The sequence below is a fragment of the Rhododendron vialii genome, chromosome 12a (genome assembly GCF_030253575.1).
Source record: "Rhododendron vialii isolate Sample 1 chromosome 12a, ASM3025357v1".
Classification (NCBI taxonomy): Eukaryota; Viridiplantae; Streptophyta; class Magnoliopsida; order Ericales; family Ericaceae; genus Rhododendron; species Rhododendron vialii.
This window is the reverse complement of record NC_080568.1, coordinates 32350284-32419023: the sequence shown is the minus strand read 5'-3', so window position 1 is coordinate 32419023 and position 68740 is coordinate 32350284. Positions and strand designations below refer to the sequence as shown.

Sequence of the window (68740 nt, the reverse complement as noted above, 5' to 3'; positions counted from 1 at the left end):
GTCTGTACGAGATGTTTGAGCAGCTTATGATATGATCGCAACCCTTCTTTCGGGAGCTGCGCTTATGAGAAGCTTCTGATCGCAAAAGCGATGAAGTTCAGCAATGAGTTCTATATCAGTTACAATGAGCTGCCCACAGCTCAAGATTCCATGGATTTTGAAGGTCTGTCATTTGCCAGAACAACCGTTCTCCAACTTCTCATGGGAGGAAATACGATACCAACTTCTCATGGGAGGAAATACGATACGAATGGTGATTACTTTAGGCATTTCCTTCCAATATCGGAAGCCGTATGTTGAAATGGTTCTCTCATTTCTATGAGCTTGGTGTATCGTTGCAATGATCTGTGGCTTACTGTGGTTGCCTAGATGATGCCAAAGGAGGAGTATATTTAGGTGCCATAGACAACTCCATCAAGCACCCAAACGTAATGCAAAGTGCATAATTGGAAAAACCCTATCCTCTACCATAGTTGTCATACCTGTTTCTCGAACTTGTATGATTGTTTTTGCAATGGTTGGTTACAGAGAGAACTCGTAAACTAGTTTATTTGATGAGCATTGATGGATTTAATAGTACGCAAAACTGTCCAGAATATATCACGAGCTATTCAGTTTCCTGTAACTGAGTTTAAGCTTGGGTTCTACAAAAAAAATTTCCGTCGAAGTGCCTCCCTAGTCATCGCACTTGTGCCTCAAAACTTAAATGATAAGAGTGTAATTACAATGGTTCGTTTTTGAAAAAAGTTAATCCACAATCCATGTGCCCATTTCTTGTGGAATTCTTATTTGTTTTTCTATTGTCATTGTCAAAGAAAGTCTACAATTTCTTTTTCTTTTTTCACATGCACTTCTTAGGCTCTGTCCCGCTATGTATTGTAAAAGAATAATCTGTTTCGTAAATCGAGAAATAAGTTTTTAAAAAATAAAAATCTTAAGGGTCGTTTGAATGCCGCCATGAGAAGGGGTATTAATTTCCCCTCTTCCTACGACCATGGGCCCATGGTTAATCCTTGGTTTGAAAACCCATTTTGCCGTGGGTATTAGTTTTTCCCTGGATTCTCTTGTATCCCTTAATAGCCCCGGCGGGGATTATTTATGGGGAGGTTTTGGGATGGTATTAAATAATACCCCTTCTCTCTTCCAATGCAACTACAAAACAAATCTTAGGCTGCTGATTTTGTCATTCTCTTTTTTGTTAATGTCATTCTCCTGCAAGTATTTTTTGGTGCAAAAATACACTAGCAGTAGAGTGGCGTTAATAAAAATGAGAGTGACAAAATTATTTCCCCAACCGTATCTTCTATCTTATCCATCATCTAAACCAAGTATTATTTAATTTCCATTCTCTAATACCTCATCCAACTAACTACTTTTTAATCCCCTTGTCACTTCAATTACATGATACCCCTACTATATTATCTCCTCTCATAACTAATATTCTCAATTCTTATCCTGCATCCGAACGGCCACTTAACATGAGCCTTATTTGTTTTTTTTTTCTTTTCCAATTTTCATTGTCAAAGCAAACAGTTCGCACATGACCAATTGTCGGGCTCAAGCGACGCACGCCGTAGCCACAAGCCACTGTTAGCCATCGTCCCTTTTCCCATTTTCCATTTTCCAATCGAAACGAAATTTTACAGAGAGAGAGAGAGAGAGAGAGAGAGATCTGAGATCGAACCAAAACCATGTGGAGAAGACTCTCAAAGCCGCTTCGAACCCTCACCACAACCAATCTCCACCGCTCCGCCGCCGCCGCCGCCGTCTCTCCTCCTCCTCCGCCGCCCCACCTCCCGATCTTCACCGCTGTATCTCGCCACTTCACTGCCGATTCCAGTAAATCTCACATATCTCTTCGCAAAACCTTGTTCATAGCCTTGTTTTTGCTGTTGGGTAATGGTAGTAATTTAGAGGTGTTTGAATATTCAACTGTTGGTTTCAGGTACTGCTGTTTCGAAGAAGAAAGTGGAAGATGTAATGCCGATTGCTACCGGACACGAGCGCGAGGAGCTCGAAGCTGAGCTCCTGGTGAGTTAAAATAATTGAGGTTTTATTGGAAATGCTGGATTTTGATACGTTACTTTTAGTAATTTTGCTCTAATGCTGGTGTTTATTGGTTTGATTGAAATAGGGACGGAAAATTCTAGATATCGACTATCCGGATGGTCCTTTCGGTACAAAGGTTAGTACATATTATGGTGTTAGAACATTTGTGAATGTTAAAAGTCCCACATCGAATAAATAGAAAAAGGGTAGGATCTTACAATTGGGTGGCTCGTGGATATAATGTATACTGCGTCCAAGTGATGTGGTGGACTCTCTGCCTTTACTCCCATACACATTGGTTCTTGAGCATGCAGTGGCGGGTCAATGCATGGCATAAACTTCCAACATATGGTTTTAGAGGATCTGATGTTATTGTTACTTGATTCGACGTTTATTGCTTCACTAATCAGGTCGATTTATCCACGTGATGAATTGAAGACTTGGATTCAAAAGACTGAGTAGGAAGTAAACTTGCGTTCGACATTTGTGCACATAACAAATGAAAGGGGCAGCTATGGTCTTATTTTATCTCAGTATAGGCAGTGTAGGCTTTTGATAGAGATGGAACTTCTATGGGACCTATGGAAGATTAGAAGTAAAGTGGCTACTTGGGTTCTTAAATTGATGCCTTAGTTTTAGATGTCAGTTTTTAGCTATAGAAAAATTGCAGTGTATTTTCCCTCTTCCTTGAGCATATGTATAATTCGATAAGTAATTAAATCCGTATCTATGTATCTATACAGACTATACTTTTTATCTCTGTATTCTGTATCATGGGTTGGAAGTTTTAAACTTCGAAACTTCTAGACGTTGTGCCTCCTGACGATTGATGGATTGAGATGGAAATAGGATTTGGTTATAATTGGTTCCTGTGATGATTATGGAAGCATGTTGTCATCCCTAAATGGTTTTGTAATTTTTTTTACCTGTAGGAAGCACCTGCAATCGTTAAGTCCTACTATGACAAAAGAATTGTTGGATGCCCTGGAGGTGAAGGGGGTAAGTCCCAATTATATTTCCTTCGAATTGAGTGATTTATTATGTCTTTGCATAATTGTGTCTCTCTGGAATTCATTAAACTAGCTTGTTCCTTACTGTATTGTCCACAAAATTTTAGCCTCTTGCTTATAGCTATGTAATATTACTTCTTCTTTTTTTGTTTGTTTACCCTTTTTTCAACAGAAGACGAGCATGATGTCGTTTGGTTCTGGCTAGAGAAAGGCAAGCAACATGAATGTCCAGTGTGCTTGCAGTACTTTGAGGTGAGTAAAGTCCTGAATGAATCAGTAGGTTTGTGGAAAGATGTAGCGTAGATGAAACTGAACATTTGGATAATAAGTTTTTCTCCAGGTTTTGAGATTTATCTTTGCGTTTGATTTTGCTACCTAAAAATCTGTATGTAAGCTATTTTTGGAAACATATTTGTGACTTATAACAAGTCTTTGATTGCTGGTCCAGAATTCCACTCAACCCTATAGTGGAACTGTTATGGCCTGGATAAGATTTAATGGGGGGTTAATAGTCTTGTTCCGTGAATGAACTTTTACCATCGAAATGGCAATTTTAGAGTTGACTAGGGTGTATGTTTCTTAACAATTAGCTCGAATTACTGTTTTTTCGGTACACTGCCTGAAAAAGTCCAAGTGGTGTAAGTGTTAGCACAATTATCTTAATATTTATCGTCTTTTTGCAGTTGGAAGTGGTTGGCCCAGGAGGACCTCCTGATGGACATGGTGATGATGAGCATCACTGATTTCTGGTTGCAATGTTTTTGCCAGAATAAAATCTGGTGAAACTTTGGGACTGTTCACTATATTGTGGTGCTCAGAATTCAAAGGACTGTTCACTATATTCTGGTGCTCAGAATTCAAAAGGGTTTGTACTCTTTTTTTCCTTTCGGCAAATCTTTGGTTCTCATGGTTGTTACCATGGCAAAGTTCGATATTTTTTCCCACAATTTTGGATGATAGATGTAAGCGTGTCATCAATTGGAATTTATTGATTCCATCAGTTCTCTTCAGCGCAACACTAATAATTGGTGCCTACTGTGACATTTCTCTTGTATAACGTGGCATTCTTCTGCAAATTAATTATTGACCGTCACCGACTCGCCATGGACCTAATTGCTGCGCTAGTAATTGTCAAACTTTACCACCTTTCTTATTCAATACTTTACTCGACGAGGATTGCTTCACACTTTCTTATATTTTAACTTCCTTATGGTGCACCATCTCTTCTGTGGTTGCTTTATCATGAGTGTGTGACCCTGCCTGTTAGAGCAATTTAGGGAACTTTTACTGGCCAATTCAAAGCGTGTGCTTGATTGTAATTTTGTGTTGTTTTTTAAGTATTCTGAAATGTGGGCTTGTGCAACTATTAACTGGATAGTACATTGTATTAAGCAATGCTGTAGTTGAGCATTTGAACCATGCGGTGGTAGTGGTTGTTTTGTGAGATTGTACTGGCTCCATTGTTGATGGAATTGTGAAAAAACTTGATGGGGGACTCTGTGTTACACGGTGAACTGTAGGCTATTTGGTTAGCTGGTCAAGTGTTTGTTTCTTTTGGGCTTTCCAATGCGGCGGTTCAATCAGACAACAAGCAAGCCATTCTCTTTAGCGTGTCTCTGAGCTAGTTCCTCCTTGGGAAGATATGGCCTTAATCTCAAATATCAGAACTTTTGTTAGGTATAGTGTGATGTCTCCCTTTTGGATTTGAAATCTCGGGCGATTGGGTCATTCCTTGTATAGCTACCCTAGTAGTTAAAAGGAGCTCACTCTCTTCTCGCTTTCAGATGTTTCTGTTTCTCTCTAGCCGGAATGGGAGGGGCTACAGTGCACCTGCCGCACTACACCGTGTAGTGCAGCCGATTCGGCTATCCATCTCGGCACGAACGGTTCGGATTTAATCCGAGCTCCTACAAATTCTAGCCGTCCATTGTTTGGATGAAAATCTGAGCCGTCCATTGCCGAGATGGACGGCCGGATTGGCCACACTCACTACACGTGTAGTGTGGGAGGTGCACTACAGCACCCCGGATCCCTCTGTAGCCCTGGTGGCCTTTATCCTTGGTGGGAGAAAAAAAAAACGGCATTTGCACTACACGGTGAAGGGCCATTTTGCGTATAGGATTACCGATTACTGGATTCTCTTGGTTTTCGGTCGCAAACTCGTTTCTTGAACTACTTCCTTGCGGTAGAGATACCTCTCTGGTTGTTGGCCTTGTTTGTCACTTTCTTTGGGACTGGACCAGTCCTACACACCGATCCTTGAACCTGGTTCTCTGGCAAGAATATTTTCAGATTTGGTCCTTGCTATCCATTTACAAAGCGAATCTTATCAGTATTGGTAATGACACAGTTTCATTCGGTCCTGCTCATATAATTAAGTTCAGGTAGGTAAACCTAAACGAACTACCGTTCATCTTTTGTCGCAGCTATTCTCTGCTCGCGTTTACTGTCAACTGGCCGAATGAGAGATTGTAGAGGCAGAATCACAAACCACCTTCTCAGCCTTTTGTGTCGGCGCGATATTCCTCTTCGAGATCTACTACTAATATTAATGATTTTATTGGAAGGTACTTTTACTGGCAGATCTAAGATTATGTTGAGGCCAACCGGTAGTTACTGGGGGTGAAGATGCTTTGCTAGTTGGGGTGGAAAAGGTAAAGCATAATTTGGTTCCTAAACCAGATTCATTTGATGCTCAGAACCGCTTTTACCATAAAGCTTGTTAAATAGTTTAACCATGCTCGCATTAAATGAAAATCGTTCACCAAGTGATTAATTGATTTGTGTTTATTATTAAATGAATGGCTCCGATCCAACGTGTCGGTCGGTTTTTTTTTTTTTATAGATAAATGTTTGGTAATCATGTTCATTTGTAGCCGATCACCATGAGTTTTGAATATAAATGATTTTCTCAACAAACTCTACAAAATGGACGATTTTAATAATAAAAATTAGTCCAGAATAATAAGGTTAAAAAAGGGTCAAGTTTTTCTCTAAAACTGGAGAGGAGGGGAGAGGATTGGGTTCCTATTTACTTTTTCTAATAAAGTAACGCGTAATTTTCTCTTCTCTGTCAATTTAAGATCTACGAGCATCTGCAGTGCAGTGGCATAACCAAAACCAAAAGAGGATTGGGTTCCTATTTACTTTTACTAGGAAAATTTCAAACAAAAATAAGAAATAGCCGAGTGGGTGGTGTGTGATATCATGATGAATCATCAGTGATGATATCTCGTTTTATTTAGGCTGCTAATTTTGTCACTTTCTTTTTTGTTAACGCTACTTCTCTGCAAATGTATTTTTGGTGTAAAAATACACTTACAGGGGAGTGACGTTAATAAAAAATGAAGTGACAAAATCATTTCCTCTTATTTATTCATTTTTTTTAGAAGTTTTTGGGTGCCAAACGGATACCACGTGGTGGTACCCATGGCGATCCGGACCATCTAAACGTGGTTTGGACGGCTCAAATTTATTCTCTTCCTTCACCCCACCACTCTCTTTCCTATTTTTCTCTCTCTAAAATTTAGACCGTTCAACATACATTTAGATGGTCCGGATCATCGACAAATACCACGTGTGTGGTACCCTATCGGCACCCAAAAAATTTCTCGATTTTCAGTTTCCTTTTCCTGCTGTGAAATGTTGCATTAGCGAGAGGCCGTCCTTTTTAGTTGAGGGAATCAAAAGAGAATTGATTCAGAAAACCCATCACTATCTCTTACCAATAATAATGACAATGGAACAAACGATCGATATACTCTATATGCTACTTTCTATTCCATTGGAATAATGGGGAGAGAGAGAAATTTCGACATATGGCTTCCACTATTCCGGATGCAAGGATCCTGTAGTGCACGAGTTTACTAAAGGAGCTAGTGTTTATAGGAGTGTAGTGCTCGGGGAATGCATTTATTTGATGGCTAACCAAAGTAGAGAAAAAAAGTTTTTTTTTTTTTTTTTTTGAAAATTGGGTAACAATTGCTGGAGATGCTGTTACGTATCCAAACGCAATGTATACTACAGGAGCTAGTGTTTATAGGAGTGTAGTGCTCGGGGAATGCATTTATTTGATGGCTAACCAAAGTAGAGAAAAAAGTTTTTTTTTTTTTTTGAAAATTGGGTAACAATTGCTGGAGATGCTCTTACGTATCCAAACGCAATACATTCAATGTTACTCGTAATTAAAATAACGAATGTAGTATTTCTTTTAATCCATATATACTGGAGTAAGTTTTTTACAGTTTTGTCTGCATGCACGGTGACTGGATGCTGCATTATGATGCCACTGATGGGTGGTGGCCCGATTTTGCACCGACGGGCACGCGGGGCCCACTTTGGGTCCCGCACAAATGATCCGAGTCGTTCGATAATTTTAAAAAACAAAACCGATTGGGCCTTCTAGAAATTAGCTTAATTCGATACGTATAAGTGCTCGATCTAATCTTCCCATTTTTATCGATTTTTAAGAAATGGGAAGATTGGATCGAGCACCAACGCATATCAGATTGAGCTGATTCCACACGGGTTCACTCGTTTTTTTTTATAATTACTAAACGACTTGGATCATCCGTGCAGGATCTAGAGTGGACCCCGAGTGCCCGTTGGTGCAAAATCGGACCACCACCCCTCGGTGGCCATAGGTTTGTCGGAAGTTTAATTTTCCCTTTATCAATCGTCTTATGAAAAGGAGAGTGATTTTGCCACTCCTATTTTTGCTAATGCCACTCTTCTTTGTGTCTTTATTAGATGATTTGTTTTGTGAGAGAAGAGAAGTGACATTAAAAAAAAGAGGGTGGCAAAATCAATTCCCAATGAAAATACTATTTCTTTTGTTTCTTTGTCCTCCCACGAGTGCAAATCCTAATTCTCCAACTAAGAATCCCTTTTCTTCCGAGTTTGAAGTGCAATCAACCAGATTTTGTTTTGCTTGCTTTTCACTGCAACGATTCTTGAAAGCTGTCAATGGAGTTTTATTCTTCTTACTAGTATGTGATAAGAACCTTCTTTCAAAGAAATTCCCTTACGATTCCATCACGTGGTTTTCCTCATGGAACTGGGGGTGCACGACAGGGATGTAGTGCGCGATCTGAATCTTCCGTCTTAATAATCCATGGTTAATAGTTCTCCTCTCTCTGGGTGTGTAAATATCGTGGTACAACTTACATTTTCGTGGGTGCTGCGGCTGATAGAATATGAAAGTGGCGCTAAGAGCCAAAATGGCATAAAGCCCGTTTTCAGTGCTCTTTAGAAGGGATGTCACCGCTCTACCTGTCCAAAACATGGACCGGAGAGAATTCGGATCCCATCTAAATCGAATAGGCGAAGAATGGTAGCTGGAAGGATGGATCGTTATTGGCTTTCCAGCTTTCCCCATTGGGTAGAAATGCCAGTTTACAGCATTTTTGGAAACTGTACCATGTCATAATTTGACATTTGGAAGGCTCAAAATGTTAGGAATATAATTTGTGGCCCGGCGATCAATCACATGATTATGTGTACAGATTTGGGTTCAATTGATCTCCTCCATACGGATTTTGCTTCGACTTTAGTTGGACCCCGTTAGTAAATGGTGAAATCGGTTATTAATCGAGGTGTCTGTAACCTAGAGTGGACATCTTGAGTTGTCAAGAAAAGTAATTATTGACAACGAAGCAAGAACAGAATTCCTGGAATTGCTTGTTATAGGCAAGAAGGGTTTAGTTTAGCTTCTATGGCAGTGAAATGTGGAATTCCTTCCTTTTCTTTCGAGAACAAGTACGAGGGTTTTTTTTTTCCCTTTGCACAGCGAATATATGACTCTCTGGGGAATTCTATGATATTAAAAGATGAATTAAAAATCATCTTAGGAAGCATTTCCTTTTTATAAAAAAAGGGTATATTTGGTCTGCCACCTTTGGAATGACATTTATAGAGGGAAGACTTCCATAGTTAGGCTATAAATCATACTATAAAACAAGAAAGTTATACCCACACTAGTATTAAGGCCCATTTCCACTAATTGTGAAGTTGTTCATACTGAACTAAAAGTTTTTGATAAAAGTTAAATTATTTTCACTAATCTAAAACATCCAACACAATTTCTACAACTTATAATTTAGAAGAAACAATTTGACGTTTATGGACTACAAGATATAGTCTATAACTTAACGTGTAGCAGAAACGCCCCCGAAGAATTCAGATAGTTCTTTGTCAAAATTTCCATCTTGGTTGACTTGTACCTATGTTTATGTGTTCAAACTTCAATTTAATTTACTTTAATCTCCATTAGCAAAAATAGTGCCAAACAGCATAATTTTGTTTTTCTTCCAGGAAATCACTAATACATGCATAAACCATTTTCCTAATTACCAATGGATTCTTCTTTTGTTGGGTGTGGGATAAAGAAGGAGTTGACAAACTAAAGGTTTCCCCCTTTATTAATTACTCTCCCCAAAAGGAGGGAAACCTAAAAAGATGATGTTTAGGAAGGTTGTTCGATGCCACTTGCAGCTATTTCACCCAATCATCATTTTGCATGAACAAATTTTGTTGGCGGGCTTAAGTCAAACCAATATGAGTGATAAAAATTCTTTCTGCTGCCGCTGCAGGTAGAAATCGTGGGTTTTTCATCACTAAATTCTTCCTGCGGTCGGTAGAAACCGTGGATTTTTCGTCATTGCCATTATGAGTTCCACTGTGTGTTTATTGTAGATAATAATCTTAAAACGATCATCTTGTTAGGCTCGCAAAGCAGTATATCCACGGGAATAATCAACTTGATCGGATTTCGATATGTATATCAAAATTGAATTTTGGTTTGATCAACACAAACGGTGCAGTGTATGCATATGGTAACGCAGCTTCGGGGGTTAGATTCGTGATCACAATGTTGTTTTTCTCCTTAGTTGGAAACTGCTCAGTTTTGGCTGCGGAATTATGGGGCCTGAGAGATGGCCTTAAGTTAGCAAAGGATCTCAACTATTCCAATATTGTTGTTAATATTGTTGTTTGTACTGATGCTATTGCAATAATCAATGTCATCCAGAACCAGAACCAATCAAGTGCCTCTGAGCAAATTGATATTTGATTTTGGTTTCTACACTTTAGGGTTTCAAGATGGCACAACTCAAACATGACTACCAGAAGGCCAATCGTTGTGCCGACGTATTAGCAAGGAATGCAATGACTCAAGAGTTGGGATTTATTATCTTTGATGTTGTTCGTCTTTGGTAGATTTTGTAGGGGTTAAGTACCCTAGACTTATTTTTAAATTGTAATCTATGCATCATCACTTAAACCCTCACAATCCAAGCACCACAAAATGCCGATTATTCCCATGTTCATCAGATTAATCAGTTCCTTAATGATGTTAGATTAGACAGCACCACTTCACTTTCACAATTAATGGGTATCCATCAATCATCAGAAATACTTATTCAAATGATTGAAAGAGGAGGGGGTATTTTTCCTTTTGCAAAATTGGGTTTTATTCTTCGTTGGTTTGAGCAAGAAGTCCCATTTTGTGGGCTTGCCTTTATTCAAGGTATAGATTCCCTCTATGTTGCAAATCTAGAGCCCTAAAAACTGTATGGCTGGGGCATGCATGAATGTGGTATGTGGTGTGGTTAATTTCTGCTTTGATTCGATCTCTTTGCGGCACCTACAAAGATAACTTGCTTTTGTCATTTTCTTTCTCTCTTTGCATGGATTCTCTCCTTTTAGTGAACAGGTAGCCCTGGTCAGAGCTCAATGCTCAATGAAAAAAATGAATTCATGTAGCCAACAATAATTGATTGGGACCGAAGGCTCGGTTTGGTAGATACTCTCCTTTTGGGTTTTCAGTGGGTTCTAGGCACATTGTGCAGCTGGTTTACACATACAAAATGCAGGATATTTGAGGTGATTTATTCCATTCTCAAGATAACCATTTGGGTATAAATAGAACCCATCATCTGGGTTTCTCTTCATTGCAGTTCCTCTTCTTATCCATTACAATAGGAGGTATAACTACTGCACAGCACAGGACAATGAATACTGGTTAGTTCCATGTAGTCCTAAAATTTTCTTCAATTCATCTTGGCTTTGACTGTTACTAGTTCTTTCCTGCGTTTTGCTATTTCCTTCAACTGTTCAAGTCGGTTTTCTTTGATAGAGAAGGTTGGTGTCTATTATTAACTTATAACAGTGTGCCCAGAATTTAACCAAATCAATGCAGGACCTAAGTTTTGTTACGTTATGTTCAAATGTTACGAATTTCTATAAGACTGTTGTGAATTCAAGGTGGATTCAACCCCTTGAATTCATTTTGAATCCGTAACACTTACATAAACACATAACAAAATGCTGGCCCGAAATTTAACCAAATCGATGTGGGGGTTAACCTTGTTATGAATTTGTGTGCACATGTTATTCAAGGTGGATTCCAAGGTTGTATAACCCAGTTAGCGGTGTATATTATAGCATTTGCCTTCTTTTATTCGTACTTCTTTTTTGAAGTAATGACTTTGTTGCTATGAATTATCAGGTGGTAGAACAACCAGGAGGACATGTGACTTTGGGAGGACTTATGTAGTTAAGCCAAAAGGGAGACACCAGGCTACAATAGTCTGGTTGCACGGCCTTGGGGACAACGGGTCAAGGTAGAATTATAACTTTTCCATGCGCGATATCTTTTTTAGTATCTTTGTTGCTTGTTTACTTGGTAGTTGGTACTTCTTTAAATCTTCCCTTATCCTTTGCTATTCGAAATGAAAGATTAGTTTACAAGTAGCAGAGATTCATGTTTAACAAACTCAACCTATCAATACCTTTATCTGGAATTTGAAATATGTCTCTTGTGTTTGGAACTATGGATTGTATGGATTGACGTCGTCGACATGGTGAGCCTGCGGCTTATTGTTTTTGTGAACTTACTCTTCATTTCTGACCAACTGCTACGACTGTTGGAGTTCTATTAGTTTCCCTTTAAACTAGGTAGGTGAGTTGTAATGAAAGGGTAAAGTTAACAAATGAAAGTGTGAGATGATTTCAAGGACTTAAATATCTTATCATATTCCTAAGTAGAATCTATTATCGCTTCTTTTAAATACTTTTTACTCTGAACACTCTCTCTTTTTGAGCTGTGATCCCATGATTGAGTTGATGTGGAAAAGCAGTGCACCTTAAAACTATGTAAAACTCTTGATTTACGTGCTTTCAATCTTGTCTCATTCACTTCCAGGCTCAATTTAGGAAACCTTGAATTGGTAAAGGAATTTATGCTTGATGCTTGACTGAGGCCCCCCAGTTCACTAACTCTGTTTTTTTATACCTATTGAGGAAGCAAGCTTGTACCTTTTTGCCTAGAATATTCAGACAGGTGGAAGTAATTAAGTAGATACATACGACCTTCCTAAATTCGTGTTTTATTATGTTCCACTATGTGGCATAATTAGCATATATTCCTGGTTCAAAGATTGGTTCAATTAGTGCAACTTTGTGTTTTTTCTTGACGATTCTTCACTTGGAATGCTGCTTTCGCTCAACTCTTGTGGTCCTGATAATATCTACACGAATGATCAAGTGTTTACCACAATAAAGTGTCCGTTTCGATTAGTGCAACTTTGCTTTTTTTCTTGACGATTCTTCAATTGGAAGGCAGCTTTAGCTTAACTATTGTGGTCCTGATAATATCTACACAAATAATAAAGTGTTTTGCATGATAAAGTGTCTATTTCTGTGCTATTGGACTTCATCTGCATTCAGTTACTCTTACGTTTTGTGAAATGATTACTTAATCATCAATCTACTTAACAATCATGTAATTCTATATAGAAAAGACATGGCTCCTCATTTTGTGCTGTGCTTTGTTGCAGCTGGGCCCAACTCTTGGAAGCACTTCCTCTCCCAAATGTGAGCATATGCATTCCTTGACATATTTTTGAACTTTATGCTATATGTATTCTAATATTTCTATTGTATAAAGCCTTAAACACATAAATGTACTTTTATGCTCTCATAGTTGGAAAGTGCCTCTTTTATCCTCTTGAATTTGGTTTTAAATGGTTGGCACTTATCATTTTGCTGCTGCTTGATGCAGATTAAATGGATATGCCCAACTGCTCCTACTCGTCCTGTCGCTCTACTGGGTGGATTCCCTTGTGCTGCATGTAAGATTAAAGCTTGATTTCTTTTGCTGCTGTGAGACTCAGAGATATATCTTGTAACACTTTGTGTGTGATATCAGGGTTCGACGTTGGAGAACTCTCGGAAGACAGTCCAGATGATTTTGAAGGTTTAGATGCTTCAGCAGCCCACATTGCAAACTTGTTGTCTGGAGAACCTGCTGATAGTAAGTTTCTCCCTTGTTACGATATAAATTGGTCGTTGCATAGTTGCCTTGTGTTCAGTTGTTCTTTTCTCTAGTTCAGTAAAAAGGTATCATTAACTGTTATGATGATTCCACTCTCATAGCGACTCAAAGGATAAATCTAGTACAATTTACATATACCTACACTTAATTTTTATCCTTACCCCATTACGTCCAACTTTCAGTGTTAAACATGAAAGTTTGCTGTTTTCCAAGTGTCCGAGTTACAGTTAGGATGTTTGATAAATATAGACTATCCTGTTTTGAGTTGATACTGTTTCGGCCATTCTATCTGGTTATTTTGATTACATTTACGTCATTGTCCACCAATTTCATCAACGTAATCATTTGCTTATTTACATTCAGTTAAACTGGGAGTTGGAGGCTTCAGTATGGGTGCTGCAACTGCCCTCTACTCCGCAACTTGTTTCGCCCAAGGAAGATTTACAAATGGCAACCCTTACCCTGTGAACTTAAGGGCTATTGTTGGTCTGAGCGGTTGGCTTCCTGGTTCAAGGTCTGATTTCAATAGCTTCCTTACCGTATCAAACCTTCTTGCCCCTCCAAATTAAAGGAAAAGGGCAAAATGACTTTCATCAGCCTCTCTACCTCAGAATAAGCTTTCCAAAACTATTGAGATGATTCTGATATACTATCCGATTTGACTGCAAAATGTTAGGGTGCTTCTATCCCCCCCAAAACTTCTGAGAATCCATCTCCATTATATAATATTTCGAGGCTTATCATTCAACGGCTAGTTTATGCAGGAGCTTGAGGAACAAGATAGAAGGATCACAAGAGGCTGCAAGGCGTGCTGCATCTTTGCCCATTTTGCTTTGTCATGGAAACAGTACGTATTTTACCCCCTAGGCGGTGACCTTTTTTCACCTATTTAAGAAAATGCTTTTCTCGTTAGGATCCCTTTTTATTCAAACATGGCTCCTTCTCATCATGCTTGTTTGATATTTTTTTTCGGGTAAGGTAACTTGTTTGATTCTTTGTTAATGTTACAGGTGATGATGTTGTTCCTTACAAATTTGGAGAGAAATCGACACAGTTCTTGGGCTCAGCTGGATTTCGATATGTTTCATTCAAAACCTATGATGGGTATTTTTCACTTTCTTTTTGTTATCAGAATTCAACCAACGTAGTTTCAGCAGGATCAAATATCAATTTACTGAAATCTTGATTTTGATTCGTAGGCTCGGTCATTACACAGTACCGAAAGAGATGGATGAAGTATGCAACTGGCTAAACGGGAGGCTTGGACTTGACGGGTTTCGATCATAAACGTGGAAAAGAAGATTTCCCTTTCTCGCAACAGCTACTGAAGGGTGAAGAACCGGCAAAGAAATAAAACGAAAGTTTAAAGCATACATAAACGTAACGATTGTGGGGGTGATAACACATTTCTAATCGCGGTTTTGTCTACCGGCCTGACATGCAATAAGACTAGGATATGTTCTTTCTGTATTTTGGCGAATGAAGGTATTTAGAGCAGAATTTTTCTGGTTGATATTCCACTATGTATGAGCGTTTTGTATTCGTTTTTTGAATAATCAATTGAGAGGGCTATGGCTTCTTGTATATCCACACCTCTCTCTCTCTCTCAATATTTTTTTTTTTATCAATATAATATATGCATTTCACAACCTACAGCAGGTGCAACATTCTTCAAACCTTCATATAGCCCTCCCGCCATTGTTAGGCCTCAGCAGAATCTATACTACTACAAAACAACACAAGGGTATCTTGAAAAAAGTGTACTCACATAGTACTACGTACTTATTTTTTGAATTAAAAGTGATGTATTGTAAGAAAATGACATGTCTCGTAAAACGGAAAATGAGTACTTCAAAATTAAAAACCTTAGTGGAACAGAGCCGAACTTTTTGGGACCATGGAAGGCTGACATTGAATAGGGGTTTTGATGCAAGGGCTAATGTTTACAAATGTGCTGTTTTGATTCAAGTTTTGGACGGAAAGCCTAAAAAAAACACTAGATTTGAAGGGGAAAATGGGTATAGCATTGAAGAAGACATAAGTAGAGCTTATGATCCAAATTTTCACTCAAATTCGGGTTACAAAATGGGACAGGACTAGAAAAAAATGTACAGGTATTGGAAAGAACAAGAAAGATAGACTGATGAGGCTGTGTACTTAGGCTGTGTTTGGTTCTTGGAAATGTAGAAGGAAAAGATAAGGTAACTGTATTTTACATATACCATATGGCGGGAATCAAATGGTTTTCTTTTTTCTTTATTTGCACATAATTGGAAGTTATGTGGAAATAAAGTGTTTCAACTGAAATACATATAGCAGACATACCAATCCAATGTCACTGAACCAAACTCGACCAAAATTGGGTAAAAAAGGTGATTTCATACAAGCACTCAGCCTATACCCAGGAATGCACCAAAGAATTCTTCCCACTCCATTTCGGATAAACTAAAGAGATCATGAGATGCACTCAGGAAATCTTCAAAGTCTGCATCGAGTGAGAGATCATCAAAGAGAAATTCCAAACCCAAGTGATCACTCGAATCCACTCTAGGCTCCAACAACGGAGATGCACTAAGGAAATCTTCCAAGTCTCTTACACTGTCCAACCTCATCCCCACATCGACCTCTGACTCCAACGAATGAGATGCGCTCAGGAAATCTTCCCAGTCTCCTTCTCTGTCCATCCTCATCCAATCACTCTGGCGTCCCGAATCCACCTCTGTCGGTCGTACAAAGGGATGATCACGCCTTGCATGCTTCCTTAGTTCCGAATAAGTCCCTCTATAATCGCATGTCTCAAGAGCACAACTTCTTGGTTTGGAATTCATGAACCTCCGAGCGGGGTCCACGACCTTCCAATCACTGATTTGCCCCCGGCACAGGGGACAGGAAAGATCTGGTGATGCTGTGGAAGATGACGACTTGCGAAACTGGTCAAGACAGTTGGAGTGGCGGTAGCTCGTGTCGCACATGTAAGGGCGGCATCCCCTAGCATGGGAAGAACATAGTAAGAGGACAGCATTATGAGGGTGCTCCATGCATATAGGACATCTAACTTCTTCCCATTCCCTCTCATTCCCAACTGGGTGGACAAGATTTTTGGATTTGTACTGCTTACTGTTATTAGAGCTGCAAGGGTATGGGGATGCCCTGGATCCAGCAGTAGATGAGGAAGGGATTCTTCTGTCCTTTGGCATAATGGGAAACTGGTTAGGTTGTCACTGCAACCAAGAACTGGAAGGGGATAAAAAGATTGAACAAATCAAGTTACATTATGCATTATAGAATGTGCTTCACAGATATACAAAGGCAATTGTCAAACTGATATGGAGAAGATGCAGTCACGATATGGAGAAGATCCAGTCACATAAAGGTCTAATTATCAGCAAGACTAAAGAGAGTCATTTATGCAAGAACTTTCAAACTAAAACTCCCATCCCATTTGCCATTATTCCTGAAAGTCTTGTATGTATCAAGTTTCTTCCTTCTGTCAAGTAACTACTCCGTATGTCCAAGTTCGTACAAGTGGTAATGGCGGACATCACAAAAATAATTTCCTCTGTGCAGTCTTGGTAGATGTAGCAAAGCCATTAGAAAAAAGATCTAAAGACACCATTTTTATTAAAAACCGGTACGCAAAAGAAACACCATTAATCTACTATTTACGCAATTTCACCAAAGACACTTTTTCCTACTAAAAAAACCAATGTTGTAAAAAGTCGCTAGCGCTAGTCGGGCGGTCGGCCTCCTTCGAGCTATTAATCATATTAATCGGCGATTAATCGGTACATATTAATTAGTAATCGGCAATTAATCGTTAGTCGGACCTAATCGACCATTCTAAACAACCCATTTCTTATTGGGAAAAACGTCACCAACCCTAGAAAGAGAAACGCAAAAAGTGCAGAACTTCTAATGCGTCTCTCAGAATTGATTCATCCCTTCAACTGATCCTCTCTCTTTTTCCTTTTGAAAAAATCCATCCCCTCAAATCTGACCCATATAAGTTTATGCATACAAGAACTAAACAAACAACGAGCGTGTACGAAATTAATCGGAGTGCATTGGATTGATGAGCAATCGATTTATGTTACAGCGCGCAGAAGAGCAAGGCAATTAGCAAGACTTATAACAAGAGAAATACCTTACAAACTATAAACTGCTAGAGAGATAGAGAAGAAAACGGAAAAAGCAAAGACTAGATCAGATGAAATCAAACCTGTATAAACTAGAAAGAGAGAGGGCTGGATCTGAGAGAGACGGCAGGAGGAGAGCGTGAAGATGGTATTGGGCGTGACTAAAACATGGAGAGGTGTTTTGTATGGCGTTGGAAAGGAGATCGATCGAAAGAAGAATTGTACTACTCGTAATCGGAAAAATTTTCAGCGCGGATGGATACACGTGGCACCCGTTGTGCATCCGAGCTAGCTATTGTGTTTTTAACGACTTAGATTTGGAAAGAGAAAATGAGTTGGGGATGAAAGGGAAGAGAGGGTTTCAATCCGAGCCATTGAAAAGTGTATTGAACGGCCTGAATGTGCCAAGCGGATATCACCTGAAATATATCCACCGGCACCGAAAAATTTCTCCTCCTAATCACATGGATAGGGGTGCACGATTTTTGCGGTTCTCTAGATATTTAGAAGCTGGACTATTCCGAACGGTTCTAGAAATTGAGAACTAAAAGTGTAAAGACCGGATTGATTTTGTTTAGTTTCGATTCTACTCGATTAACATGTATACAGATAATAGGGTTGTCTAGCGGATGAACCAAACCGCCTAATCCATTCAATCCGGACCAAATTGAACCAAACCGAGACATTCTACGAACGGATGTGATCTAAAAATATTGATTTTGGCGGATCCCATTCCGGTTCAAACTTAACCATCCGCCATTTCAAAAAAAAAAAAAAAAAGGAAAATAAATTAATGACTGAACTGCTGAAGAAAAACCCTAGTCCTAATTACTTTGAATGTAATCTCGCAAACTTTATCATTCAACGATCTAAAGAGGTATATCCATTGTGGATGACAATTCGCTAATACTACACATTGAGAATCAGATTCTATGAACGAACGGATAAGGTAAAGTTTGGATCGTAGGGTGGATCAATGTTTAGATTTGTTCGAATTTGTTTAGACTTGATTCGACTTGAAGTTTTGGGGCTTTATTTTTTAGCTTTTTGGTGTATGTAAGAAAAATAAGTTGTATGCTCAAATCCATCGAAATCACATCCAAACCGAACTGACCAAACAACATTCACGGACGGTTAGCGGATGGAGAAAATGACAATATGTTGCGAGTCTACAAAGGGCTTAGATTGGACCAAATTGACACTTATCTACCTAAATCTGTTTTCTTTAATACCCTAACAAAAAGAGTATGAGTACATATTCCGACCTACATACATCTTTGATATTCATTTTGGGTCTCACAAAGATATTCCAAACCACTTGTTACAACATCCAGTTTTGCTTCATATCTGGAAAAACATTATTCATTATTGGGAAGCCGCTCTTTATGCAATGATGAATGATGTGGTCTATATGGAATCATGGACCGTAAGAAATGACCTTCTCTTCATCAATTCAACTCCTCAAAAGTCGAGTTTGGTGAGTTAGTGAAAACAAGGGTAGCACTTTGGATGAAATCAAAGTTCACATCATAGTGGAAGGCTCTGTTTATATTTTGTTACCTTCTTACAGCAATAGAACTCTGTTTCTCTGTTTTTTCGATTACTGGTTGGTTCCTCACCAACTTCTTGGGGTCTTTAGAGGCAAATGAATGTCGAGAGCTGGGGTGTCAACTTTGTTGAGATGTCAGTTTTTTTTTTTTTTTTGTGATGTCATCGTCTTTGAATGCTTTTAATCGTTGTAACTTGTTTCAATGATTAATAAAATCCTTCTTTTGCAGATTAAAAATAAAAAAAAACCTTTGCTTCAGATTTCCATACACATTTTTAATCATGGAAAACGAAATTTCAAGGACCGGAGATATACCGAAAATCTCACACATGCTAAATTGGGTTCCAAATATTTCTAGGTTATAAGTATGGGTCAAGAGTCGGGACTCTAACCAATCTCGACCCATAAACAAAAAGTCTAGAAACATAGCTTTAAATACTCATGCTTCTTCACACTCCAGTAATCCATTTATTTCTTTTAGGAATATTTATTTATGAAGTAAAAAAATACCAACAATTCACCCAATATTATCATGTTACTGTAGCTAGCACATGTTGAAGGAAAGTCAAAGCACCTGCAAAACCTAGATTGCTTATCGGGTAATGAAAGGGTAAATTTAGTACTTAGTTACCACCAAGATTTTGACCCCATGTAGAAATTTGGTTTTGCTATAATGATAAACCATTCAGAGTTCAGTGAAGGAAAGTAGTTCACGAAAATTTTAAATGAAGATTTTTTCCCCATGTGTTCATTCAAAGAAATTTATACTAGTATTAAATTTTAGCAGTAAACACTTGTAGGGACCTGATAAGAAAAATAATATGTGCTTTTAGTAGGAAATAAATATCCAAATAAGAAAGTTAGGACGCAAGTTCAATAACTTTGTTTCTGGTTGTCAAAAGACAATATTATTTTTCTATAAACTCATCAAAGAAAGACACTAGTGTTCTAACTATTGCAGACGACCTCGTACTTAAACTTTCTGAAGTCGCCAACTGAATACTACTAAAAGAATTCTCTCCTGCATTAAATATTTTGCGTCGAAATAATTATGAATAAGAGAGACAAGAGTCATGCCACAAACGCCATTTTACAAGGAAATAAGCCTAATATTTATTCATAAAACATGGAAAGTACATAATGTGGAAGCACTTTCACCCAAACTAGCTACCACCTAGGAGTAGTGGTAGAGTACATAGCAAAAGGGTCAAAAGTGAACAACCTCAAAGAAAATAAGTGAAATCATCACCTCACAAACATGAGGCAACTCGATTCGAAACAAATTAAAGACCATCCCAACAGCCATACTAATAAACCAAATGAGTACAAAACACAATATGGAGGAATCAACAAGAACACTTTCCCAATTTCTCAAAAACTAATTATTGTTGTCCTTTCCGGTAGTGGTGTCTTCTTTGGCACCCATGCCAAGGGTGTTCTTCACGGCCTCCGTGGCGCCCGCCGCGGCGCTCTTGACCTGCTCCACCGCGTTTCCGAGGACGCCGGCGGTCTGGTCCTTCCCGGCCACGGCCGAGTCCTTGGTGTACTGGAACGCCTCCCCTGCCTTGTCCTTGGCCGCACAGGCCGAGTCCTTGGTGTACTTCGCCGCGTTTCCGAGGACGCCGGTGGTCTGGTCCTTCCCGGCCACGGCCGAGTCCTTGGTGTACTGGACCGCCTCCCCTGCCTTGTCCTTGGCCGCACCGGCCGTGTCGGAGATGTAACTGCCGGTCTGGTCCTTGGTCTCAATGGTCCGGTCCTTCGCGGCCTGAGCCGTCTGGTAGGCCTTGTCCTTGGCTTCTCCGGCCTTTTGCTTCACGTTTTCTGTCATCTGGCCCGTCTTCTCCTGCCAAAAAAGAAACCCATTCCATTTATAAGGCGATGCTGTACTACATACTACTAGGAAAGTAAAAAATAAATTGGTGCAACAAAAAGATTAATTATTTTTATCACATTAGCCGCCCGAACAACATTCTCTTTCAAATCTTTCAACCATTCGATACAACCCAGAAGTTCAAAGAGCTGTTTTTTGGCTAAAAATCATGAAAATGATAATTACCTCAGCAACGCCCATGGTTTGACCGGCCTTGTACTTCTGATCCTCAGTTGCCATTCTTCAAACTTGTGTTACAGCTGAAATTCCTCCTAGGGAAAAAGCGAGAAGAGAGAGTGTGTGTATCTGGAAAATCGATTGGAAGATTGTGAGTAAGATTGGATGGTTTGAGGGCTTGAAGCTGCTGCATATGCCCAATGGCCATTTATAGGAAATTCTGAATAGCACATGGGTTGCCACCTGTGCCGTTGTTTCGACGCGTGTACGGGGACACGTGGTTTCCTCCTAGCCACCTTGGGATGTGTGACCGACTTTGTTCAGATCACAACGATTTATGATTCGCCTGTTTGGTAAACGCGCGCCATCTGGCGGCCTTTTTATTCCTCTTTTGGTAAACATAATCGTTGTTTTTGTCTCTCTCGATGGGGAAAATTGAACAGGTGGACGCATGGGGTGAACATCAATGGAAAATCTTGATTCTGAGTTGATTCTTCCAAATTTTTAACTCCTCAATGTGTCATTGTTGTGTTTTTGGACTACTTTTAATGCGTTCTGGAGTCTTCGTAAACAAATTAGTATGCATTTAGGTAAGTACAACCGGTGGTGTAGTTACTAGTTAGGAATATGAATCAGTAAGGGCACCATGAAACAAAAACTCCATCGATAAAATTTTGCCGATAAACGAAGACGAAGTGGAGTTTCCAAGTTTTGGCACTCCATTTTTAGTTTTATTTTTTCACATGGTTAATACACAAAGTGGAGTGTCAGTGGTAAAAATTGGAGTGTCAAAATCAATTTCATAAAATTAATTATCAAAATTTGACATTTATTTAAGTATGTCCAACACGTACATGTCTCGGTACTACTTCATCATATGGATATACTAGTAATTGTCCGAGCCTAAAAGCACGGCGTAATGTTTTCTAAAAATAGTCTAAATGAAGTATCAAATCCCATTTTTTCAAAATTTTGTGTGTGGATATAATGGTTCTTTTTAACGACATCTCACATGAGGTAAGTCTCAGATATGTGTATGGTCCCACCTCATGCGAGAGGAGCATTACATATTACTCTTGACCGCATTGAATTGCACTTGGCCACATCAAATTGCACTTGGCTGCTACGAATTACTATTGGTTGCATCGAATTGCACTTGGCCGCGTCGAATTACTCTTGGCAGCATAGAATTGTTCTTGGCCGCAAGGAATTGCACATGGCCGCGTAGAATTGTGAGACCATAAAGTAATTAGTGGCGGCCAAGTGCAATTTCATGCAGGCCAGAGTAATTAGATGCGGCCAAGTGCAATTTGATGCGGCCAAGAGCCATTCAATTCGTCCAAGAGTAATTCAAAGCGGCTAAGTGTAATTCAAAGCAGCCAAAATTATGAAATATTAATTTTAGTTTTTCATTCATCTTTCTTCCAAATATTCATTATTTCCTAGTATATTTCTAATTTTGTACCCGTAAATCTCAACTATAAAATAAATATATACAAATTCGATGGTCCAAAATATAAAGAATTCAAAAAAACGTTGCTCCATATTATATAGATATGGAATGGGCGGGGTATGCTTATTAGGTTAGTATGACAATTAAAGGTGAATAATTAGCATATATAGGCCACACACTTTTACCTATCATGTGATTGGTCCGTTGTTTGTAATTTCTGTACTCTATTCAAATGGGTGTGATCCGTGAATATAACTACACAATTATTGATCCACATAAAAGATCGGTGTCTTGTGTTCTCCATTATTTTTTCATTGTTTTTTGCGCATGGTGTTTTTACTAATTGTTGCAATTTCTCAACGTACTTGTAATTAGACCTATCAATAGACTGGATTCGATCCAAATCCGATAAGATTCGAATTCAATCCGAATCCGATAAGACTCGAATCCGATAGTGGTAATCCGAATCCGAAAACTATTTTACTTCAGAAATTTTAGCAAAAAAATACAATTTTAAAAAAAAAAATTATTTTCCAAATAAAATAAAATAAAATAAAAATACAAGTTTAAAAAATAAAAATAAAAATAAAAATACAACTTCTTAAACATTTTTTTTTTCAAAATAAAAAATTTACAGTTTTTAAAAAAAAATAAAGTCTGGATCGGTTTGATAATGGATTTAATCTCATCCGATCCGATCCGATCCAAATTCAATCCGATTCGTATTTGGATTACCGGATTCGGATTATCGGATCGATGTTATGGGATTCGGATTAAATCTGGTCCATTGACAAGCCTACTTGTAATAATATAATTTCTTGATATCAGCGAACATGATGTGGTGATGGAACTACTACATTTTCAATCAAAATATTTATGGAGGACTTGCAGCCTACAGGCAGCCGGAACTACATATCAACCCAAAATAATTCATATTTCAATTCAATTTACAACCCAAATAAGCACTTTTTGGCATCCAAATGCAGGGCCAGCCATAGGGTAAGGCCCAAGAGCCTGTGTCTAGGACCTCCAAATTTTGGGCCAAAAATAGAACCCCCTTCATAACAAGTATATATATTTTTTGTTTACAATAAAGAAGTTTCATTGGTGATTCAATGGTATAGCATATTCTATCCCATAGAAAATGCCTGAATTCGAATGCCAATTGGGTTTTTTTAAGTGCTTATTTGCCGAAAATATTGTTGTTGCTACTATATATGTTTCAAACTTGTGTCAAAGAGGATTTAGCAGTCACAAATTAAGCATTTACCATGTTAAATGTGAATATATAGATAAGTACATATTTTTATTAATTATTTGTTGATTGAAAATATATATAGGGCTCCACTCAACCATTTGATATAGGACCCCTAAATACCTTGGGCTGCAGCCCTCTTCAAATGAGGAATATTTTATGAAACTATGAGGCATAAGTGTAGTATGATTTATTCACATATATAGATAGTAAGAGTACAAACACGAACCTCCTCAAATAAAGACCGTTGTGCCTTAAGGATCAAAACCAAACATCACAACAAACACACACAAATATAGAGAATTACATAATTTTTCAAATTCGGGTACATCTACAGAGAAAATGGAGCAATTTCTTGTAACCGGAAGAACAAGAACTTTGCAAGCAGTATTCTCTCACACACACTGATATTTACAAGACTACATTGCTAACCCTCACAGGTCTATCGCACTCAAAAGATACAAAACCCAAAGGCAGAACTCCTTATACAGCTTGGTCAAATCCTCCTGCTGCAAAGCCACACCAGACATGGCCTTTACTCGAATCGGTTGGGGAAAAGACTCCAGTAACCCATTTAAATGAGAAATTTTTCAGTGGTGGGTGGGCACGGGCCACGTGGTGCCGAGCACGCATCTCGGCCGTCCATACTTATTTTGGACGGTTCAGATCTGTTTGGGTTTGAGAAGGTGTTTTGATAATTTTATGTTAAAAAATTACCCAAATAGATTTGGACCGTCCAAAACACGTTTGGGCGGCACCACGTGGCCCGTGCCCACCTGGCACTGAAAAACTTCTCCATTTAAATACTCATGCTTCTTCACACTCCAGTAACCCATTTATTTCATTTAGGAGTCTTTATTTTCGAAGTAAATAAATACCAACAATTCACCCAATATTATCATGTTACTGTAGCTATATAACACATGTTGAAGAAAAGTCAAAGCGCCTGCAAAACCTAGATTGCTTATCTGGTAATGAATGGGTAAATTTCAATACTTGTAAGTATTCTTGTCAGTGGTATTAGTTACCACGAGTTTATGACCCCATGGAGAACCCGTTCGTGGTTTTTGATTTTCAATTATAATTTTTATTTTATTTTTTTTCAATCATTATTCTTATCTTTCTCTCTATCTCTTTCTAATTATTAATCATATTTTCAATCATCATTTTATTTCTCTCTATATTCATTACCTACAAATTTAAATTCAAAATCAAAATCAAAATCAAAATCCCAAAACGGGGTCATTTTGCTATAATGATAAACCATTCAGAGTTCAGTGAAGGAAAGTAGTTCACGAAAATTTTAAATGAAAATTTTTTCCCCATGTGTTCATTTAAAGAAATTTATACTAGTGTTAAATTTTAGCAGTAAACGTTTGTAGGGACCTGATAAGAAAAACAATATTCTTATAAATTTTTGTGCTTTAAGTAGGAAAAAATTATCCAAACAAGAAAGTTAGAAATTAAGCAAAGTCCAATAACTTTGGTCTTGTTCGTTTGGTAATTTTAACGAACAAGACCTTTATTTCTGGTTGTCAAAGCACAAGATTTTGTTTTCCATAAACTCATTGGAGTAGACACTTTTCTAACTATTGCGAACGAATAGTTATGAATAAGAGAAACAAGAGTCCTGCTACAAACGCCAATATTACAAGGAAATTAGTCCTATATTTATTCATAAAACATGGAACGAACATAATGAGGAAGCACTTTCACCCAAACTAGCTACCACCTAGGAGTAGTAGAGTACATAGCAAAAAGGTCAAAAGTGAACTGCCTCTTTGAAGATGAAAGTGAAAGTGAACTGTGAAACCATCCCCACACAAACGTGAGGCATGCAGCTCGAAACAAAAGACCATCCCAACAGCCATACTACTAATAAGCCGAATACAAACACAAAATGGAATCAACAAACACCTAATTGTTGTCCTTTCCGGAGGTGTCTTTGGCACCCATGCCAAGGGTGTTCTTCACGGCCTCCGTAGCGCCCGCAGCCGCGCTCTTGACCTGCTCCGTGGCGCCCCCCGCCGTGCTCTTTATTTGCTCCGCCGCGTTTCCGAGGAAGCCCGTGGTATTGTCCTTCCCGGCCACGGCCGAGTCCTTGGTGTACTTGCCCGCCTCCCCTGCCTTGTCCTTGGCCGCACCGGTCGGGTCCTTGGACCCGGTAGTCCGGTCCTTCGCAGCCTGAGCCGCCTGGAAGGCCGTGTCCTTGGCTTCTACGGCCTTCTGCTTCACGTTGTCTGTCATCTGGCCTGCCTTCTCCTGCAAAACAGAAACAAAATTATTTTTATCACAGTCGCCACCGGAACAACATTCTCTTTCAAGCCTTTCAACCACTCGATACGATCCCGAAGGTCACGCTTTTTTTTTTTTTGCTAAAACTCGAGAAAATGATAATTACCTCAGCATGGCCCATGGTCTGACCGGCCTTGTACTTCTGATCCTCAGTTGCCATTCTTCGAACTTCTGTTACAGCTGAAATTCCTCCTAGGGAAAAAGTGATGAGAGACTAGAGAGAGTTTATATGGAAAATCTATTGAAAGGTTGTGAATAGATTGGTTGGTCTGAGCTGCTGTAAATACCCAATCGCCATTTAATAGGAAGTTCTGAATAGCTCATGGGGTTGCCACCTCTCCTGTTGTTTCGACGCGTGTATGGGGGTCGACACGTGGCTTCCAGCTGCTCTTGTTTACCTTGGGATGTGTGTGACCGACTTATCGATTGAAAATTTGAGAGGAGCACAACGATAGACGATTCGCCTGTTTGATAACGCCATCTGGCTTCTTCTTCTTCTTCTTTTTTTAAACCAGATGTTTCGGACTAACTTGTACGTATCTTAACTAATTTCGGAACCCTGAAAATAACGATCGGACACAACGTCCAGTGGCTTCAGGATTTAAAATATCGAGCCTCCACAAGAATGAAATCTGTGATTTCATTGAGAGATATTTATTATTTTTTCGCTCTATCACAGCTACTTGGCGAAACCCCTTGAGTTATCTGGCTTCCTTTTTTATTCCTCTTTTGGTAAACATATCGATGTTTTGTTTCTCTTGATAGGGAAAATTGAACAAGTGGACGCATGGGACTATGGGAGTGAACTTTAATGGAAAAATCCTGATTCTAAGTTGATTCTTCCAAATTACTATTTTAACTCCTCAATGTGTCGTTGTTGTGTGTTTAGAGTATTTTTAATGTGTTCTAGAGTGGTACGTTGCATGTTATATCATGATAAACGAAGTGGAGTTTTCAAATTTGGAGTATTATTTTATTCACAGAGGCCACATAAATAGTGGATGAACATTACTCATTGTTCATATATACTAGTTAGGTGAACGTTACTCAGATCAGATAAAGTTCATATCTGATGTATACTCCAATGATTAAAAATATTCGTTTTCGTGGGGCTTGTTTTTGTAGCAATTTAAGCTAGTCATTCTTAGTTTGATACATATTTGATCGAACTAAAAAATTTTTGCTTTAAATTTTTCTACATAAACGTGTTTCTTGCTTAAAATTTTTTTTTTTTGTCCTGATTTCAAACTAAAATTTAGATAGTTTGAATTAAGCACTTAAAGATATCTAATATAGTTTCTTGATATCAACGAACATGATGTGATTATGTAACTACTACATTTTCAATCAAAATATTTATGAAGGACTTGCACGCGGATCAACCCAAAATAATCCATATTTCAATTCAATCTACAACCTAAATAAGCACATTTCGGCATTCGAATGAGGAATTATGAAACTATGAGGAATAATTGTAGTAATATATCTTTTATTCACATAGTTAGTTGTTTATGCTCATTTTTTGCACCAAATTTTGGACCAGCGCTGGAGGGTGATTTAATTACATATTAATTAAATTAGGCCGATATTTATGAGTTTTTCGAGCTAAAAATTAATGGGCCACATTAATTTAGTGATTTAGAATAAGGCCCCGTTCCGGAAATTGAAATAAGTACTTATTTTTTAAGAAAGCAGTTAATTTCAAGCTAAAAATGATGGGCTTATTGAAATCTAAAAATATGCAAAATGGATCTTGTTTGAAAGATCATATTAAGATCTTTAATACAGTATAAAAAAAATCAAAAAATTATTTTTTATTTACATTATTTTTTAATTTAAAAATGTAAAAAAAAAATACTTATTTTTTAAGAAGGTGTTCTGACACGGACTCTAAGCCCAATTAATTAAAGCCCAAGTGAAACGAAATACACCGAATAATTTTTCATAGAAGTTATTATTTGGAGCTTTGGATAAAAATGTTGGCATGTACAAGTAATTGTTCCAAAAGTGGAGTGGCCCACGATGCTAGAGGAGTTGGGTTTTTACTTGGAAGTTACTGTACAAGCAATTATGGACACTTGGCATCCTTTAAAGAGCTAAGGAGCGAAGATATTACCCACCTATGGGTTGTCAACATGGTAAGAAGAATCTGTACTTGCAATATAGCAAGATTCGATTTCTCTCGGAGACAAATCATAATTTAAGTGGCAGCTATGGCAGTGAGTTGTTGTGCTAGTCTCTCCCGAGATTTGAGTTGCGCAGTCGAATCCAATAATAGCTCGACTACAGAGTTGCTCCTCAATTATAAAAAAAAAGAAAAAGGAGTGAAGATATTATTTACCGGGATATGGGACATGCACTTGTCAACGTACAAGAAACCCACTTCCCCGTGATTTCAATTTACGAGCACCCCTTTTCAAAAACATCTTTTTAAAAAATAAATATTTATTTTATATTTTCAAATTTAAAAATAATGTGAATGAAAAATAATTTTTTAATTTTTTTTGCATCGTATAAAAGATTTTAATGAGATCTATCAAACAAAATCTATATTGATTAAAAAAATTATTTGCCTAAACACATAATTTTTAAGTTTGAAATTATCTTCTTAAAAATTAAATACTTATTTCTCTTTCGGGAACGGGGCCGTAGTCACTCGCTCCACAATTCGGGCTTCTCTCACATCTCTACACACAGTGGAGCCTATAAATACAACAATTGAAGACGAAAAAAGGGTCGAGCACCATTCAAAATCCAGCACTTCAACAATTTTTCGCGCTTCCAGCAAATTAGATATATCCGAGTGCCAAGTATTCAACCTCATTCAACTTCTTCAAATAATTTGGATTTTATTTTTCTTGTACTCACAACGTGATTATTCCAATATAATGACGTTTACCTTTTTCATCTTCTTTCTTATACGATTAGAAAATTCTTAGTTCACAACCGTGTAACAAATCACAAAACAACTTGTGATTTACCCTTTAGATCGCACACAATCGCTCTACAAAGTTAGAAGTCAAGATTCACGGCAATCACTAAAGTTAAGCGCTACAAGTCTTGACATGTTTGCGCTCAACCAACCAACGTTTGCAAACGCATTTGCATCTTGCACAACATACGTGTGCCAAAATTGAGAGTTTTCAAGGGTTCAAACATGAACCTCCTCAAATAAGATAAAGTCAATCATCTCAGGAGGCAACTCGAAACAAAGAAATCCAACAAATCAAATACAAAACACAAAATAAAAACAAGTACTACAACACCACCACCAATAATCAAGAAAAACACTTCCAAATTTAAGGCAACTCGAAACAAAGACGTCCATTCGACACCAATACTAAACCAAAAACAAACACTAATTAATTAAAACTAATTAATTGTTGTCCTTTCCGGCGGTAGTGTCTTTGGCACCCATGCCAAAGGTGTTCTTCACGGCCTCCGTCGCGCCCACCGCCGCGCTCTTGACCTGCTCCGTGGCGCCTATCGCCGCGCACTTGACCTGATCCGCCGCATTTCCGAGGGCGCTGGTGGTCTTGTCTTTCCCGGCTATGGCCCAGTCCTTGGTCGTCTGGACCACCTCCCCTGCCTTGTCCCTGGTCGCGCCGGCGGTGTTGGAGATGTAACTGCCGGTTTGGTCCTTGGACTCGGTGGTCCGGTCCTTGGCGGCTTGAGCCGTCTGGGAGGCCTTGTCCTTGGCTTCTCCGGCCTTGAACTTCTGATCCTCAGTTGCCATTCTTCAAACTTCTGTTACAGCTGAAATTCCTCCTAGGGAAAAAGTGATGAGAGAGAGAGAGAGTGTATTTGTCCTACCTGATGCCTGCCCATTTTATAGGAAATTCGGAATAGCTCACGGGTTGCCACCTGTGCTGTTGTTTGACGGTGTACATGTGTGACGGACTTTGTTAGTTTTGTTAGTTTTGAGAGGATCACGACGATTTACGATTCGCCTGTTGAGTAACGCCATCTGGCGCCCTTTAATATCTCTCTCTCTCTCTCTCTCTCTCTCTCTCTCTCTCTCTTTTGACTAGTTGGTAAACAGATATTTGCCTCTCTCATCGTCTTGATAGAGATCTTGATTCTGAGTTGATTCTGCGAAATTACGAGTATTTTATAGCATGAGATACGATACGAAGTGGAGTTTTCAAGTATAAGTTGGGCAAAAAAAATTTTTTACATATAATAATAATTGCATTTTCTAAAATTCTTATCGTGGCAGTCACCGCCACTAGACCCTCTATGATTTCATCCTTGACGATACTCATTCATGTTCATACTAGCTGGCTAGGTGAACATGAATCAAATCCGGTAAAGTTCATGTCGGATGTATTACTTTGATAACCAGAAAAATTTATTTCAATGGGGCTTTTTTTTTAGCAATTTAAGCAATTCATTCTTAGTTTGATAAGTAATTGATCGAATAATACGTTTCTTGCTTTTCATTTTTTTTTATTATCCTGAATTCAAACTAAAATTTAGATAGTTTGGATGAAGCACTTGAAGATAACTAATTAAGGGATTTTCTTACATAAATAATGAAAAGATCAAGACGTTAAAAAATGGCTTTCACTATAGAAGTCGTAGGACCTAGCTAGTTTGGATCATAAATAAAGTAGATAAAGTGTCACTTTATTTTGGTGTTATTGAATAATACGTCTATATCATTGATATGTGGGTATACGTCTATTTCATCATATGGATATACATGGAACGGGTTTGCTTGTAGTATTTGCTTATTAGGTTAGTATTTTATGACAATTAAAGGTGAAGATAATTAGGATATTTAGGCCACACATTTTTACCTATCATGTGGTTGGTCCGTTTGTTACTTATTCAAACACCTACATAACATAGGGTACCGTAATTGGTGAGATAAACCGAAGTTATAAATACTATGTCACACGCAACAACTGATTTAATTTATGTACGTACTCTGTTTAAATTCGTGTGATCCGTGAATGTAACTACACAACTATTGATCCACGTAAAAAATCGGCACATGTAAAACTAAAGTCATTCGTGAACTGAAATCGATTAAAGGAAAGGAAATCGAAGTGATGTCCATTTCTTTTTTCATTGTTCTTTACGCATTCAAGTTAGCAATAGATGTTTTATTCACACACATATATATAAAGTACATAGTAATTAGGGTTCAAACATGAACCTCCTCAAATAAGAGAAAATGAATCACCTCAAACATAAGGCAACTCGAATTAACCAAAGACATCCAACAAACCATACTAAACCAAATACCAAATTAATACAAAACACAAATTAAAAAACAAGCACAACACCACCACCAATAATCAAGAAAACATGACTTCCAAATTTTCAGAAAAACTAATTGTTGTCGTCCTTCTCGGCATTGTCTTCTTTAGGATCCTCCTCCTTATCCTTGGTACCCTTGCCGAAGGCCTGTTTCACGGCCTCCTTCGCGCCTGCCGCCGCGCTTTTGACTTGATCCACCTTCTCTCCGATGGTGCCCGCGGTCTTGTCTTTCCCCGCTTGGGCCGAGTCCTTGGTCGACTGGACCACCCCCGACGCCTTGTCCTTGACCGCACCGGTTTTTTCGGAGATCTTACTGCCGGTTTGGTTCTTGGACTCGGTGGTGCCGTCTTTTGCGGTTTGGGTAGTCTGGGAGGCCTTCTCCTTGGTTTCCTGGGCCTTTTGCTTCATGTTGTCTGTTATGCTCCCCGTCTTCTCCTGCAGACGAGAAAGCCATAATCATCGTAAGCCCATGAATTGATTTACATACACAATTTCGTCAGTGCCTTCAGCTACACTGATGAACTTGTGTTTGTTATGGACATACCTATTGCGATGAGAGAATTTGAATTAGAGATAGCTTAAATATCAGGCAAGTGTTAGACTAGAAATTGTGTGCCCGTGCTCAATCATTTTAAAACTCTGTCTGTACTCTTAATATGATACTTTCTTTCGTAAGTTATAATGAATTTCTGTTCGATCGAAAAAAAAAAATCGATTTACATGTGAAACTATATGGTACAATGGATGTGAAACATGATACAATAAAAATCCACAAAATGTGCATTACGTTGCCTTTAACTATTTGGGCTTATTAATTCTTAGCTTATTAAAAATGTAAGCGTTATAATTCCACCATTACGAAAATATTACCCAATCCTCCACAGAGTGTACATAAAGTCATCCACAGTGGTATAATCAAAAAATGATAACCAAAAGTTGACACATCAGCTTTTAATTATTCACTTAAGAGATTGCTATGCTTAACAATGTTGAGCTTCACAATGGTCACTACTAATCCATAACCAAAATAAGGGATTCACTACAATTTCACACTCTCTCTCCCCCTCTATTTTCCGCCATTCATTTCCCTCATTTATGTATTTTTTTTTTTTTGGCAAAAATATATCGATTCCCTCTTTTAATTTTGGGAAAAAATCAGTGACTTTTTTGCCTCCTATTATGATTTTTTTTTTTTAATAAATTTTTTTTTTTGGGGGGAGGAGAAACGGGAAAAATAGTAAAATACCTTAATCCGGCGACAATTGGTTGAATTGTAGATGATCAAGAGATATGAGTTTTACTTTTGGAGGGAAATAAAGAGAAATATTTTGTAGGTGAAGTGAAGAAGATATAAAGTAGGCGAAAAAGAGAAGAAGAAAATATCAGTTGAAACATGTGTATATACAAATTTTGGAACTAGTTAACTTATGTGATGTGGGGTCCACAAATTTTGATTATTAAAAAAGATTGCTAGTTTTGATTATTCAAAGCCCAAAATTTAATTATACCATTGTGAGCTATTTTTTGCACCAACATTGTTAATTTTAAAAACAATTGACTTTTGAATATACTATTGTGGATGTCCTAAGTGAAAATTTTATAATTGTTGCAAATATGTACTTCCATCAATTAATTAGAGCTGCAAATGAACCGAACTGCTCCCAATTAGCTCGAGGCTCGCTCATTGAGACTCGGGTCGGATCAACTCCACTCGTTTAGTAAACCAATCCAGTTCGAGCTCGAGTTTTAGGCTTGTTTAGTAAACGAGCCAAGCTTAAAACTATAAAATCGGCTCGGATCGTTTTTGTAGGCTCAACTCATTGAGTAAATGAACCATGCTTGACTCGTTAAGTCCAGCTCGAACTCGAGTTTTTAAATCGTTTAGCAAGTCAACCGAGCTCGAATAGTATAGAGCTCGGCTCGACTGGACTCATTTAAACCACCAAGGCCAACTATTTTATTACAGTACTTGAAAGGTAAATAGTAATGCATTATTTTGGTTCAAAGTGCCTACCGATGAATATCTAGATGGAGGCATCGAGGCAATAAAACCCGTTCCAGAAATTTAAATAAGTACTTACTAGTATTTTGAAATAAGTTTTTTTTTTTTTTTGTAATTTTCAAGCTTAAAAATAATAGGCTTACTGAAATCTAAAAATATGCAATATGGATCTTGTTTAAAAAATCTCGATGAGATCTTTTATACAGTGCAAAAAATTGAAAAATTATTTTTGTAAGCACATGAATCACTTCGTTTTGTTTAACATTTTGAGAGTTACTTTTAATTCTTAGCACAGTTTCCAATAAATTTTTTTTCCTATCTCTCTCCACTCATTACCACTCCAACTCTCAAAAATAACTTTCTAAAATGTAAATCAAACAAAGCCAATTTTTAAGCTTGAAAATTTGAAAATAAGTAGTATTTTTTAAGAAGGTTTCTGTAACGGGTTTAAAGTCACTCATACTCATAACATGAAAATGACAAGGATAATCACCTCAGCCTGGCCCTGGGTTTCACCGGCGTTGTACTTCTGATCCTCAGTTGCCATTTTTGCAAACTTCTGTTACAGCTGAAATTCCTCCTAGGGAAAAAGTGATGAGAGAGAGAGAGAGAGAGTTTATGTGGAAAATCTATGGAAATATTGTGAGTAGATGGTTTGAGCTGCATTACCCGACGCCCATTTATAGGATACTGAGAAGAGCTTACGGGTGGACACCTGTCCTGTTGTTTGACGGCGAAATGTAGTTTCCGGCGATGTTTGGTGGTCTTGAGGCACTGCCGCTGGATACTCGTCTGTTTGATAATGCCATCTGGCCATGGCGGCCTTTTTTATTCTTCTTTTGGTAAACATATCTTTGTAATTTGTCTCTCTTGATAGGGAAAGTTGAACAGGTGGATGCAGGAAGTAAACTTCAATGAACATTTTGATTCTTCGAAATCATATTTTAACTCCTCAATGTGTCATTATTATGAGTTCACAATTTTTCTAATGTGGTCTAGAGAGTTCGTAACACGTCCGATTCAGCAAAATTAGCAAAATTTTAACACTTATATTATATTACATAGGTATGTTCAACACGTGTGGGAGCCGTACTTGCTTAGGAGAGCAATAAGGGTGAACCACCTATCTAGATGCGACAAAAAACGTGTCTAGAGGGAAGTGGTGGAGATAGAAATTCGATCGGTGCTAACTTTTCAATATTACATTTTATGATTTCAATATTGTATCATTAATATGGGTACGTTAAGAGCATTTTCAATGTGTTCTAGAGAGTTCAGGACATGTTTGATTAATTAAGATTATCAAAAGTTAACACATATTATAGCTATATGGGACTGTGTAGTACTTGATTCTTACCTTGTTTGGCTAAAGAAAAATTAACCCAGATTATTGGCTTATTGGGTTGCAATAATCCTACAAGTTTGGCTTATTGGAAAGTCAAAACCCATACTATCCATCCAAGTAAAGAAAAATAAGCCAAATCAGTTTACTGGGATTATCGGCTGAATAAGCAAATAAGCCAACAATCCGTTTGGACCATATTTTTTTATTTCTCTCATCGAGTCGAACCAATAATTCAAAAAAAAATTGACGCGAAACTAACAAATGTCAAAAAAATTAAATAAAGACAAAAAAAAAAAGGTCAATTGGCTTATTAAGCCAAAAGCCCCTTATTTTTATAGCCAAACCACGGCTTATTTGTACGGATGGTCCCCAAAGTATTTTTAAAATGTCAATTTGGTCCTTAATGTACAAATCGTGTCTATTACATCCTCAATGTTTACAATACCCGTTTAAATAGTCCCCGGGATTAACTCCGATCAAATTAACCGTTAAAGACAGGGGTATTTGCGGAACTTCTTCTTAAAACAACCATCACCCCCACAAAACTTCATCTTCAACCTCAAAACCCTAACCCTATGTTTCTCTCCTCTAGACCACCTGGTCCAGCCACACCAAATAACCGTTAGTACAATTAAATATGATGACCCATCCAATGGTAGTAAATTTGGTTGGAGGGCTCATTACAAGGACATTCGGGAGAAAAGAGATAAACCCCCTGGTTTTAATTGAAGAGCAATTTTCACAACCATCAGTTTTATCTCTCTCTCCTCTCCGACTTTCCTTTCTTCCCTCACTTCCCACCCCCCATCCTTCGAATACTTTTTCCTCATCCCACCCTTTGACAACCAACTCATTCTTCTCCGACTCAAACGCCGCCGCTGTTGCTGCTGCCGCCGCCACGTCATCAATCGTCGTGGTCGAATCCCAAATCGGGAGCGTTTCCTCATTCGCCACTGAATTCTTCTTGATCAACCTCTTCCGAGGCTTCGATTTTGACTCGGATTCCTTGTAGACATCTGTCGGCAACCGGTCCTTCCGACGCCAATCGTCTTCTTCTCGTCGATGAGGTTTCGATCGTCGCCTCCTTGTTGGGGTTCTAGATTGGACTGGACGGCGTTGTTGAAATCCATCAACGGCTCACCGTCTTCGTCAACGTGCTTGAAGATTATACTACGTCAGATCACTGTAAGAAACCGAATCCAGAGAGAGAGAAAGAGGAGGTGAAGTGAGGGTGTTGTTGCACAGGTACATCAATTGGTGCTTCTTGTTAGATCTGTGTACAATTACAGTGACGACGACGAAGATGATTGTTGTTCCAATGATTACTGAAATTTTTGATAACTTGAATCCGGTTTGATGATGCTCGGATCTGTTCAGTTGTGTTATTTTTTTTAATCTGTAAAATAGTTTTTCATTTTTTGAACAGCTCGTATACAGTAGTTGAAAATTGGACATTATTTGAAGTTTTTTTTTTTTAATTTGCATGACTGAAGATTGAAGGGGAAAGTGGGGAATTCGGGGGATTTGACTATAATGCCCCCATTTTGGACGGCAATAGGTAACGGAGTTAGCTCCGAGGACCATTTAAACACACATTGTAAACATTGGGGATGCAATAGACGCGATTTATATAATGGGGACCAAATTGACATTTCAAAAATACTTTGAGGACCATCCGTACAAATAAGCCGCCAAACCACGCCTTAGTATGACAATAAAGGTGAACCTAATTAGCATAGGCCACATACTTTTACCTACCATGTGCACCTTGTTCGTTTGGGGAGACTCAAATTCCCGGAGCACGATTTTCAATAAATTTTCTTTATTTATCTCTCTTCATTCATTACTCTAAAAAAACTTCCCTCAAAACCCCCTAAACGAACAAGGCCCGTTACCCCATAACTGTTCATTAGTCAAAATTCAAGAGGGAATATCAAGATAGAACGGTGCTACTGCATGGTGTGTACAAACCCTTTTTTGTTCTATTTTGAGTGTAAAAAAAATTATCAGAATCGCTCATTTTGTTTAAAATTCTTTGTTTACGACTCCTACAAAAAATAAGCTCAATCCGATATCAGTTAAGGCAGCTACAAAATATCCAACTTTGTCCCAGAATTCAAGCCTAAATTCTAGAGCAAAGTTTGGATGTTTCGTAAATGCTTTTACCGATACCGGATTGAGCTTATTTTTTGCAAGCTTAAATTCTAGAGCAAAATTTGGATGTTTCGTAAATACTCTTACCAATACTGAATTGAGCTTATTTTTTGCAAGGACCATAAGCAAAGTATTTTAAATAAAATAAACGGCTCAAATCATTTTTTTTAGACCATAAACCCAAAAAGAGATTTGTACCCACTGGTATATCTGTACCATTAGACTTTCTGTATCAAAGATATTAAAGCGGGAAGAGTTGATTAATTAGTTATATACTACTATTGTTTAGGAAGGGAGACATGGACGCGCGGAATATGAATATATATGTCTGTAACTGGGTGAGTTTTTCCTAAATTTTTGGTATCTTTTGTTCTGGTATTTATGTACGTTTTTTTTTTTAATTTTTGTTAGCTTCACATTTTATTTTTTGATTTATCATCCGTCTCAACGAAAGGGGTTTAAAAAATAAAAAATTGTGACCAAAAGCATAAATGGTTTACATCAAACCATATTGGAATGTCTACGCATGGAGTTAGTTAGGTTCCGTTTAAAAAAGGATCTGACGACATGATTCAAGAAGGATGGTTTGTTTGGACACGAGATGATCCGATCCATTAATTTGTATTGTGAATTTCTGTCTGTAGATCATCTACATATACAAGCTATTCCGAATTTGTTAGGATTGTGAACCCCGAAACCCAGATATATATAACGGTAATTCGTGAGGTAAACCGTAGGTTAGAATTAAATAATACTTAGGGACGACGGATCCATAAATGTAATTTTGCGCCTAACTATTGTACGTGGTTTATTTTTAGGGCTTTTGTTTTTTGAATATTTTTGAAAATATTTAGGAAAAGAATAAAAATTTTACTTTTCTGATTCATCTTGACAAGACGATACAAATGCAGACAAAAAAAATTGAATACAAACAAAACAAGAAAAAAAAAAAACTTAGTGGAACAAGGCCTCAATGTAATTTCATTAAGTCCTTATGAATGTCTGATAGATCTAATTTTTTTGGTGAATCGATTTGATTATTATTTTTTGGTAATGTAGGATGTTCCAGTTCAGCTTGCGCGCACCTCGAACGTCTAATCCCTACAGCCGTTTCACACGCTTACGCATTAGGTGAGATGGCCCAAGAGTTGGCAAAGAAAAGCGGTTTGAATCATGGGATTGTGAATGGACACCATGTTGCAAACTGGGTAAATACTGTGTCAAAGTCCAATTATATCAAGGGAAATAGTGATTTCTAAAAGATCAGAAAACAAAGTATCGATTCGAGCACACGGCTAGCCCCTGGAAATAAGTGAATCGTGATCACCTCAAATATTATGAGACAACTCGAAATAAACAAACCCAACAACAGAATTAAACCAAATACAAACACAAATAACAACAACAACAACAATAATCAAGAAACACTTCAATTCCAAATTTTCAAAAACTAATAGTTATCCTCTTTAGTATCCATGCCCAACTTTTGTTTCACGGCCTCCGTCGTTCCAACCGCTCCGCTCTTAACATACTCCCCTGCATTTCCGAGGGCCACCGGCGGTCTTGTCTTTCTCAGTTTGGACCGATTGGGCCACCTCTGATGCCTTATCCTTGGCGGCACGGGTTTTTTCAGAGAAGTAACTGACGGTTTGGTCCTTGGATTCCGTGGTCCGGTCTTTCGCGCTTTGGGCCATCTGGTGGAGCTTCTCCGTGGCTTCTTGGACCTGCTTCTTGTTATCTGTCATGAGAGAGATTTTATGTGGAAAATCGATTGGAATATTGTGAGTGGATCATCTAAGTTGTGTCCACGCAGATTTTATAGGAAATTGTGAAGAGCGCGTGGGTGGGACACTTGTCATGTTGTTCAACATGTGGCATCTAGCTGACGAGGGGTTCGAGATAGCTTATATGTATCTTGATTATTTTCTCACCTGTCTAGTTAAAGACAGATCATATATGTCCAGACTAAGAGATTCACGAAAGATTTCTCTTCTATTGTAATTGAGAGCATCACAACGATGACAAGTCGCCTATTTCATAACGATATTTGGCCTCTTATATTTTTTAGAAATATCTGAGTCAATGTACGGTTGTTTTGTCTCTCTCATTGCCGGGCAAAAGGAAAAAGTAATTCTCCAGAATTGACGGGGACACGTATTGAACATATCTAAATACGTGTTAAAAAATTTACTAGTTTTTGGTGGCGAAACTTGTCGCAGCTTATTGTCCTACTTTAGTGACAAAATTATTTTTGTCATTAAAATAGACTACACTAGAAAAATAACATTCTACTTGCTGGAAGGGCTCCTGCTCGAAAATGTACCCGTCATATATCTATTTTCCAAACTCTCTTTTTCCACTGGGCCAAGTAAATCCTCCTCAGACCACTGTCATCTGGATGCACGACGTACGTATATTCTGAACGCCTCCGCATCATCTGGGTTATGCATGTTTGACAAAATCGCTATGAGTTTTCCGTCCGGTGACCAACTTGGCATAGTATCAATCCAGGGCCCTTCTGTCAATCGACGGACGCCTCCTCCATCTTCTGCTTCCCTGTTAACGGCATCGACAACGTACAGAAGAACTGCGTGAGACAATAGATTTTTGGGTTTTTTTTTTTTTGTTAAGTAAATTTTTGGGTTTTTTTTTTTTTGAATTGGCAAAGAAATTTCATTCATCAGACAATAATTTTACGTGATTGTTTTACGGGAGACTATAGTTTTTCCCTAGCCACTTAACACTTTTTTTTATTTATACGTAATACTAAATGATGTTTTATTCCATAACTTAATTGCTCGACGAAAACAAAAGTTAGAGAGTGGTGGACCATAATTAATAATTTACATGTTATTGCGCGGGAAATCAGTAAGTAACTTTTTTGGTTTACCATAATTAATAATTTACCAACCTATCAAAAGAGTACCTAGAATGTACTTAGTGGAGACGAAAGGGACCTAAAAAGAAGAAAAAAAATTGCAGGCTGTTGGGGTTGTTTGAATGTCCAAATTAAAACAAGTAACGACGAAAGAGATAGATTAATTATGCAAGTTAAACTTAAGATAGTACGTAATTATGATGATGAGATAAGATACTTATCTTATAAACTTGCCTAAAGCATCATAGGACATATATAGATAAATGCTTAAATTTCATTGGTATTGCTTATTCTAATATAATTATTCTCAATTTTTTAAAACTATATAGCCGTTTCTTCTCAACAATGTTGACATAATAAGGGTTTGCCCACCCAACATCGTTTTTGCACGGTCTAACTAATGCAAACCAAATCAAAGAATAGATTCCATTAGAGAGATAAATCCCTACGGGGTTGGAGCAAAAACTTTGAATAATCTTTAATCAATAGTACATCAAAAACTACCTAATAATGAGGGAATTGGGGGATGGTGGTGTGCAATGATGTGTGTAGCACTGTTTTGCGCACTTCTGAGCCGTCGGATCGTGCATTTGGCAATGAACGGCTCTCGATCATTGGTTGCCGAGATGAGATATGAGCTGTCGGATGCACGATCTGATGGCTCGAAGGTGCGCAATGTGGTACTGGGCGCCTTACTGCACAGCACCAAGAGGTCGCCTTAGTGTACCTTATTGAAAACTGCATAGTCTGCATCGCAATTTTATTAGTTGTTTCACAAACCATATCCGTAGGTAATTTTTGAGTAGGAGTGCAGTAGTAAATTAGAAGAGATTGACTTATACATAGTGGGGCTGTGATTCTCTTATTGACTGAGCCGTGTGATTTCGATTGTTTATTTTTGTTTTGGATAGTTCGTGTTTAAAAAAAATATTTTAAAAAAAATTTATTTAAATCGAAACCGTTCAAAGCCGAAAAAAATGCGTGCGATTCACCTCCGTAAAAACTATTCAGGGAATGCCCGTTAGAAAGTTTTTTTCTCAAATTGGAAATCACACTTGATCCAAAGAGGTTCGTCAAATTGGCCCTTGAGCTCGTCTCCAAACTGGCACCACCCCAAGCCCAGACGCCCCACGTCCGGCTCCAGTACCCCCGGGTGCCACGCCGGGGTGCCATTCTCGTACCCGTTCCACGTCAGCCTCCGCACTCCACTTCCGTCCAACCTCGCCACGTGCAACTCGCCGTACGGCTGGAACTGGTTCGGCACCGACACCGGCTCCGCCGTAACTCCACCCAAGTTCGCCGTGAACAGCAACCACTCCCCGTCTTCACTGAAACACACGTGGTTGACCCTCTCTCTGTCCGCCTCACTCGAACCCTCCGGCCCCGCCAAGTAAACCCTCCTCATACCACTTCCGTCCGGATGCACGACGTATATACTGAACGCTTCCGCGCTGTCCGGGTTATGCATGTTCGAGGAAAACGCTATGAGTTTCCCGTCCGGTGACCAGCGTGGCATCGTATCAATCCAGGGCCCTTCTGTCAGTCGACGGACGCCTCCTCCGTCTTCTGCCTCCCCGTTGACGGCGTCGACTATGTACAGGTTCTTATGCCCTGAACGGCCTGATCGGAAGACCACAAACTTCCCGTCCGGGGAGCACGACGGGAACGCGTTATTACCCGTGTCCTCTCTCGTGAGGAGCTTAATCTCCACCGGGACTGGGACTTCTTCACTTCGGTCGTCAAGGTTTGCGAGATCGAATGAGATTCGAGCGATCTGGACAGTTGCTTTGACGGCTGCGAAGATGGGTCCCAGCGATGTGAAAATCACGTTCTTCTCCGCGGGACACCAGGAGTTGCAAAACGCTGATCTGTCTTTCAACAGGGTCCATCTCTTTGAACCGTCTGATTTGACGATCTTCAGACCAAATTTCGATTCCAAATCGGGAGCAAATGCTATCAAATCACCATCTGGAGAGAATGACGGGAACAGACCGTTGAGCCTGAACATTTGGATACCATTTACTGGAGACGCCACCACATCCAAGTACGGAATTATGGAGTCGCCACCGAGTGCTGCTGACTCGCCTCGGAATCTGTGATAACCGAGAAAACCAGAATCCGGAGAGACAAACGGATTGTAGTGGTGGATGTTTGGGGTTAGTAACTCCGTCACGGGGTGAAATTCCTGCGAAACCAAGTCAAAAATCTCGATGTGACGGTAATTATTGCCGCGCCGGCGAGTGGCGACGGCTATTCGCTTACCGTCATGGAGAGCTGCCGGAGTGAAGGCATGGACTCCCGGTGGGGTGACTCTGATGCAAGTATTGGTATGCGTTTCGAAATCCACTCTGAAAATGCTCCACCAACCATCATCGGATTGACGGTGGAAGAAAACAGTGGAATCGCCTGACCAAGTGGGCCAACCGCCGTGTTCACAGACGACGGTGCGTTTAGTCGGGTCGGATTCGCTGAACACGACAATATCTGTCCGGAGATCGTGGAAGTCGCCAGCCCAAGGCCGGGCCCCCGTAAGACGCGACGGCAATGAGTTTCCCAGAGCGAGAGACAGCAGGGCTGTAATCAACGGACCCATACGGCGTGAGCCGGACGATTTCGCCCCCGTCGTGGTGGAGTCCGGTCGAGTATAGAGCGGACCAGCTCTTGAAGGCTTTGTCGTTGGGTTCGTGAGCCGAGATGAAGAAGAGGCGTCCGTCCTTAACTACCGGCCGGTCGTGGAACAAACTGTGAGGAGGGGACGGGAGTTGCTCCGGTTCAGGTGATCCAGAGCGAACCAGATAGGGGCGAGAAGATCCGGTTCTCTCGGAGACATAGACGAGGGTTTGGTCTTCGTCCAGGAATTGGCCGTTGAAGTTGATGGAAACTCCGTCAGTGAGGCGGCGTTCCGAGTAGTCCCACTGGGTGGGATTAGAGGGGATTTTGACGGAGAAGACGTCGAATCCATAGTGTGGTCTGGCCAGGGAGGCGAAGACGATTGTTCCTTTCGGTTCCATGAAGGGCAGTGACTTGAGAAGACTTTCAGTGCCGAGTGGATAACACTTGGTGAGATTAAGAGTGAGAGAATCAATGAAAATGATGCGTTCTTCTGGGAAAAATTAGCTGGAAGAGAAGGCTGTCATCGACGACGAACAAATAAACAATGGCCGCTCTTCACTCTTATGTGTGGAATGGAATATTGTGAGTGCATGGATGGTCTGAGTTGTGTTCACCGGCCCAATGCAGATTTTATACGAAAAATTGTGTGGAGAGCTTTTGGGCGGACACACGTCTAATGACGAACGACGATCGGGTGGATTGCAGTGATTTGCGATTCACCTGTTTGATAACGTTATTTGACGTCCTTTTTTTATTAAATTTTTAGAAACCTTAGCATGCATCGATGACGACACTATTTGGCGTACTTTTTTATTAAATTTTTAGAGAGCTTAACACACGTCGATGATAACGCTATTTGGCGTCCTTTTTTTAATTAAATTTTTTGAAAGTTGGATGCATGATGTATGTGTTCCTAGTATATTCTGGGTTGATTCTTCAAAAGCTAGTTTTCTCTATTTTTAACTCGTCAATGTGTCATTATGTGTTCGGAGTAGTATTTGTGTCATGTCTATTTTTAAAGTTATCATTAATACGTGTTAAGAGCATTTCCAATGTGTTTTACAGAGTTACAGTTTAAAAAAAAAAAAAAGTGTTTTACAGAGTTCAGTACATATTTGATTAACTAGATTAACTAAGATTATCAAAAGTTGACACACATTATAAGCGCATCCAACACACACTCGAAGAATACTGCTTCATAGATCCCTGTCTGATAAGATTAGACAAGGACCGTGTTGTCCTTGATTCTTTCTTACTGTGACAATAAAGGTGAAGATAAGTAGCATAGGCCACGCACTTTTAACCTATCATGTGGTTAAATCATAACTATCCAATATAATTCTATTAAGTATTTATTAATGTCTTTATATATTTGTTTCTCTTATGGTCAATATAATTTCATTAAGTCTTTATTAGTGTCTGGTCGATCAGATTTTTTTGGTGGATGACAGTTAAACATAGCTGAAATTACAAAATAAACGGTTTGAATCTTCAAGTGAGATTGTAGCCGAACTCGCATTTTATGCCACATGATAATAGGTCTTCATTCAATTTATGAATGGAAACCATGTTGCAGAGTGGGTAATTGTGACAAAGTCCAATTACATCAAGGGAAATAGTGATCTCTAAAAGATGTACTTTTTCAGAAAACTAAGTATTGATTCGAACACACGGCTAGCCCCTTGAAAGAAGTGAATCACGATCACTTCAAATATGAGGCAACTCGAAACAAACAAGACCAACAACGGAATTAAACCAAATATAAACACAATGAAAACAAACACAACAACAACAACAATCAAGAAACACTTCCAAATTTTAAAAACTAATTGTTATTATCCTTAGTACCCATGCCCAACTTCTGTTTCACGGCCTCCATCGTGCTAGCCGCCACGCTCTTGACTTGCTCCGCTGTATTTCCGAGACCACCGGCGGTCTTGTCTTTCTTGGCTTGGGCCACCTCAGATGACTTGTCTTTCTCGGCTTGGGCCGATTGAGCTACCTCAGATGCCTTGTCTTTGGTGGCACCGGTTTTTTCAGAGAAGTAACTAGCAGTTTGGTCCTTGGATTCTATGGTCCGGTCTTTCGCGGCTTGGGCCGTCTCGTAGACCTTCTCCTTGGCTTCTTGGACCTGCTTCTTGTTATCTGTCATGTGGTCGGTCTTCCCCTGCAGAAGAGTCCCATACTTGTCAAAGAAATGCCCAGGAGGCCATTGAAACTAAACCATAGTGATAGAAACAAGTAAAACCGTATGAAAGATTATTCAGTGCCCACCGAACACTCCTACGCAATTGGTCTCTGGACATTAGAGTTATTAAAAAAGAACTCTGCCATAGTCACATCAATGACTGATTGGCGGTGCCCATGACATTGAATGAATATTTTTCTCATGACTATTTTCAATAAAAATCTAGAAGATGTGCACAAAAAAATTATAAAAAGACAGTAAAATACTTCCTCCGTCCCATAATATTTGTCCGGTCCGCAAAACGGAGATGTAAAAATAATACAATTTTTGTAAGAAAAATTTAAAAAAAATTCAACAATTACTAGATCTTGAAGAGTTCTTTTAACTTATGAAAAAGATTTGAATTTTTTCTTGAAAAAAATACATTATTTTATAGTCCTCGTTTTGCGGACCGGACAAATATTATGGAACGGAGGGAGTAAGATGGATTGGAGGCAATACTTGTGTCGTCACTGAATAATAACATGACCATTACCATGCAATTAATTAAATTAAGGAATCATTTAAATGACATTGGACAGCCTTAAGTAGAAGATGATATTTACCTCAGTTGCCATTCTCGAACTTTTTTCCTGCAGCTGAAATTTATCCTAGGAAAATGAGAGAGATTTTATGCTGAAAATCGATTGGAATATTGTGAGTGGATGGTCTGAGTGTTCACAACCTAATGCAGATTTATAGGAAATTGTGAAGAGCTTGTGGGTGGACACATGTCCTGTTGTTCGACACGAGGCATCCAGCTGCTGCTTCAGTTTCCCGTTGGCTTTTGTGAGGATTTTTCTTTTTCCTTGACTGTCAAGGGATTCGGGACAACTTACGTGTTATACTCCGTCCCGTCTTGATATGTTTGTCTTTTTTTTTGAGTTGTATATATTTCAAATTAATTGTTCATTTTTTAAAATCAATGAATAAGATGATGTAAATATTCAAATCAATTGATCAAATTTAATTTTCTTAAAAAGTTGAAAACCCGAGATTGGATAAACAAATCGAAATGAAAGGAGTATTTTCTTTCTTATCCGATCAAAAACACACCATCCACGCCTATACTAAAAAATTTACAAGAGATTTCTCTCTTACTACCTGACCACACACAAGAAACTTAACTAAGAGGATCACAAAGATGACAATTCACGTGTTTCATAACGCCATCTGGGCTCTATTAATTTTTGGAAATTTCTTGTCAACGTATGGTTGATCAGTCTCTCTCGTGGCAGGGCAAAAGGAAAAATAAATTCTCCACATAAATGACACGGACACGTATTGAACATATTTAAATACGTGTTAATTTTTTTATACTAATTTTTATGTAATTTTGTGAATACTCTAGAACACTTAATTATGCTGACAAAATCTAATGACACATTAATGTCTAAGAGATTTACAATGTGCATCAACGTGTTCAGTCCGAATAAACTGGATTTTCTAATTGAGAATATGGATTTTTTCATTTGGTGTCGAGCGGCCGATCCGGCCATTCATCTTGAAAATCGACAGCTTGAAACTTGACTGAGCAACGAACAGTCCAAATTTAAATACAGTCAAATTCAATCCGAGCCATCCCGTCAGGGATTGTCTATCTTCGAATTTATGTCTTCCTCTTCACAATGCAAACTTCTTTGTGAATGACATTTGACTCAAGTGGCCCACATGACTGTCCCCTTTGCCCAGGCGAATCCTCATCATGTGGCCCAAAATAGGCCCCATCGCTGTCCCCCTTGCCCAAGCCTTTCATTTTATTATGGAAAATTTTAAAATCAGCCTAATGGGCTGACAATAGTGAGTGTGTGAATGTGTATTAAATGGTATAAAAAGTACATAAAAATACGTGTTTTTTTTGTCTTCTAGTTTGTTTATTGTCAGCCCAGTTGGCTGACAATAGCAAGACTGTTTTATTATTATAGGGTAAATGCGTCCATCATCCAACAAAAAAATTCAGATCGACCATATTTTAATTATCTCACCTTCCATGTCTTTTATGACCAATACTATTCGAAGAAGTTCTTACTAATGTCTAATCGACCTAATCTTTTGTATGGATTATGTATAAACACATAAACTTACAAAATAAACGACTTGAATTGTCAAGTAAGACCACCATTGTACTAATTCACGTCATAGGAGAGGATCTTGATTTAATTTGTCCATGAAAAAAACCATGTTGCAAACTAAGGGATGTGTCAAGACCAGGCTCAGAGAAGTACACATATATAGAGATCGAGAGGGCACAAGCATTGCCCAAGGAGAGACGGTGGTAGGCCTAGGGTTGTAAACGAACCGAGCAACTCGTGAGCTTGGCTCGTTAAGGCTCAACTCTTTTACTAAACGAGCCGAGTTCGAGCTCGAATTTTCGGCTCGTTGGATGAAAGCTCAGCTCGTTAAGGATGACTTGACTCGATTAAAGAGACTCGTTTAGTAAATAACTCAGCTCGGCTCGTTAAGACTCGAGCCGAGCTCGAGCTCGACAAAGCTAGGCTCATTTACAGCCCTTACTGGTAGCCGCGAATGTAGCAGAAGGGACCGCCTCTGCCGTGAGAAAGTATAAAGTACAATTTGGTTCACTAGCTAGACCCATCCAGGGCAGTGTTACTTCAATGAAATTTTTATCATTGTATCACGGGAGATCCATAGACGACGTTCAAAGATTTCGTAATTAAACACCATAACTATTACGAATGTGTCTTGAGGACATAGTATCAAACACTACCTTTAATTATTAATTTTCATGCATTACCACGTTGTATATATATTTATAATTTTGACGATTTTCAGTTTCATCATTTGAGTATTACAATAACAAAAAATCGTATACATATATTTCAATGGAAACAAACACGCCCAACAAATATACGTACAACAACAACAATGAAGAAACACTTTAAAGTTTCAAAAACTAATAATCGTTGACCTTGACTTTCACCGCCGTCTTTTCAAGGACGGCGGTGGTCATGTCTCTCCCGGCTTGGGCCGACTCCTTGACCGATTGGGCCACCGCGGACACCTTGTCGTTGGCGGCACCGGTTTTCTCGGAGAGGTAACTGACGGTCCGGTTCTTGATCTCGGTTGTCCCGTCTTTCGCGGTTTGGGCCGTGTGGTAGACCCTATCCTTGGCTTCTTGGACCTGCTTCTTATTATCCGTCATGTGACCAATCTTGTCCTGCAAAACAGAAGCCCATAATTATCAAGGAAATGCCAGGCCACGAGACGATTTATCATTAAAACAATATCGTTACTTAATTTCAAAAATAAATACTCAAGTGGAGGGAGTATTTGTGACGGTCACTGAATCATAACATGAGACCAAATATTACAAGATTAAGGAATCAAATTAAGATGATGATTTACCTCAGTTGCCATTGTTCTTGAAGAGAGAGAGAGAGAGAGTTTATGTGGAAAATCGATGGAAATATTGTGAGTGGTGTGATGACTCACCCAATGCACATATATAGGATGTTGTGAAGGGAAAATTATTAAGTGCCCTGAGGCATAGCTTGAGGTTTCTCCAGCACCATATATTCGTGTGTGTTCAAGATTAAAGTACAGAAATCAATCCCAAGAGGGGGTTTGCTGTCACACGATCAAAGGTCTCAAGTTAAAAATATTTCAGGTGTAATCAATTATTTGGGATCAGCTCATGCGGAGTTTTTGCTTCGGTTTTAATAATTGGCATGCAAGTAGGCGATGTGATCGGTCTGCCAAATTAGTCGAGGTGTAGGTTTAGGCACAACATAAGTGTCGGCACCGCATGCATTGAATATTCTCTTGTTGCGAAGAGCTTATTATTCTTTGGGATCAGCTCATGCGGAGTTTTTGCTTCGGTTTTAATAATTGGCATGCAAGTAGGCGATGTGATCGGTCTGCCAAATTAGTCGAGGTGTAGGTTTAGGCACAACATAAGTGTCGGCACCGCATGCATTGAATATTCTCTTGTTGCGAAGAGCTTATTATTCTTTGGGATCAGCTCATGCGGAGTTTTTGCTTCGGTTTTAATAATTGGCATGCAAGTAGGCGATGTGATCGGTCTGCCAAATTAGTCGAGGTGTAGGTTTAGGCACAACATAAGTGTCGGCACCGCATGCATTGAATATTCTCTTGTTGCGAAGAGCTTATTATTCTTTGGGATCAGCTCATGCGGAGTTTTTGCTTCGGTTTTAATAATTGGCATGCAAGTAGGCGATGTGATCGGTCTGCCAAATTAGTCGAGGTGTAGGTTTAGGCACAACATAAGTGTCGGCACCGCATGCATTGAATATTCTCTTGTTGCGAAGAGCTTATTATGGGTGGACACCTGTCGTGTTGTTCGACGCGTATCAAGGACACCTTGGTTCTCCAGCTGGGTGCGGGTTTGCGTTGAAATGAGATGGTCGGTCGAATCGATCGACGACTATTTGCATGCCTGTTTGATAATGCTGGCCACCTGGCGAAAATATTTTACTTCATTTTTTGGGTCAACATAGGAGTAGTTGTTTTCCCTCTCTTGTGATAGAGAAAGAGAATTAATGTATATACCAACCGAAAAAATAAAGAGAGTTGAATAGGTGGATGGATCCATGAAGTCAACATCAATGGAAAATTAATTCAGATTCTGTGTTAACTTTATATGTATTCTAAAGTTCTCACGATGTATTCAATTGCAGAAAATTGATACATATTTAGGGGTGTGATCTATACATATGAGGAGAGTATTTTTCGTCAAGTATTTATTCGTGGATTGTTTCGGAAACTATTGAGAAAAATGACATTTGGCACTCAACCAGCCAACTTTTTGTTTATCTTTTCACGAAGAAAGTGGTAAAATGAGAACGTGACTGTTCATTATTTATTTGGGCACGCTACATGTAAACATAGGCATTTGGATATCGATGATCTCTCTCTATACCTTTGGGCTTTGACTGAGCATCCCTTTTGAAACTTTCCATCGAAAGCCTCCATTAAAGGACCAACCACCAAATTCATTAATCAAATCCATGAATTGAGGCACACAAGCTAGTTTAGAGGGAGTGGAGAGAGAGACTCAGACCCTATAAATATCACTTGTTATTTCTCTCAAAGTTTTAATCACTTGATTTTCTCTAAAACCAACTTCAACAAATATCACACTAAGCAAAGCAATAGCAATGGAAAGCCAAGGTAGAAATATCAGCCACACATCTGGTACTGAAGTGGCTGGTCAAGCTCAGGTAATATCCATCTCGTATAGCCATGCAAACTTGGTTCCGTTTGAATATTTGCAAATTTCGAAGAAAAAAAATTTAGAAATTCGCTTCGATCCAATCATTCTTCCTGTGATTTCCATTTAATAAATACCATCTTCATTTTTTCTCCCTTGGTTACAGATGAGGAATGATGAAAATATGCACCAAGGATCCAAAAACACCGGCCGAGACACTAACTTCCTTCAACAGGTAAAGATTCACTAAAAGAACAAGGCGCCAACTAATTATAAGTGATCTATATTTAATTGGTTATTCTATATCCTTAAATCAATGTCTCCTTATTCAATCACCATGCACTCCGAATCACGAAACGTGAATCTCAAGGATCGTGAAACGAGAGTGCGTCGGAGACAGTGATTTGGGTGGACAAAAGATCGATCTTGAGCCCCTACTGAATTTGTTCGTGTTAATTGCATGCAGACTGGGGAAGGTGTGAATACCATGGCGCAAGGAGCAGCTACAATGGCACAAGGAGCAGTACATGGAGCAGCAAGCATTGTGCAAGGAGCAGCGACGGGAGTGGCAAACGTGGCCGGAGGGGCAGCTTCTGCCGTGAAAAACACTCTAGGAGCGAAAAATGATGATACCACCACCACCACCACCAATTACCCAGGCAAACCCAAGTACTAGGATTTGAAGTGCTATATTTAGCTCTTTTGAGTTGGTCTCTTTCTTTTTCTTCCGAGTGTGATAATAAGCGCTTATTGTTTGATAAGTGTTTCATGTATCATTGTCATTTCAATGCTTTGATGATACTATATATTGAAGGTCCCTTTTATATATATTGTTCTAAGGATGTTTGAGATCGAGTCACTAGGATTAAAAGCATGTTTGAGATCGAGTCACTAGGATTACATGTTTTAGGATTATTAATCTACTCGAGCTCAACTGTATTAAAAAAATCAAGTTACTCGAGTTCAACTCAATTAAGATTCATTTGAAATTAGCTTGAATATATGCATAACCAAAATCATAACACCAACTCAATTTTCAAGCTATGCTTTCAATTACAAAGCACAATCGCAAAGGCAGAGAGGATCCCAACACAAAATAATTATATAATGACTTGAAGTGTTTTTTATGATGTACAGGACATCATATAAATGGTTCAAAGTCCAATTTTTTTTAGGAAGACAAACATATTGCATTCACAATGAAAACAAAGTACAAATGACACAGTCGGTTGTCGAGAATCCACGAGTCCACTCAAGACTGGGTTTTGGAAGAACCAGATTTGCATCCTTCAAAAAGCACCAAGCCCGCCGCCGTCATGCTGTCATCGCCTTCGTCGCCACTGCAGCTGTTGGTGGAACTCCACCACCGTCAAACGCCAGAACTCTAGATCCACCATAGATTGGTGGTGATCAACCCAAAAATAGGGGGAAAGGGGAGATCTTAACTCACTCTAAGGAGATAGATGGTCTCAACCCAAATTCACAAAACGAGAGAGATGAGGGCTGAGAGATCAAGTCCGGACCATAGGACAGAGCGGGTAGGGATAGGAAGGAAGGGAGAGAGGAAAAGAGGGGGGGCGAAAAGGAAAGGGGAAACCCAGGTTCAAAGTCCAATTAAATCAACAGAAACATCATTCCTATCCAAATGCTTCCACGAAACAATGGATTAATGATGATACGGGCATAATGGCGTTTTCATAAACCTGGAAAATTTCTGTCAGAGGCAATCCATGTTTCAACAAATGGACAGTTCCATGTATGAGATTAAAGTTCTTCTCCGCAAGATGAACAAGATTACCGGTCGGGATATCAATAAGGACCGGAACAAGATTACCGGTCGGGATATCAATAAGGACCGGAATGGGCGGGTAGTTCTGGAATAGTGAGGAGAATGGGGGCGCATTTTTTTTTTCTTTGTTTTTTCCTGGTCAAGAAGATAGGGCTGCTTGACCCTTGAGATATCCTTCTCAATCAGTTTCTCCACCAAAAAGTTCATCTACAAGGGACAGTACCTTTGATTGTTGCATACAAATATGAACAAAGACATATATCACACAATAACAGTTTGTCCCAATATGAGTGATCAAAAAGTAAACAGAGAGGTTCCATTCATACTAAGCCATATTAGAAAGCATGTAGCAAAATGACAGCAATTATATGCAATAAAACCAACAAGAGTCATGTAACATGACCGATAATATAGTCTGTGTTATACGGATACATGAGATAATGTTCCATTCATAATTCGCCAAATATGTCTTTCCAATTACACTAGCCCTTCTTTCCAAGCTTTCTCGCTTCTACACAAACTACAAGGGGCATACCACTATTTGTACTTGAAGCAGTACGCAACAACAAATTCAATCGGAAACTGAATTTCAGCCCCATCCCGAAAAATGAGGACCCCGAGATGCATAACGTAAAGCATGTTGAAACAGGAGTCTGGAGTACGGATTACACTCCAACTTTGACCATGAACATATACAATTGCCAAAAAACCATGTTACTCTGATATCATGAATCTCGAAAGGGCACCAACATATGATTTGCAACGTGTTCATAGGGGAAGCAAAGTAGGAAAGCGGAAAAGCTTACAAAAACGCTTTCAACAAGTCATAGTTTGGGATTGAACTAGGACCCCTTTCTGCTACGGCTACCAGGACCAGAAACAGTCCTCGTGCTGACAGATTCAGGACTATACAAGTCTCTGTGACCAAATGAAGCACTTCCTCTGAGTCCCTGAGGTGATGAAATGTTTCGAGGGGAACCTAAACTTGAGACTTCAGTCTCCAAAATCTTTGTTTCATCTGTCAGCATCGCTAACTGTTTCAGAAAAGCAAAAGAAAAAACTCACATCAACAAATCATTCCTGCTAACCACTGCCTTTTAATGCACGCATACTGTCAAAGAAGTAAGAATTTCAGTACACATTAACGCATTACAGACTCCTATACACTTGTCACATATACCATCGTTTTGCACACACCTCGAGGCCGTTAACATTTTTGTTAAAATAATAGCTTCAAGACCACAAGAAGTACAATCAATATCAGCTAGTGAAAGATATGAGGGCGTTAAACATTCCTGAACTCACCTATTAGAGCAAAATGACGATCCAAAGATTTAAGTAAATTGTCACGATGAAAAGTTGAACCTTCTAGGGGGAAAGTAAGAAATTGGTCCACACTAAAACAACAATTTGAGAACTGAATGACAAAACGATAGATTGAGTACCCTAGTAAGGTAACAAATGGCAGGAAATAACATTTTATACTAAATTGGAAATACTTTAGAAAATGTTGAAATGATTTTGAAAGAACACAAAATGTACAATAAAAAAAGAAACTTCCAAGAAACATGTGATATACATGTTTATCGCTATTCCATTTATGCATTTGAGAATGTACTAATTGATCAGTATCATCTGGTTATGAGTTGCCATTTTGAAAACGACCGTGGTACTTGTACAGATTCCTCTCGTTGAAAAGCATAGGAATTCATGTTTAGGATATGACTTTTTCCATTGAAATTCAAAATGAAATAATTAAATATCTTTTATCATCAAATGACAAACTTGTAACTGTACAATACCCGAATCTCGTTTTCTCTTAAGCGGTCCTGTAGAGCATTTATGGCAGGACTTAAGCTGCAAGTCAGAAGAAAGGTAACGTGAATAAACCGAATGCTGAACACAATTTACTAAGGAGTAGGCATTTGTTTCTAACCAATACTCCATTAATTTGCACATGGAAGCCTGATACGTTGATGTGTGATGGATGAAGGTAAGCGGGTGCACTTTCCCATCCCTATGTAAAATGCACAACAAAGAAGAGGGCAAAAGGAAAAAAGAAAAAATAAGCAAAATTATAATACTGGAGTACTTGCTGACAAAAATGTGACGGACAAAAATTGATTACCTCATATTCTGAGAGATGGCTTGGGTATAAGCTGTCCGCTCCTCCTCAAACAGAACACGTTGTAAATCTGTAAATGAAGCCAAAGGGCAATCGAGCTTCAGAAGAGACAAGGTTGGCAAGACATAAAGAGGGATTTCCTTCCTGACATACTCTGCACCACTGCCCACAAGCAAAAACCATTTGAAGATCAATTATAAGAACTCTTTTTTCATTGTCATTTTACTGACGCGAAAGACATTGATCTGAACATGAACAAAATATTAACTTGTTAAGGAAAAGAAAAATGACAGGAAAATTAGACGATAGAACTCGACATGCAGACAAAATTAAACGATAGAACTCGACATGTTCTCTCTAACAGGACAGAGAGAACATCAACCCTAGCCTCTTATTAACAGGCATTCAACCAAATATGCTCACCAGCCATGAATTTCTATGCCCAAGGTAGGCATTGCCAAGTGAGCAAATTAAAATAGTTACCTATGTAAGGAACCCTGAGCTTAAAGAAAAGATCATGATCTCAATATAGCAGAAAGAAGGAAGAGAGCAGTGGAGATATACCACCTCCATTTGTGTTTCAACAGACATCTGATGGACTGGTACATTTTGATAAAGAGAAAATCCAACTAATCTTCCCTCAACAATTATCACAAAGTGTATAAGTTGGCTACGCATAATAAAATCGGAATTAATAGAGAAAACAAAAAGAAGGAACACAAGTGTGGATGTTAAGGGCAGAAGCAAGCCTTCTGCAAATATGACAGGCACTACAATGGCTCGAGAAGCGGAGATGGAGGAGGACGATTGTGGATGTTAAGGGCAGAAGTGAGCCTTCTACAAATATGACGGGCACTACAATGGCTCGAGACGGAGCGGGGGTGGAGGAGGAGAGAGCTTGGGAAAGCCTGACAGAGAGTGGAGAGTGGTTAACAAGTGATAGCACTGGAGAGTGCTTAACAAGTGATGGTCCGACAGCACTAACTGTTGTTCCTCTTGCAGAGTAGCCTTGGAGGATGAAGGAGAGGACGTTTGGACCTACCAGGAGACCCAACTCGAACCAACACCTCACAGTGGAGTGTTGCGGGTTAAGGTTAACCCTTACCTGACTATGACTATGACGTGTGACATTTTTATGGTCATGATATGGGAAACCATCCCAGACCCGCCCTGCTGCCCTCCCTATTCCTTAATGGGAGAATATATTCTTGTTCGGATGCCCTCTTCCTCTAATTGGAGGCTACCTCACTCATATGGAGGTAGAGCACCAGGAGGCGGGCTTACTTGGACATAGGACTCCACCGGTGGTACAGCATGGTTCACTTAGGGGCACGTACGTGGTGGAGACCTACCGGATACCCATAAATATCCATCGCAATGCCTTCAAAATTCGAATCACTGCAAACTAGCGTGAGTGGTACATAATAGTGATAATCATCAATGTCCCTTACTCTTCAAACCACACTTCTAAGAAACAGACAAGAAACCTGCACACTAAACCAGTAACTATACCAAAAATTCCATTACACTGCCTAGTTCCTATCGATTCTCATCAAGGATGTACTTTAGATCCTCAGACAGCTGGCCTAGCTGGGTGATACTTCCATCAAGTATACAATTGAAGCAACCAGCATGGTAGTTGGTACAGATAGCCTTCAAAATATTCCAAATAAAGCAAACTCTAATAGCACAACGACAAATAACTTAATCTAATTGGATAATGAGTGCAAATAAATGGCTATTTTTTCCCTTGCTGAAAGGTGTGTCCTCCCAAGAACATAGGTTTCAAGCCTCCCAAATACGATGGACAATTTCATTCTTCTATGGTTGCAAGTGCGACAGAATCAAAATTTTCCCAAAGAAAAAACAAGTTGCCAAGTACATAATTATGCATACCTCATGTCCAAATTCGAACGATGCATTGCTTCTTGCATACTTTCTGACATATCCATGGGGTCTATATCGCCAATCGTCATTTCTAAGTTGTTGGTACTGTAGTTTCCCCCCGTTTTCTCTCTGCCTGTAAAGTTTGCATCAGCATTGGCAAAGAAACCTCCCAAATCTGATGATCTTGCACCCCCCTAACCAATCATAGACAATCAGCCCACAATGATCACTCACAAATGAGCGAAATTAGCATTTAGAAGTAAACGACAAAACATCAAAAGATCTATTTCTTGTCTAGCAATCCTGCTGCTCCTCGATTAAGAGGCATCACACATCAGTGCACTAATCTAAGTCTGGCCTTTTTTTAATTTCTGAAAAATGTCATGTACCATGTAATTTCTGAATAGTAGACAAATATCCACGGTATCAATTTACAAAATGAATTTCCAAAACAAAGTGTAAACCACAGAAAAATAGAACTCATAGTTTAGGTGAGGGATACCCATAGATCACAACGATACATCGTTTTCCTAATTATTGAATGTTCTTAAAATTCCATTAGAGAGATTAAGCAATATGTTCTTAGAAACGTAGTAAAATTTGAGAAGCAAGCAATATACCTTGAAAACCCCAGCAGCTGCTCTCGAGTCACCAGTATCTTGCTCAAGACTTTCTGCCCTAACAGAGCCAGACCTTGTGAATGCATTTTCAGAGGAGCTCAATGACGACTCAATATCTATAATTCCGCTTCTATTAACAGGGGAGAGAGGCACTGCTCTCAATGTGTGATTCTGATTGCCATCCAAGGACTGGAAAGCAATAACTTGGATTCTTCCGACCTAAAAAACCCAAAACTGGTTTGAAACTAACCATGATTCCATAAATCATTGTAGACACTTTTGTCAATACCAATTACCACAAACCTTATGCACATCTTCACTAAAACATGAGAATATCAATCCAATGAACCCAGAATCTAGAAGCTGATACATGGCTTGAGTCCTTACATCTGCACATGCATAAAATATTACTATTAGCAGTTCTTATTCAAGTAATCAACAGAATCAAAAAAGCACCACATCCAGAATATGCAGGTTTTCTTCACTTTCTGAAGCATTAGCTACAGCAGAAGAAACAGCATAGACAATGTACGCAAATTTCTGGAGGCCCTTTTTGTCTTTCCAAGCTCTGGCACTGAACTTAAGTGCCTGAAAAACGGTCCTCTCTTTCAAGAGTCCTACCGTTTTATGTTATGGCCAATGTAATAGAATTTGACCTATTCTAGAAGTTACTGAACTACGCTAATTTTATTTTATTTTATTTTGCAGCTAAGCTTTTTCTAATTTTTTTATTGTGTATTTGTTGGGTAACACACAACAGATTGCTAAGGTGCAAGGAAGCTGCAGTAACAACACCCGAATATATGCTGCCCACCTGTTTTTCCTTCTTTAGAGGAGATGCAAAGTATTCCAAACGAGCCATTCAATGCTTCCTAAAATATGCAGGGTTTTTTTTTCTGTTTGCATGCATATGAGAGAGAGAGAGAGAGAGAGAGAGAGAGAGAGAGAGAGAGAGAGTCCACATCTAGAATCTGTCTACAAGATGGACTTCTATAGCTTTCCTGATCGGCAACGATCAATTTCTCCAGTCTATCAGATTTAGCATTACTTTCCAAATAGATATGCATTAAAGAAACAAGTGTAACCGATGCAGGTTCATCAAATTACAGATGTTTCTCGTTCATCGTGACTTAGGCGTCTTTTACTCTAGCCCTGGGTCACACTTTCATGCATGTTTTACTCCGAAAGTAATTGCTAATGCAGAATATTTTGCACATGATATTCTATGATCTTATAGCATGCGTAACATGGGAGCAAACATAGATGCCATAGAGAACCGAACTTTGCAGATTAGATCACTAAGTGACAATTGACGAAAATTTCAGAAGTAAATAAACGACAGCTTAATCATGCCTGTCACCTTTGTACTGGCTATGTGGACTAGAGTATTTATATTTATCAATTATCACCAAGTGCTGAAATGAGCTACAACAATGAAGCGAAAACAAAAGCAATTACTTTATTTGTAAAGTACCCCACTTCCTCACCAGGGAGTTAAAGGCGAAAAAATCATCGAAATCATTTGTGCCATAGAAAACATAACGTCATTATTTGACACTTACCGACATGGGAAGGAAGAACAGTGATGTGAGGATGCGAATGGTACCAACCAATTACTCTTGTTGTTGTTCCAGTTGCCAAAGTCATTCTGTGCTAAACAGTTAATTTAACAAAGTAGCAGAATAATCTCAATTACAGACAACAGGGCTTGCAATGCGGACTATACATCAGTATAGAAACCTTAAAATCCAAACCAAAAGATTGAGTAATCAGGTGAATAAGTCCCAACAACCAATGCGGAACTTATATTATCTAACATCCAACCATTGTGAGATTTATATTATCAGACATCATGCCTCACATGTAGCTTCTTTTGGGGTTTATCATTGTGTAACCTTTTTGTTCCGGGATGAACCCGCTCTGAAACCATGCAAAACGTCTGGATCCAACTCAAAAGCTTAATCTATTTGGTGGAGAAGTCCCAACAGTATATTAAGTGATCAATCATTCTATAGCCAAACAATGTAAAGGACTTATATTATCTAACAAAAGGATACCAAAATTTTAGGTGATTAGACAAAATAAACAAAGAAAGGAAACAGACGAAGACGAAACAGGAAAGGGCTTGTCACTTTCAAGCAGCAATAGCTCCTTCATATAGCAGTATTCTTATAACAATCAAAATAACTGATGTGTTGAAACAGTACCATATCAGCATTGTCAAAAAGCACAAAACTGATTCTCTTTATAAAGCTGCTCATGCAATACTTGAAGAGGTAGAAATTAGAATTTTCAACATGCACTTATTAGCACATCAAAAGAAAGGATATCTCAGCCTGTACAGAAGCAGCAGTCAACTGTTCAGGATTAGTCTCTACTCGGTCCTTTTGTCGATCACAACGTGGTTGCGGCAATGCTCCCCAGATTACTGCTGTCACACTTCCATTTTTTGATTGCTGAAATAGCAAACATCCGAACCAAAGCAGCATTTGTGGGTAGGTTTATCTTATAAGTAATGACACAATACCATAGTTGAATAAAGCAAGCTCCACACAACTGATAACCCTAGTTGAGTAAAGTTCACCATCTTTCATGTGAACACAGTCTAATGAACCATAGTCACCAACTCAAATGCGGGGACTAAAGAGACTGTTGTTTGAGGTTGAGCTAACAACAGAGAGAACATCTAGTGACCAAGTAAATAGAAACTACGACCGTACAAGACCCATGTCAGGAATTCTATGAATCAGCGTGGATTTATGCCAAAGAATTGCTAAGCAGCCTAAGCCCCCATATAACCAAAATCACAAAGCGCAATGCTTGTATCCTTCAAGCCCATTCAATAAAGGAGGGTGACGGTTGAGAGGGAGATGGTGAGATCATATTATCCAAATGGTGTATAGTCGAAACCAAGTTGTGCATCCAAACTCAAAATACCATTATCATTCTAGGACCTAAAAGGCCCTTTGGAATGTGAGAGAACCCACTTCGGAAAATTACTAAAACCCTTAAACTCAATGACAATACTAGGTAACACCGAAAACAACTAAAACCCAGTTTCAGGAAAAGCAAGTAGACACGAGACGAAAACCCACTCGGAGAACAACTAAAACCCTCAAGGTCAATTACAATTTTAGGTCATGACTTTACCAATCAATAGCAACAGGAACCGAAAAAGTGTTTCCTAAATCAAGAGAAGTAGTTGTAGAAGTAGAAACTATAAATTTTATAAACGAAAGAAAACAACTAACACCCATTTTCAAGAAAAAAGAAATCCCACTTCGGAAAACAACTAAAACCCTCAAAATCAGTACCAATTTCTGGTAAAGCCTTTGACTTTACAAAGCAATAGAGACAGAAAGTTGTGTTTCCTAGAATAAAGAGAGAGGGAATCGAAGAGTGTGACCTGAATATCTCCAAGGAGAAGCCCCATGATCTCTTCGGTCTCAGTGGACAATGCGTGAGTGAGACACGTTAACCAGACATCCTCCGACATTTTCACACTCGTCAGAGACATCGTCGAACGACAAATCTGTCCCTCTCACTCTCTCTCCACAATGATTCCTCTCTCTCTCTCTCTCTCTCTCTCTCTCTCTCTCTCAAAACATGCAGTATGAACCAAGTTAAGGGCAGGAGAAGTACGAACCCCAGTCCAGGACGATCGAAGAAACTTTCCTAGCTTTTCTCAGGGGAACAGATCCTCGGAAGGGCGAAATCTTAGTTATACCCCTGAACTATTCCAAAAATTAATATTTCGTCCTTGAACTATTAATTGAACTTGTTTCACCTATGTACTAGTATGAATTTCGCTCCAACTCGGTCTAATCGATGACCACCGTCCCAGATTCGAATAGGGAATGGGAATGTCAGACGTGTTCTGTGCATGACCTAAGTCACATAATATAGGTGTACACGCGAGTGTGTGAGCAAAAGTGTTAGTAGGAGCGTGAAAGTGTCTTCCATAAATATCTAAAATTACTAATTCGTGAGAACGAAAATTGAGAACGAATGATAGTACTGAATGATTATGTGATTTAGTGCATGACCTCACCTCCTTAATGTAAGGGCACTATATATATTTTGCTTGAAAATTAAAAATGAGCACATAACATGCTCATTAAATGAGTTGAGTAGTGAGACCTTCTAATAGGAGAATACCTAAGTGGAATCCATTTGTTTGTTAATATGGTTGGTTCACATGGATGCGATGTCCAATATGAATTGTTTGAATCGTCATGATCAGCGATCAGTTCTATTTTGCATGACTGTATGAGAGATCATCACGAGGGGTAATAACTATGATGCTCCCAATTGTTCTCATGTATGAGTGAATCTCAACTATTAATTGTCAAAATATCTCAGAAGTAAGTGTATCCATATAACATATATAGTAAGTGTTGTTTTAATAAATGGTATGTAAACCCTATTTTTATGATAAGTAATATTTTGATTTTTCGGCTGAAAATAGTAAAATCAGAAAGAGAAGCATTTCTTCTTTTTTTGCCACGGTAATATACATCAGCGAGGGTTAGTGGGGGTGTTAGAGTTAGCACGGAGAGACCAAAAGCTATCCATAGCCCTGGTCCCCTAAAAGGCCTGCCCTCTGTAAAATCAGCAAGAGAAGCATTTGATGTAGAAGTTTTATAACAAATTCACCTCTCTCTTTTTATGATTTTGATCTAATAGCTGTGATTTACATATTTTTCAATTTAAACGTCCATATTCGTATGGCAGAAATGTTGCATCACGAGAGGATGTCGGCGTGATTTTCATGGGTGCTTTAGCTAATGGAACGGGGTTGTTGGGCTTTGTCGGCCCATCAAGGGGCCCACTTCCGTCATAGTAAGGCCGACCTCGTCCTTTACCCTTCTATCCCCATTGGGCTTTGGCCATCCCCTCCGTATGTTGGCTAATGGCTTCATCACTCGGCTAGCTAACACCTTCATTTAGGACCGGATTGAATCCGAATTCGATCCGATTATAACAAATTTGAATCCAAGATTTCAAAATCGGCTTTCGCAAATCCTCTTGAGTCAATTCGAATCAGAAGATTTGGATACGTGATCCGATCCAATTCATTAACAAATTCAAGAAAATAGGCATACCGGCCAAAAAGTTCATCACTTGAAGTCTTGAAATTTCATCTAAATATATTACACTTAAAAGTAAAATTATTGGATCAAATTCTTAAAAACGTCGAATAAGATATATCCAAATCCGGCCATTAATTTTTCAAATTATCATATTCAAACCAAACAAATTATCGGACCGAACTTTGGTAATCGGATTCTGATGATGTTGGATTTGATACAAATCAGATCCGAATTTAATCAAGTGTATTAACAGGCCTACCTTGATCTAGACCAAGGTTTGGACGGTTGGATGAGGTCTTCTCTAGCTAGGGGAAAACATGAGTGAGTGTCTAGTCCTCACAAAGTATTCATTGTGATATTCTAAGGTGATACTCTTAATACTACTCTAGTAGCAAAATTTGTGAATTAAATTTGAGGACTCGGTTTTGTTACGGTTGTCCCTACCCTGGTCGTAATCCCAGTTAATACACCATTCTCAAAAGTGGTTCACACGGAAATCATTTTATTATGGACATACCCGCTATAAGATGTGTCTTTTAAGGTGTATCGATCTAAGAGAAAGACACGTAGCTCCATTGTTCTTAACATAAAAAAAGCCTCTCCCATCGCTAGATTCTTTAAGAAAATGTTGTCGTACGTATCGTATGAAAGTCTAGCCTATCATGTGATCACAATTTCGCCCAATAGTGAGATGCGTCGATCTTATTTTCTAAATAATAGTATAACACAAAACAGTCGTATGCCTGATTACTAGTAAAATGAAACAAAACGTACGTGATTTATATGATTTATAGACCGTGCATAAAATATATTTCGCTCACTACATGCACATTATGTATCCAGATTTTCAGCTATTTTGATTCATTAGATCAAATCATGATCACTTTGAACCAAAACGCAATAAAGCCTTGTAACCGAGGCCATTTGGTACGTACGTTATAAACCAAACACCACAATGACATAACAAAGTTGCTACCAACTAACCCCAAGGGCAACGAGAGGGCGTTGCCGTGCAATTTCAACCGTTTAAAATCCAGACCATCAGTTACTGAGACGGACGGTTCAGATGGTGCATAGCCCTACTCCTGCATTTCTCCAATAGGTTGGGCAAGTGGTCTTGGTCTGCCCCCTCATTTTATGGTCGCAGGTTTAATTCTCCTAGCTATCAACTCTTGGGGTCACCTCATCCCACGTGTAAGTGTGTGAAACGGTTGTGGGAGGGACTGTACAGATTAGTCTGAAATACGTACAAGCTGGCCTGAGACACCTTAAATTTAAAAAAAAAAAAAAAAAAGTTACCACCAACTTTAATTTCACCACTACTTGAAGTCAATAGTCAACCCCACCCGCCTATATGATCGCAAAAATTCTGTGTCATAATCTTAAAGGCACCTCATATGTCAGTCTATATGTCATATGTGAGTCTCATGTGCAATAATTTGATGTTGCGACTTTTCTAGCCTATGGCTGTTAATAAGACTCCGACAATTGCCAAGGGTCTGAGTCTAAAAAATAAAAAGTTATGACAAAAAAAACAAAAACAAAAGATTCACTAAAGATGAAAAAAATTATCAAATAAATGATAGTGTCATCTTATATAATTTTTTTTTTCAACTTCCACATTTTTATACTTTGGTTGTTTCTCTCATCTAATCCCAAAAATTACAAGTAAAATTTATTTTAAAAAGTTAAAAAAAAAAGTTAAAAAAAAGAAAAGATATTGCCTTTGTTTGGTTTTAAGTTTTGAGAAATTATTTAGGCAGAATGGGTCAGGTCCTTTACTGGATGGTCTTGTTGGGCTCGTCGGTGTTTTTCGGTCTCACTTCAATGGTCATACTAATCACGTCTTAGAACTTGTTGACAATATTGACCACGCCAAAAATTACCTTAATGTCAAAAAACACTACTGAATTAGGACACTGAATCGGAAAGGCTCCTAGTTTTGCAGAAAGCTAAAATTTTCCTAGTTGGGGATCTGTTAGTGCATGCCTAATCCTTGGGCTTATAATGATCTGATGATGATAACACTGACCTTAACGATTTGGTTTTTGAGTATGTTTGTGGACCCTTTTTCGTGTAAAAGTTGCTTTCCAAATTCAAACCGAAAATCATGAATGAACACTAATCACCTTGGACTTATCACCTATACTGTTTAGGCCCCCTTTAACTAATTAAAACAAGTACGAATTTTTCAAATAAGTAGTTATTTCCGGTAGGAGTGTGCAAAAAATTCATCACTCTCTCAAATCGACTCAATCCGCGACCTAAGGCCCCACGTTTGGAGAGGACAAATGGTTGGGTAGGTGGGCTTGTAATAAATTGTGTAATTATGAGTTGAGTCGAGTCGATTCGAGTGCGAGTCAAATCTTTTTCACCTGTCATAAATTCGACCCGATCCGCCATAAAATTTGCTTGCAAAATTCAAATCAATAATCATAAACAAACATTAAATTGGCTAGGACCTATCACCTATTTTTGTCCCTCCCATTTGACTTGCCTGAACGAACACAAGACAAGCATTGCGTCGATTGCGAGTTGCCTTATTGGAATGAGCATTCCTTTTTCTCTCTCTCATTGATTGTGCCGGGACCGTCAATGGTGATCCGATATTCCGATGGATCGAAGGGTTGTAGAGGAGCAATCCCCACCGCTAGGGTTTTAGAAAATTTACATTGTACTAGTACTTTATAGAAGAATTAATTTGAATTATTTTAACCGGGACAGTTAGCTTGGCGATTCTGTGGTTGTACTTAAATATAATGACGTAGCGGATTCAATTTTTATAAAGAAACAAATATTTTTATTGGACATACAATTTTTTATTTGAAAACCGCATCACTATCTTCTAAACTACCATTTGAGGTCCCCGCAAGTGGCACACGTCGTTAAACCAAGTTGTTCAACCCGTAAGTCTCGAAGAATAATACGTCCTTAAAAAAAAAAAATCAATTTGATCGAATTTTAATAAAGACAATAACAAAAAAGAATATGCGGTTTATGTGTGAGATTATAGACATGTCCTTTTCATTACGTAGGGAAAAAAAAGATTTGTTTACCGTTTATATGTGCTTCTCACTCCCGATCAAAAAAAAAATTGAAATTCTTTTGATTCGAGAGTTCTACGAGCTGAATAATTCAGATCATTATTGTCAATTTGAAATGAAACCATAGTTTGATGAGAGAGAGAGAGAGCTAATTAATTTGACACATCATCCCTCAATCAAATAGAGAGAGAGAGAGAGATAATTAATTTGAGAGAGAGAGAGAGAGAATTAATTTGACACATCATCCCTCAATCATATTTGCCCTTGCTCAATAATATTGAAAAGTGAAAGAGGTTAAATTTGATTTTGACTTTGGGTTGCACCTACGTTATTATCTTTTTATTTTATCTATATATACGTATTATTTATATAAGTATATTCCTTTCCCTCTCCCTAGCGATATAAAAATACAAGCACATCCTAAAAGTCATAAACCACAGCCAACACCCCTCAAGACTTTCTTTCACCTTGACAAAGCAAGAAAGATCTATAGAGAGAGAGAGAGAGAGAGAGAGAGAGAAGGCGATGGCAGGGTTACAGAGATCTGAGATTTCATTCCGAAGGCAAGGCTCGTCGGGTCTAGTATGGGACGACAAGTTCCTGAACTCACTCAACCAAAAAGAAGAATCTCAAGAAGATGGTGCCAAACCTGCTGCCGATAACGATAAAGATCAGCAAGAGCCGGAGCTCTCGTCGACGGCCGTCGGACCCATCAACGTCAAGATTGAGCGGAGCAGATCCAACGGCGGAGGACGCGGTTTTCGCACCGGGAAAGTGTCGCCGGCGATCGAGCCGCCGTCTCCGAGGGTCTCCGCATGTGGATTTTGCAGCGCTTTCGGGAAGAAGGACAACGCGCGCCGCCGACCGAAGGCCGGTAAGCGTAAGATGTAGTTCGTTGCTTTTTCCGGTGGTCGGAGAAGTTAGTCCGGTGGTCGTGTGTGGAAAGAAGGTGGTTTGGTCCTTGTCTGTGGTGGTGGTTGTATTTGTATTATCTAGATATATTAATTTACTATAAAGCTCATCTCAATTTAAATGAGGTGTAGGAATTTTGGGAAAACATTATGGTGTTTTTTTTTTTTGGGTTGTGTTGTTTTAGGTTTTCTTGCTTAATTTTTAGGTTTATATGTGGTTTGTGGGGATGTAACTTATTATGTGCATATTGTTGGAATATTTGGTTGAGTTCATTTCTAGGAGGATTTTATATTTGTACAAAAAGCAAGATCTCTCTCTCTCTCTCTAGTCATTCTCTCTCTCTAGTCATTCATGATTATGCAATTGAGATTTGGGGATTGAACTGAATGGTGGTCCGGTGGTCTCATGTTCAAAACGTGATCTCATGTTCAAAATGTTATCAACTTTCATGAGGTTAAGGCATACAAGACTCTGTGTTAGTTCAAAAATAGGTTCTTCGGGAGCAATAAGAGAAAATTGGCCTCATTGATTTTGTTAAGGTGCGCATAAACTGATTTGGATATTCTCAATAATCGGAAAACAATTTGGAAATTGGATGTGGTCTCAGTTTCGGATTGGATGGTTTATGGTTATGCTTCCGTTGGGAATTCATGGAGGAATTTACTTTATTTTTGAAAGGGAGGAATTTAGTTTAGGGTAAAAGAAGTTGGCAGAGGAATCTAACAGGCAAATTCAGTTTCTTTAATTTGTTTTATTTATTTGGTATATTCTAATTTTTCTCCTCCCTCCATATTGTATACAATTATCTACGCGCTTCCAATTAAACAGAACCACCCAAATCTATCATAGGCCATGTTTAGTTGGGTTGTCAAGTCTTGTCTTGCAAGAGGGATTCCTCAATAGTGTACGCAGGATTTGCATTAATTAGTGGGGCCAGTCGAACGACACCTATTTTCACATTATAACAATAATTATATTCGATATGTATAAATTATCACTTGCTAGGTTTGACGAAGGGACAAAATTATATACACGAATACATATATATATACATATATATATATATACATATATGTATTCGCCATTTAATTTTACAAGTGCGGCCAAAAATGGTTAATATATATAGAGTTGTTCAAGGGTTTGGAAGTCCGCCCCTGGGATTAGTACTCCGGCTGGACCCGACTTCGTACAGTTCTGTTGGTATTAAAAAATGTGGTTAGGTATTCAAACTTTTCTTGAAAATCCAATGCATTATCCTGTAGAGCGAGTGCAGAGTGGCTGATACGGCAGTTTACCTTTGCAATTGACGGCTCGAATTTTAATCGGGCAATGAACGATTCAGATTTGTATGCACTCAAATTAATCTGAACCGTACGTGCCAAAATGAACGATCAAATTGACCACTCGATACCGTTCTACAAGGAAATGCTTGGCAGCATCCCCGGTCATTTATAATAAGACCTTTGCATAAATTAAGAGGTGGGTATGAAGTAGGCCTTTTTCCCACCTCCGTCATTTGCCCTCCAATCGCTATATCTAGAGAAGACTTCCCCCTTATCCTTTAATATATTCCCTATCTCTATTATGTAAATGGGGTGGAAAAAGACTGACTTTTTAAGTGGTTGTTTATATCTTAATCATATAATGCTTCAAAACTATTGTGCGTTCCTGCTCTCAATTTTTCGCTTTGTGCTCGCGCTATCTATACTTGCTCTTATGGTATTTAGCAGATAGGAATGTGTTTCGAAGACGTTTTCAAGCCTCCGCTCACGCAAGCAATTATGTGACTTAAGTCTGGATCTGCCCTCTGCATTTTAGGGTTTCATTGGAACTTAATTGTTGGAGAGTATCGCCATTGGCCACTAGTTGAAGCCATTTTGACAAAGTAAAGCCCGTTTATTGGCTATGAACAGTGTTAATGTAAAAAAAATTACATTGGCGTAGAATTATTTTGACCTGCCCAACCCATTCTCCAATTACCATTTCCTCCCAAGCACACTTTAGAGGATAGAAATCTTTGAATCAAATCATCTCGATCTCTTGCACATATGATATATCTCCACCCAATTTCTGGCGAGAGGGCTTCAAAAGAAGCACCTACGTAAGTGAGGGTGGTCGAGGGCACCTCGGACCACCTCCATGAGGGAGGGAGGGATGCGTTCAAGGGCACCTCGAGCATTGAGGAGCGCTTTTGCAGGAGGGGAAATTTTCATTCGGTCCTCATGGGGTATCGTCACGTGGCGTTCCAAGACCTTCAATCACCACAAGAGTTATTCGATGGTTAAGGGTTTCGAGGCAATACGAGGCCATATCTGGGGCATTGAATAATTCCTGGTTCAAAAAGGACACATCTTGGGTTGCTATGTGACAAGTTTATCTGCCAAAATAACAGGCAATTTAGTACTAGTTTTTTATCTGAAGCAATTTTTGGATCCAACAAACAACAGTTTTTTTTGGCTGAAACCGATGATCTTGTCTCTCAAGATATTGGATCCAGACAGTTCAGCAGCCTAGTCAGTCAAGGTCAAAAAAATGGCCTCAAAATCTCACCACCCTGACAACACATAACATGTGAAAATGATTTGCAATACTCTTAATTGGTATCTCCACCAGAATGTTTGTACCAATGAGTAGATCTTCAAAAACGACTGTTGACTTTGAAATATTCTCTCTTCCTTTCGGTTCCCTCCTCTCCTTCAGTGTCATGTCACGTGCTACCACCTTCTTAAAAACACAGTAGAATTGAAGCCCTGTTTCGTTAAGGTTTTTATTTTTTAACTACTTATTTTTTACTTTACGAGATAGGTCATTCTCTCACAATACATCATCTTTAATTCAAAAAATAATTAGTTATTTTCTTTAGCGGAACAGAGCCTTATTCTTTTCAACTTAGAATTGATTCTTTTCAACTTAATTAAATACAAATTAATTGGCATATGTGAACAAGGTTTTGGCCAAAACTGCCCGGGAAAAAAAGACAATTATAACCCCATATGGCTCATGAGATCACATTTTCTGTTGAAGACTATCTTGTCTTCTTTCCAGGCGTTGAACACACCAATAACAATCATCAAAGCTAATTATTATAATCACCCACTAAGTCCTCCTTCCTACCCCTATGTTTGTCCAACAGTGATGGATGGAGACAGAGTGCTTCTACCGCAATATTTCAGGCTTTCTCCGCCACATATCGGTGTGAATCCCATCGTACACTTGGCGTCGATCCATTTCACGATGCAAGTATAAAATGCATGGAGGGAAAAGATCCCGGGAGCATTGAGTATTGCTCCAGAAGCACTGAATATTTTTTTATCTTCCACATGGAACTGAGGATAGTCAATCGAAAACTGACACAGAAAATATAACAAAATCACATATAGGGATTGTGGGTTTAATAGCCACATGGCAATCCTGACAAAAAACCGACCACTGTAGTGGCTTTGTCTTCTCTAGTTGGAACACATT

The 68740-nt window shown here is 38.8% G+C and overlaps 11 protein-coding genes and 1 pseudogene across 14 annotated transcripts; 4 read left to right on the top strand and 8 right to left on the bottom strand.

The window, feature by feature from the left end:
* The first annotated feature begins 1524 nt into the window (after positions 1 to 1524).
* LOC131309771 (putative cytochrome c oxidase subunit 5b-like) lies at positions 1525 to 4152 on the top strand. The gene is made up of 6 exons (XM_058336376.1): positions 1525 to 1839; positions 1946 to 2031; positions 2135 to 2185; positions 2982 to 3048; positions 3232 to 3311; positions 3743 to 4152. Exons 1-6 carry the CDS (start codon positions 1692 to 1694, stop codon positions 3800 to 3802), a joined length of 492 nt encoding a protein of 163 aa, XP_058192359.1. The 5' UTR covers positions 1525 to 1691; the 3' UTR covers positions 3803 to 4152.
* Positions 4153 to 10746: 6594 nt separating this feature from the next.
* LOC131309769 (uncharacterized) lies at positions 10747 to 15043 on the top strand. Its single transcript, XM_058336371.1, has 9 exons — positions 10747 to 11078; positions 11566 to 11680; positions 12896 to 12932; positions 13120 to 13189; positions 13267 to 13371; positions 13756 to 13906; positions 14157 to 14239; positions 14403 to 14496; positions 14592 to 15043. Exons 1-9 carry the CDS (start codon positions 11069 to 11071, stop codon positions 14677 to 14679), a joined length of 753 nt encoding a protein of 250 aa, XP_058192354.1. The 5' UTR covers positions 10747 to 11068; the 3' UTR covers positions 14680 to 15043.
* Positions 15044 to 15549: 506 nt separating this feature from the next.
* On the bottom strand, positions 15550 to 17753 carry LOC131309768 (uncharacterized). The gene is made up of 2 exons (XM_058336370.1): positions 17612 to 17753; positions 15550 to 16626 (listed from the first exon to the last, which is right to left on the bottom strand). The coding sequence occupies exon 2, from the start codon at positions 16587 to 16589 to the stop codon at positions 15783 to 15785; it is 807 nt and encodes a 268-aa protein (XP_058192353.1). The 5' UTR covers positions 16590 to 16626; positions 17612 to 17753; the 3' UTR covers positions 15550 to 15782.
* A 2336-nt stretch (positions 17754 to 20089) lies between these two features.
* On the bottom strand, positions 20090 to 26385 carry LOC131309770 (late embryogenesis abundant protein Dc3-like). Of its 3 annotated transcripts, none has more exons than XM_058336375.1 (3): positions 26234 to 26385; positions 25750 to 26094; positions 20456 to 20507 (listed from the first exon to the last, which is right to left on the bottom strand). In XM_058336375.1, exons 1-2 carry the CDS (start codon positions 26285 to 26287, stop codon positions 25750 to 25752), a joined length of 399 nt encoding a protein of 132 aa, XP_058192358.1. In that variant the 5' UTR covers positions 26288 to 26385; the 3' UTR covers positions 20456 to 20507. The 3 variants fall into 3 exon arrangements, with proteins under 3 accessions (XP_058192355.1, XP_058192358.1, XP_058192357.1); XM_058336374.1 differs by lacking the exon at positions 20456 to 20507 and adding an exon at positions 20824 to 20920 and having other exon boundaries at positions 25744 to 26094; XM_058336372.1 differs by lacking the exons at positions 25750 to 26094; positions 26234 to 26385 and adding an exon at positions 21134 to 21301 and having other exon boundaries at positions 20090 to 20920.
* A 3017-nt stretch (positions 26386 to 29402) lies between these two features.
* LOC131309773 (late embryogenesis abundant protein Dc3-like) lies at positions 29403 to 29923 on the bottom strand. Of its 2 annotated transcripts, XM_058336379.1 has the most exons (2): positions 29630 to 29913; positions 29403 to 29596 (listed from the first exon to the last, which is right to left on the bottom strand). In XM_058336379.1, the coding sequence occupies exons 1-2, from the start codon at positions 29861 to 29863 to the stop codon at positions 29504 to 29506; spliced, it is 327 nt and encodes a 108-aa protein (XP_058192362.1). In that variant the 5' UTR covers positions 29864 to 29913; the 3' UTR covers positions 29403 to 29503. The 2 variants fall into 2 exon arrangements, with proteins under 2 accessions (XP_058192362.1, XP_058192361.1); XM_058336378.1 differs by having other exon boundaries at positions 29403 to 29923.
* Positions 29924 to 31224: 1301 nt separating this feature from the next.
* Positions 31225 to 34054, bottom strand: LOC131309772 (late embryogenesis abundant protein Dc3-like). The gene is made up of 2 exons (XM_058336377.1): positions 33891 to 34054; positions 31225 to 31830 (listed from the first exon to the last, which is right to left on the bottom strand). The coding sequence occupies exons 1-2, from the start codon at positions 33942 to 33944 to the stop codon at positions 31468 to 31470; spliced, it is 417 nt and encodes a 138-aa protein (XP_058192360.1). The 5' UTR covers positions 33945 to 34054; the 3' UTR covers positions 31225 to 31467.
* Positions 34055 to 40739: 6685 nt separating this feature from the next.
* LOC131309766 (uncharacterized) lies at positions 40740 to 42948 on the bottom strand (annotated as a pseudogene).
* A 1058-nt stretch (positions 42949 to 44006) lies between these two features.
* Positions 44007 to 45304, bottom strand: LOC131309774 (late embryogenesis abundant protein Dc3-like). The gene is made up of 2 exons (XM_058336380.1): positions 45181 to 45304; positions 44007 to 44554 (listed from the first exon to the last, which is right to left on the bottom strand). The coding sequence occupies exons 1-2, from the start codon at positions 45190 to 45192 to the stop codon at positions 44213 to 44215; spliced, it is 354 nt and encodes a 117-aa protein (XP_058192363.1). The 5' UTR covers positions 45193 to 45304; the 3' UTR covers positions 44007 to 44212.
* Positions 45305 to 47411: 2107 nt separating this feature from the next.
* Positions 47412 to 48031, bottom strand: LOC131309777 (late embryogenesis abundant protein 1-like). The gene is made up of 2 exons (XM_058336382.1): positions 47981 to 48031; positions 47412 to 47792 (listed from the first exon to the last, which is right to left on the bottom strand). Exons 1-2 carry the CDS (start codon positions 47990 to 47992, stop codon positions 47529 to 47531), a joined length of 276 nt encoding a protein of 91 aa, XP_058192365.1. The 5' UTR covers positions 47993 to 48031; the 3' UTR covers positions 47412 to 47528.
* A 1570-nt stretch (positions 48032 to 49601) lies between these two features.
* On the top strand, positions 49602 to 50633 carry LOC131309775 (uncharacterized). Its single transcript, XM_058336381.1, has 3 exons — positions 49602 to 49815; positions 49972 to 50040; positions 50272 to 50633. Exons 1-3 carry the CDS (start codon positions 49753 to 49755, stop codon positions 50479 to 50481), a joined length of 342 nt encoding a protein of 113 aa, XP_058192364.1. The 5' UTR covers positions 49602 to 49752; the 3' UTR covers positions 50482 to 50633.
* Positions 50634 to 51963: 1330 nt separating this feature from the next.
* LOC131309767 (uncharacterized) lies at positions 51964 to 59891 on the bottom strand. The gene is made up of 10 exons (XM_058336369.1): positions 59633 to 59891; positions 58557 to 58682; positions 57789 to 57876; positions 56530 to 56615; positions 56227 to 56445; positions 55616 to 55800; positions 53723 to 53881; positions 53531 to 53611; positions 53397 to 53451; positions 51964 to 52628 (listed from the first exon to the last, which is right to left on the bottom strand). Exons 1-10 carry the CDS (start codon positions 59741 to 59743, stop codon positions 52437 to 52439), a joined length of 1302 nt encoding a protein of 433 aa, XP_058192352.1. The 5' UTR covers positions 59744 to 59891; the 3' UTR covers positions 51964 to 52436.
* Positions 59892 to 64747: 4856 nt separating this feature from the next.
* Positions 64748 to 65578, top strand: LOC131309765 (uncharacterized protein At1g15400-like). Its single transcript, XM_058336368.1, has one exon. It carries the CDS (start codon positions 64889 to 64891, stop codon positions 65252 to 65254), a length of 366 nt encoding a protein of 121 aa, XP_058192351.1. The 5' UTR covers positions 64748 to 64888; the 3' UTR covers positions 65255 to 65578.
* Positions 65579 to 68740: the final 3162 nt, after the last annotated feature.

Bases quoted from the DNA above. Each gene is read 5' to 3' on its own strand.
- LOC131309773 (XM_058336378.1), bottom strand. From the start codon at position 29,863: ATGGCAACTGAGGATCAGAAGTTCAAGGCCGGAGAAGCCAAGGACAAG.
- LOC131309767 (XM_058336369.1), bottom strand. From the start codon at position 59,743: ATGTCTCTGACGAGTGTGAAAATGTCGGAGGATGTCTGGTTAACGTGT. The intron at 53,882-55,615 runs GTATGCATAATT...GCTTGTGGGCAG, and splicing joins CGTTCGAATTTGGACATGAG to TGGTGCAGAGTATGTCAGGA. The intron at 53,452-53,530 runs GTTAGAAACAAA...TCTGACTTGCAG, and splicing joins TGCAAATTAATGGAGTATTG to CTTAAGTCCTGCCATAAATG.
- LOC131309770 (XM_058336372.1), bottom strand. From the start codon at position 21,187: ATGGCAACTGAGGATCAGAAGTACAAGGCCGGTCAAACCATGGGCGTT. The intron at 20,921-21,133 runs GTAATTATCATT...CTTTTTTGGCAG, and splicing joins AAACCATGGGCGTTGCTGAG to GAGAAGACGGGCCAGATGAC.
- LOC131309769 (XM_058336371.1), top strand. The intron at 14,240-14,402 runs GTACGTATTTTA...TTAATGTTACAG, and splicing joins TTTGCTTTGTCATGGAAACA to GTGATGATGTTGTTCCTTAC. The intron at 14,497-14,591 runs GTATTTTTCACT...TTTGATTCGTAG, and splicing joins TCATTCAAAACCTATGATGG to GCTCGGTCATTACACAGTAC.
- LOC131309775 (XM_058336381.1), top strand. From the start codon at position 49,753: ATGGAAAGCCAAGGTAGAAATATCAGCCACACATCTGGTACTGAAGTG. The intron at 49,816-49,971 runs GTAATATCCATC...CCTTGGTTACAG, and splicing joins AAGTGGCTGGTCAAGCTCAG to ATGAGGAATGATGAAAATAT. The intron at 50,041-50,271 runs GTAAAGATTCAC...AATTGCATGCAG, and splicing joins ACACTAACTTCCTTCAACAG to ACTGGGGAAGGTGTGAATAC.
- LOC131309768 (XM_058336370.1), bottom strand. From the start codon at position 16,589: ATGCCAAAGGACAGAAGAATCCCTTCCTCATCTACTGCTGGATCCAGG.
- LOC131309765 (XM_058336368.1), top strand. From the start codon at position 64,889: ATGGCAGGGTTACAGAGATCTGAGATTTCATTCCGAAGGCAAGGCTCG.
- LOC131309771 (XM_058336376.1), top strand. From the start codon at position 1,692: ATGTGGAGAAGACTCTCAAAGCCGCTTCGAACCCTCACCACAACCAAT. The intron at 2,032-2,134 runs GTGAGTTAAAAT...TGATTGAAATAG, and splicing joins AGCTCGAAGCTGAGCTCCTG to GGACGGAAAATTCTAGATAT. The intron at 3,312-3,742 runs GTGAGTAAAGTC...GTCTTTTTGCAG, and splicing joins TGTGCTTGCAGTACTTTGAG to TTGGAAGTGGTTGGCCCAGG.
- LOC131309772 (XM_058336377.1), bottom strand. From the start codon at position 33,944: ATGGCAACTGAGGATCAGAAGTACAACGCCGGTGAAACCCAGGGCCAG. The intron at 31,831-33,890 runs GTGATTATCCTT...TCTCGTCTGCAG, and splicing joins AAACCCAGGGCCAGGCTGAG to GAGAAGACGGGGAGCATAAC.